The sequence below is a fragment of the Gigantopelta aegis genome, chromosome 4 (assembly GCF_016097555.1).
Source record: "Gigantopelta aegis isolate Gae_Host chromosome 4, Gae_host_genome, whole genome shotgun sequence".
Lineage (NCBI taxonomy): Eukaryota > Metazoa > Mollusca > Gastropoda > Neomphalida > Peltospiridae > Gigantopelta > Gigantopelta aegis.
In genome coordinates this window covers 38,699,248-38,771,336 of record NC_054702.1, presented here as the reverse complement: position 1 = coordinate 38,771,336, position 72,089 = coordinate 38,699,248, and the positions used below count along the sequence as shown (strand labels likewise).

At 38.9% G+C, this 72,089-nt stretch overlaps 2 protein-coding genes across 3 annotated transcripts in view; both read right to left on the bottom strand.

Annotated features, from left to right (window-relative positions):
- The window catches only part of LOC121370519 (putative defense protein 3), a 63,734-nt gene extending 47,927 nt beyond the window's left edge, over window positions 1–15,807 (bottom strand). The window contains exons 1-4 of one of the 2 annotated variants that reach the window (XM_041495802.1): window positions 15,622–15,801; window positions 6,230–6,428; window positions 5,566–5,738; window positions 3,750–3,841 (exon numbers count right to left, since the gene is read on the bottom strand). In XM_041495802.1, the coding sequence (XP_041351736.1) occupies window positions 3,750–3,841; window positions 5,566–5,738; window positions 6,230–6,428; window positions 15,622–15,639 (482 nt within the window). In that variant the 5' untranslated portion in view covers window positions 15,640–15,801. Of the gene's footprint in view, window positions 1–3,749; window positions 3,842–5,565; window positions 5,739–6,229; window positions 6,429–15,621 lie in introns of both variants that reach the window. The other variant, XM_041495803.1, reaches the window with a different exon arrangement.
- Window positions 15,808–28,355: 12,548 nt separating this feature from the next.
- On the bottom strand, window positions 28,356–71,303 carry LOC121370518 (putative defense protein 3). Its single transcript, XM_041495801.1, has 5 exons — window positions 71,189–71,303; window positions 42,794–42,992; window positions 41,990–42,159; window positions 32,669–32,760; window positions 28,356–30,419 (listed from the first exon to the last, which is right to left on the bottom strand). The coding sequence occupies exons 1-5, from the start codon at window positions 71,198–71,200 to the stop codon at window positions 30,224–30,226; spliced, it is 669 nt and encodes a 222-aa protein (XP_041351735.1). The 5' UTR covers window positions 71,201–71,303; the 3' UTR covers window positions 28,356–30,223.
- Between the last annotated feature and the right edge of the window lie 786 nt (window positions 71,304–72,089).

Here is a 72,089-nt window from a genome sequence, read left to right as displayed (position 1 = left end):
AGGGTAGTCATAGACGCTATCCGTTATCTCAGAAACGAGCAGCTTGACCCCCATTTTTTTTATTCACTTTAAGTGTAAGGGGTGGTAGTATTTATATCCGTGGCGTTTATGTCGGTTGATACGTTGCAGGTAGGAGTTTTAGCCACATATGTTACTATTGTCGTCTATGGGATTTGATTTGGTAGTATACACCCTATAGCACATATTCAGTGCATAATAAATTTTTTTATGATTTTGTCATTTTATTTAATTAAACTATACTGGTTGATTAATTAGCCATCACTCGATCATGCAAGTTCACAATGACCTTGACCTTGACAATAATCTCTGTACATGGCTCTGAATGGAGTTTGAATCAAAGTTAGCACTGAAGAAAAGTTGGTTTTGGCCTATAATTCATACTGTAAAGATTTCAATAATTTCTTTTTACATGGTATTTGACTTGCCATATACAACTGCTCTTAAATATGGTATTATATATAGGCAACCTGAACTAAGGTTTTAATAGCAATTTATTTTTATATTAAAAATAGCATGTGCCAATAGTGGGTTAATGTCTTTAGTTTCCATTAACATTGTTAATTTTTTATGTATGAAATTCTGAAAACTCAAATTTGTAAAGAAGTTGATTTTTATTGTCATTTTGACATATTTATAGGGTGCTAAGTTATATTTTAGACAAATTTGTAGTTTTATGCAAAATTTAAAGTAAATTTGAAGAAAAACTTTACCAAAAACATAATTAAATTTGTTGTCACTATTGTGCCTTCTGTTCTTATTTGTATATAACAATAAGGTTGTTAAACATATACTTAGATCTCCAGATGATTTTTTTCTTTCTTAATAATCACTTAGTTTGCTCTCATGAAAAGCATTTTGAGTTTATACTAGATTCAGAACCAATTTTTTCAGATTTGATTACCTGCCTTGGGTTAAGTTGATAATTTATTTTATTGTTAAAGCTGTATTACCTATGTTACTAGCTAAATAAAATGCTGGATTACAGATTGTAGGAATACATCTAATGTACATATTGTATTCATCCGGATTAGAAAATAATGCAAGAAAATAGATGTTCGGGTAATTTTTGTCATTAAAAATAGTTTTTTTCAGTAATAATCAAAAATAATTGTGTTAAAGCTGCATGATTATTCCAGATATCACAACTATTAAAACCTCCAACTACAGTAGGCTATAAATAAATATAGTCAGGAATATTGGTGGCTGCCAATAGTTTTGATGGTTCATTATGAAAATGCATGGCCGATGGATTTGAAATTCCCATACCTGGTAACTTGAAGACACCCACACCCAGCATACAGGATTTCCTCCCAACACTAATGTTCAGGACATTAAGTCATTACTTCATACGGGTACAGTCATGTTTGTGTTTCCTTCCTCAGACAGTGTATTTTTTTTTAATACTGATATTTCTTTTTGATGTGCCTGTTTTAAGGTCTTCATAATCTAGGGGTCAATCAAGTGCAATGTGTTTTAATGGCATTCTTTAAAGGGGTAGAGGTACTCTGACTATCTTTGTTGTCTCTACATATATACCTGAGTAAACACACCGAACTGAAAGTAAATATCTTCAGAGTTTTATTTTTAAAACATTTTGTTGTTTAATATGACATATTGCATTTGTACAAAACTATATGCAATATATATGCTTTTTGAGGTGGTACATTATATTAGGTTGCACTGTAGAAACAACAGTTTCAGTGAGGTTGTCAGTTTATGTCAGAATACGCCAGATCCTGGTTGTCATAAAGACACATAGCTGGACACTTTTTGAAAAATGTATGTTATCAGTATAGGTAGTACTAAACCAAATAACTTCCGGCTGGGTCAAAGTTCGAGGTGCACCGAACTTTTGATAGAGAAGTGAACACCACAAGTCCTGTGATTGGTTATAAATGTGAGTGTGTTGGTTGTAAAAAATAATAGTTTCATCTGGGTAAAAAAAAATTGCAATTTTATTTCATCTAGTACCAATGTGTCAAGTAGCCTTGTGCTTGAAACATGTATGGGGTACCTGTAAAAAAAAAAACTCGAATTTTGTGCGAAACTAGGGTAGTCATAGACGCTATCCGTTATCTCAGAAACGAGCAGCTTGACCCCCATTTTTTTTTTATTCACTTTAAGTGTAAGGGGTGGTAGTATTTATATCCGTGGCGTTTATGTCGGTTGATACGTTGCAGGTAGGAGTTTTAGCCACATATGTTACTATTGTCGTCTATGGGATTTGATTTGGTAGTATACACCCTAGAGCCTGCGACTTAATAGAGCCTGCGACTTAATAGAGCCTGCGACCTACTTTTATCCCCGTTTCGTTTAGCCTAATATTGATATCGAGCTACTACAAAGCCACTGGCGTAGCTAGGATTTTAGATTGCCTCACTATGATTTTATAAAATTGTATACAGTCTGGTCCACGGCATTAACTAACGACCGCCGGTAGTAGGAGAGCATAGTGCCTCTTAACAATGCCAGAAATAACTCAAAAGTGGTCAGACTAAGCCCACAGCTAAAAGCTGATGATGGAGAATGACAGGTGTGTGACACGGATATCCACAAGAGACAAGCACCTGTCGCAGTTGGAGAGACAATGACTGGGATGTGGAGGTGGACAGCGAAAGAAGTTGAAAGATAGGAGTTGCCAGATCAGGAACAAAGGAGTGAAAGGAAAAGGGGTTGTAGGAAGGAAGGAAGGAAGGAAGGAAGGAAATGTTTTATTTAACGACGCACTCAACACATTTTATTTACGGTTATATTGCGTCAGAGGGGCTGTAGGATAAAAAAATAAAAAAAATGATACCGTAAACAAAGACAAGAAAAAATGTTTGATTGCGGGGGGTGGGGGTGGCGTGGCCCCCTTCTTACGCCACTGTGCAAAGCCCAGGTCCAGAGACCGTGATTATAAAGTTTCTTAAACTCTTTAGTGACGTCGCATGTACACAATGTGTATGGCATTGCCATGGCGTTATTTAAGTCTCAAATTATGTTAGTCTTGAAATCTTGAAATGAGTATAGACAGTGGTAGCTGGGAAAAACGGGCGATTTGGTGGCTACGGTTCGAATCCCAGCAACGGCATGTGAGGCAAAATATTATTTTTATCCCCTGTGCGCGTGCGCTTATAGCTTTATAAGCACTAGTCAAAGACAACATACATACAGTATATAGTAAAGTAGAGTGTTTTGTTTAACGACACCACAAGAGCACATTGATTAATTAATCATCGGCTATTGGATGTCACACATTTGATAATTCAACAGAGGAAACCCGCTACATTTTTCCTATTGCAGCCAGGGATATTTTATATGCACTTTCCCACAGATAGGAAAGCACATACCACGGCCTTTGGCCAGTTGTGTACAATATATAGATATTCATACATCTATATACATACATGCCAGAGCCAGGTTTTCCCCACAAGTCCAGAATGGATTTAATTATCCCCTGCGCCTGTGCGGTAATATCTATGTATGTCTATGTATATCTATCTATCTATCTATCTATCTATCTATCTATCTATATATATATATATATATATATATATATATATATATATATAGAGGAGAGAGAGAGAGAGAGAGAGAGAGAGAGAGAGAGAGAGAGAGAGAGAGAGAGAGAGAGAGAGAGAGAGAGAGAGACAGAGACAGACAGACAGACAGACAGACAGACAGAGACAGAGAGACGGACGGACAGACAAATACCGGTATAATAAAGAAACGTATCATACACTCACTGTATATACACATGGCCTACTTTGGAGCTGGGTGCGATCCAAGTGAATGTCTGGGTTGTGTGCTTCTCGCTCACCTTGTGGGCTACAGCACTCTGCAATGGTAAAAAAGAAGAAGTTTGTTTTGTTTAACGACACTACTAGAGCACATTGATTTATTAAACATTAGCTATTGGATGTCAAACATTTGGTAATTTTCACCAAGTCAAATAGAGGAAAACCCGCAACATTTTTGCCATTAGAAGCAAAGGATCTTTTATATGCACCATATCACAGACAGGATAGCACATACCACGGTCTTTGATCTACCAGTCACGGTGCACTGGCTGGAACGAGAAATAGACCGATCGCGTATCAAGCTAACACTAAATACCATTGGGCTACGCCCTGCCCTTTGCAATGGTCAGGTCAGATTCAGACGTCTAATGATTGTGTTATGTATAAGTTAAAGGCTCTGTCCTGCGTTTACAGCCATTTTAAGACATTTCCGACCAACATAGTGGTTTGGGCCTACTATAATTGAATATTAACAGACGCGTTAATATGTCAAATATTTGTTATCAGCAAAAATGATCAATACAACGTCAAACCATAGGGTTATTGTTGTATTAAAGCGGGAAACTTTGCCTACCCGACGGTAGGCAGCAGACAGCAATTCCATGTTTTAGCTATAGAGTTATCTCTGGCTGAGAGAGCGATCATAATCGTCCAAATGTCCGTCTAGCTCTCGAACGGCAGAAGAAGAAGTTTGTTTTGTTTAACGACACCAGTAGAGCACATTGATTAATTAACCATCGGCTAATGAATGTCAAACATTTGGTAATTCTGACTCTTAGTCAACAGAGGAAAGCCGCTACATTTTCCTAATGCAGCAAAGGATCTTTTATATGCACTTTCCTACAGACAGGAAATCACATACCACGGCCGTTGACCAGTTGTGGTGCACTGGTTGGAACGAGAAAAAAACTCTCTCTCTCTCGCTCTCCCCCCCCCCCCCCTCCACATTCTCTCTATCCCATTATCTCTCTCATTCGGTCTATCACACATATTCACACACACACACACACACACACACACACACACACACACAGAGATGAGAGAGAGAGAGAGAGAGAGAGAGAGAGAGAGAGAGAGAGAGAGAGAGAGAGAGAGAGAGAGAGAGAGTGTGTGTGTGTGAGTGAGTTGGACAAAGACAGAATTAAAGACGATAAATAAATAAAATAGCAATTTCTTTTTTACTTTACAAAAAAACCACAATCTCTCTATATCTCCCATTCTCTCTCTCTCTCTCTCTCTCTCTCTCTCTCTCTCTCTCTCTCTCTCTCTCTCTCTCTCTCTCTCTCTCTCTCTCTCTCTCTCTCTCTCCCTCTTATTTAACAACGCACTCAACACAATTTTATTTACGGTTAAATGGCGTCAGACCTATGGACCACACAGATACTGAGAGAAGAAACCCGCTGTCGCCACTTCATGGGCTACTCTTTTCGATTAGCAGCAAGGGGTCTTTCTATATGCACCATCCCACAGACAGGATAGCACAGACCATGGCCTTTGTTGAACCAGTTATGGATCACTGGTCGATGTAAGTGCTTTACACCTACCCATTGAGCCTTGCGGAGCACTCACTCAGGGTTTGGAGTCGGTATCTGGAGTAAAAATCCCATGCCTCGACTGGGATCCGAACCCAGTACCTACCAGCCTGTAGACCGATGGCCTAATCACGACGCCACCGAGGCCGGTGCAATAATAATGAAAGCACGTAGTTGTCATAGCTAACATGATCATTACTATACTCTTCGCTTAGAGAATACTATCTGACCTTGGAAATTTGTCCGCAATCCATCGTCTTCAAAAATGTACTATTTGAATCAATGGTGAAAGTTCCCACTGGTTCCGACTTTTTGTCAGACGAGCAGTTAGCTCGTCTTGCCTGCACGAACAAACCTTTAAAATACATTTCGCTATTTTTGGAATCCACTGTTGACACCGTCACTGAAATGAAAAAAAAAAAACCCACAGAAGGTTTACAGTATTAATGGAATGAATGAATAAATGAATGAATGAATGAATTATCATATGGATGGATGGATGGATGGATGGATGGATGGTTAACAATACATCAGCACAAAACTATATATCGGAAGGAAGGAAATGTTTTATTTAACGACGCACTCAACACATTTTATTTACGGTTATATGGCGTCAGACATATGGTTAAGGACCACACAGATATTGAGAGAGGAAACCCGCTGTCGCCACTTCATGGGCTACTCTTTTCGATTAGCAGCAAGGGATCTTTTATATGTACCATTTCATAGACAGAATAGCACATACCACGGCCTTTGATATACCAGTCATGGTGCACTGGTTGGAACTACAAATAGCCCTATATATCGGCTATTGGGTGTTAGACAAAGGTAAATATTGAAAAAGGCTCCGTGTTAACGGGAAAGAGATAGTCACTTTAATTGGACATTCAGTACCTGTTATATGATCGCCAGCCTGGTATGACGTCGTGTCGTTTCCTTGAGCATCTCTCAGTTTGATGTTGACGATCGGAGTAGACGTCTGCGCATCAGCTTTATGCTTAGTTGGGAACATTTCTGCGCAGGACTTAATTGGTGGCCCCTTTGAAAAGGCGCTAACAGCGCTCAGCCCAACGGCAACCATGCAGACGAGTATCTGAAAAAAACCCCACCCAACATAGATGGTATCTTTAATAGAAACCTTGGACCTAATGCTAGTCTCAAATTACCAACTGTCACGACGGAGTTGGCCAACTCGAATGGTTGCGTTGTAATTTCCCCCACTCTCGACCTAAGACGGGTGCGCTCAGATTAACAACTAACCAGTGGACAATATTATGCCTGTCCCGAGTCAGACCCCCGATCCTATCGGAGGCCGGACTCGGGATAGGCGTGTTCGAAACCCTAGTGGTATATGGACACGTTAAACGAGTTATACTAGCTAACCACCAACAACTAACAACTAACCAACTGTCCTGGGCTCCGTTTCACGATGCGATCTTAGCCCTAAGATTACCGTAAGCGCATAGCTGCCCTATGCACTTAAGTTGATCTTAGGGCTAAGATCGTTTCGTGGAACGGGGCCCAGGACAGTTGGTTAGTTGTTAGTTGTTGGTGGTTAGCTAGTATCATAAAGGTTACTATTTTGGTTAGCAACCATTTTACTACTCCCCCCCCCCCCCCCCCCCCCACGTGACTCGTATGACGGCCATTCTGCAGAACGCCACGGTTGTTCGCGTTTAGTCTCTACATGTCCGAGCCTGTCCTAGCAGCACTGGAAGATTGACCGCCCCACTCTAAGAAGAAATAGGAAGCGGGGTCGGCCCCTACTACTCTTTTTCTAGACTTTACCTTGCTTTATAGTGATACCATCTCGTATCCTCCGGAGTCGGGCCCGTCCGCACCACTATACCAACCCATGACGACTGGATTACCCTAGTTTGATACTCTCTCTCGTTCAGACGGATCCGGCTTCTCAAGATCTGTATTTCAGCACAGCACTAAACCTTCAACGTCTATCGACTGTCAATCTAGGGGTTTTCTTGACGGGATGCAACCCATCTCGTCCCTTTAAGCTGTGCACCCAAACGGCCTTAACGAGGCCACTCGCGTGAACATATCGATCGGACTTTAAACTTTTAGATCTGCGTTTAAAATTTTATGTCGAAATTACTTCTTTTTTTAAATATTATTAAATAGTCCGATCCTCTCTTCTTTCTCTTATTTAGTTTTGGACTGTCCTTCTAAAATGCTCCAAATTATGTAAATATTCGGCCGAGCAGTCAATTCTTTTTATTTTTGACTTGTAACCTTTTTATTTTTTTTATTTATTCTATTAACTTTTTTACTAATTGCTTTTTTCAAAATTCTGCCCATCCCCCCCCCCCCCCCCCCCTCACATCAGGCCACCGATCTTATCGGAGGTCGGACTCGGGATGGGCGTGTTCGAAACCCTAGTGGTATATGGGCACGTTAAACTAGTTAACATCATCATCATCGAGTACTCGAGGGTCAAACTCGACCCGGACCCGAGTACCCGACGCTTACACAAGATGATAATGAGACAAAGGAATATAACGTAAAATAGCATTATATAGCTTAATTCCAGCACTAAACATGAATGCCAAATCATGCCATTGTATTGCATTTAGAAACCCGTTTATACGTTCAGTATTGTGACGGACGAACGGACGGCCAGATTAAAAAAGAAACTAGCAAATAGTCATATAATTATCGTGTAACTTGTATCGTTAATTAGTTACTGCTGAACTAGTTGCTCTACATTGTCTCACTTGTACGGGTACTCAAGTCCTGTGAACGGACTAGGGTATCCACGAGTACTCGAGTACTCGGGCACGAGTCGAGTCAAGCAAGGTTAGAGTCCGTTCACAGGACTTGAGTACCCGTGCAAGTGAAACAATGTAGAGCATTAATTTCAGCAGTAACTAATCAGTAATACAAGTTACACAATAATCGTATGATCATGTGCTACTTTCTCTTTTTAATCTGGCCGTCCATCTTGGTTTTAATAATACAACGAATATCTTTTAAAGGGACATTCCTAAGTTTGCTGCAATTTGTACGACGTTATCGACTAACAGAGACTTTTTAACGATTGTAATTACATATCAAATATATTTTTCTGCATAAAATATTAGTGGCTGTATATTAAATGTGTTTCTGATGGTTCTACTATTTGTACTAGGTTAAATTTCATTTTATTTCCTAAAAAAGATTTTTTCGTATGTACGAAATTATTTGAAGACAAAATCCAGTTTAGGCTTCTTACAAATATTAAGACGACCAGAAATACATTGAATATACAGACACTGATATTCTAAACAAGAAAATATATTTAATATGTACGTTTAATCGTAGAAATATTTAATTTTTCTGAAACATCTTACAATGCAGCAAACTCAGGAATGTCCCTTTAACAATACAATTTCAATAACAGAAAATGAAAGAAAAGCGTCAGATGGTTTCAAAATCAGACAAATGTTCTGGAACGTGACACTGAAAAACTGGAGAGAATAAACTTCTTATTTATAGTACTTTTAAACATGGTTTTACCACTGAATTTTATGTTACTACGCCTACGCCTACGTCGTATTTTGTAGTGGTACCGCGCCTTTAAGGTTAAAAACGGATAGATATGATTTTTTTATTCTTTTGAGATTTACAAAATAACCTGTTTTAACTGTCTTAATTAGAATCTGAGATGGCTCTTATGACCCACCATACTTTATATTAATAAATCGCTCAACACCCCATTAAATACAATACTTTTTAAATATTTCTGGTAGTCTTTACTAGTTTTAAAGTATCTCATAATACCATAGGATTGACTTGTGTACTTTTATTGTTGTATTGTTGTATTATTATTGTTAGTGATCTCCTGGGGTTTTTTTTAATCTCTGCATAAGGTGAGACCTAAATAAAGAATCTGTCTGTCTGTCTGTCTGTCTGTCTGTCTGCAAACACACTTCGTAATAAGGCCCCAGAACAACAGAACCATTACGATTTTCAATATCGTATACGAGGACTGCCACCTCCCAGGAGGATATCCTTTGTACTTCGCATGTAGGAAGACTGCCACCTCTCTGGAGGACATCCTTTTTACTTCGCATGTAGGAAGACTGCCACCTCCCTGGAGGACATCCTTTTTACTTCGCATTTAAGAAGACTGCCACCTCTCTGGAGGACATCCTTTTTACTTCGCATGTGGGAAGACTGCCACCTCTCTGGAGGACATCCTTTTTACTTCGCATGTGGGAAGACTGCCACCTCCCTGGAGGACATCCTTTTTACTTCGCATGTAAGAAGACTGCCACCTCTCTGGAGGACATCCTTTTTACTTCACATGTAAGAAGACTGCCACCTCTCTGGAGGACATCCTTTTTACTTCGCATGTGGGAAGACTGCCACCTCGCTGGAGGACATCCTTTTTACTTCGCATGTAAGAAGACTGCCACCTCCCCGGAGGACATCCTTTGTACTTCGCATGTAGGAAGACTGCCACCTCCCCGGAGGACATCCTTTGTACTTCGCATGTGGGAAGACTGCCACCTCCCTGGAGGACATCCTTTTTACTTCGCATGTGGGAAGACTGCCACCTCCCCGGAGGACATCCTTTGTACTTCGCATGTAGGAAGACTGCCACCTCCCCGGAGGACATCCTTTGTACTTCGCATGTAAGAAGACTGCCACCTCCCCGGAGGACATCCTTTGTACTTCGCATGTGGGAAGACTGCCACCTCCCTGGAGGACATCCTTTTTACTTCGCATGTGGGAAGACTGCCACCTCCCTGGAGGACGTTCTTTCTACTTCGCATGCAAGAGGACTGCCACCTCCTGGAGGACATCCTTTGTACTTCGCAGACTGCCACCTCCCTGGAGGACGTTCTTTCTACTTCGCATGCAGGAGGACTGCCATCTCTCGAGAGGTTAATAATTTCTACTTCGCATACAGGAGAAGTGCCATCTCTCGAGAGGTCATCATTTCTACTTCGCATGCAGGAGAATTACCACCTCCGTGCCTCCAATGTTTTGGTTGACAAATCTAAACCTGCACAGGATAAAGCTCAGTGGAAATTTAAACAGATGCGATGAGTCATGCACCGGAACAGTTCAATTATGCATCGTATCTGCCATGCCAACCATTTGACTTACGTCCTAATATAACAGTGACAGAAGTCGATAACAATAACCTTTAAAACAGCCAAAACGACAACCTAAAATATTTATATGTATATTGTTGGAGAAACAAAAAATAAGCGGACACATAAATAATTAATTAATTAATAAATACTGACTGCAGCCGAAACCCTTCTCGGGAAGTTACCTGTGTTATGCTAGTGTCAGACTATCAACTGTGGGTGTGCTCAGATTAACAACTAATCAGTCGTAGGATTTGTATACGACGTGAAATCCGCTGTAAGAGTGCTCACACCAGCAACCAGACATCCGTAGAAGTCGAGAGACTAACAGACAAACTGACAGACAGACTGACAGACAGACAGAGAGTTTATTAAAGTTTATTAAAGTCTCACCTCATTAGAACGAAATAACATTTAGTATATATATATATATATATATATATATAGCCACTCTATACCGAGTTATGAGAGACTATTCGCTAAAAGTATCTAAAAGACAAATAAAGTAAACAATCCAATATCAGGGCTCGAACTTAAGAATTTGTCTCCCACGGCAATTTTTAAAAGAACTGCAAAGGGTGAAACAGTCCACCGACGGCAATTTTGAGCCTGCCTATGGCAAAAAAAATTATAAGTGACATTTGCAGAAAATAAAACCTGACTGAAAGGCTATCTTGCTATTTGTAGACATCTTTTAAATGTGCAGATGTTAAATATTGGCAGATAATGTACACAAGGTGTATACATTTCGCCATTGTTGAGGAGCTTTACCGACGGCACGAAAGTGCCATCGGTGATGCTCTCTGCCTACGGCAATTTATATCCCAACGACGGCAATTGCCGTCGGTGCCGCCGTTAAGTTCGAGCCCTGCAATATAGTACAGTTAAAACAATGTCAGCACAAATAAAAACAATAAGATATATACGTTCAAAATATGATTATTAAAAACAATAAGATATATACAAAATATGATTATTAAAAACCATAAGATATATACCTTCAAAATATGATTATTAAAAACGATAAGATATATACCTTCAAAATATGATTATTAAAAACAATAAGATATATACAAAATATGATTATTAAAAACAATAAGATATATACCTTCAAAATATGATTATTAAAAACGATAAGATATATACGTTCAAAATATGATTATTAAAAACAATAAGATATATACCTTCAAAATATGATTATTAAAAACAATAAGATATATACATTTAAAATATTATCGGCGAGTTTGCCAACTCCGTCGTGACAGTTGGTAGTGTGAGACTAGCATTACCGACAGTCAGTCTCATACCACTGCCATTCAGTCCCACGTTACATTTCTCTACTGTATACAGACAAATAACTATAATAGTTGGGGCCTCCACGAGTATTGAACTTGAGTACCGAAGGTCAAACTCGACCCGGACCCGAGTACCCGACACTTACACTAGATTACGATGAGATTAAGGAATAAAGTAAAATACTAGAATTATGCATCTTTATTCCACCATGCCATTGTATTGCATTTAGAAGTGTTGTGACGGACGGACGGACGGACGGACGGACGGTCATTTTAAAAAGAGAAACAAACGCATGGTCATATAATTATTGTGTAACTTATATCGTTGATTATCTACTGCTGAAATCATTGTCCTACATTGTCCATTGTATTGTTATGTAGTTGCTAATTGTATTCCACCGTGTACGGGTACTCGAGTCCTGTGAACGGACTCGAGTCTTGCTGGATTCGACCCGTGCCCGAGTACTCGAGTACTCGTGGAGACCCTAATAATACTGACATAGATCTGGTCTCAAATACCATGCCATATGTTCCACTTCTTTCTTTCGTTCATTATATTTTGTTTTCCAGAATGCTAGGAAATCGTGTTTAACAACATTTAAACAAAATCTAAATTACAGGGGTGGGTGTGTGTGTGTGTGTGTGTGTGTGTGTAGGCACGTGTGCATGAATTTTAGCAGGTGATAGTCTGGACTGTGGCGAGTGAAAGTTTATAAGGCGGGGGGGGGGGGGGGGGGGGGGGGGGGGGTCCAGTCATGCACCCCGGAAAAAATATTTTTAAAAATAAGAACATTTGTTCAAGAAACCCCACCGCAATCCGGACCTGTACGGGGGTAAAAATTCAGTACTGTTGCACCTGTCAGCTTTTTAAAAAACACCAACTATATAATGGAAACCGAAACGGGTAACAAACAAACAACAACCAACCAATAAGAACGCAAAACACCACCCAGACTGGTTTTTATGTCACACATTGCACTGGAATGTGCCATATCATTTCGCTTACGTCACACGTGACACTGATCTGTAAAACAGATTAAGTAGGTCAGTCACGGATCACGGATGCATACATACATCCATATTCATGTACCAGGTGCAACTATGTTATTAGTTTTGTAAATATTATTTCCCTTTTTTTTTTACCCATATTGTCATTAAACATATATAATAGAAGTTGGATTAGCAGTTATTTTAATGAGGGGCGGGACTAGCTCAGTGGCACAGCGCTCGATGCGCGGTCGATCTGGGATCGATCCCCGTCGGTGGGCCCATTGTGCTATTTCTCGTCACAGCCAGTGCACCACGACTGGTATATCAAAGGCCGTGGTATGTGCTATCCTGTCTGTGGGATGGCGCGTATAAAAGATCCCTTGCTGCTAATCGGAAAGAGTAGACCATGACATGACGACAGCGGGTTTCCTCTCTCAATATCTGTGTGGGCCTTAACCATATGTCTGACGCCATATAGCAGTAAATAAAATGTGTTGAGTGCGTCGTTAAATAAAACATTTCTTTCTTTCTTTTTATTTTAATGAATAATGGATTAAGTTGGGAAATGCACTTGGGTGTGTGGATTCGTGTAAATTATCAATTCGCCCGTATGTGGCACACAGAGCCAATCGGGCTATTGGGTTTGCATTTGATCTTAGCCACCGGCTTCGGTGGCGTCGTGGTTAGGCCATCGGTCTACAGGTTGGTAGGTACTGGGTTCGGATCCCAGTCGAGGCATGGGATTTATAATCCAGATACCGACTCCAAACCCTGAGTGAGTGCTCCGCAAGGCTCAATGGGTAGGTGTAAACCACTTGCACCGACCAATCATCCATAACTGGTTCAACAAAGGCCATGGTTTGTGCTATCCTGCCTGTGGGAAGTGCAAATAAAAGATCCCTTGCTGCCTGTCATAAAGGAGTAACCTATGTGGCGACAGCGGATTTCCTCTAAACAAACAGTGTCAGAATGACCATATGTTTGATGTCCAATAGCCGATGATAAGATAAAAATCAATGTGCTCTAGTGGCGTCGTTAAATGAAACAAACTTTACTTTGTTCTTAGCCCTGTGTTAAAAAACACTAGCCCCGGGCATCGAGCTAGCGGATTTGTCGAACTCTGGGCATGTGAATTAGTTTCCACACCTCCTCGGGCATTCTCCACTGCAAAATTATTAAATGTTTGACATCCGACAGCTTAATTAGGAGTAATACATTAATGTGTCCTAGTGGTGTCGTTAAACAAAACAAATTTATTTTACCTGTCATTAAGACAATCATGCAGAGAGAATAAAACTATTAAATGGACATTCCTGAGTTTGCTACATTGTAAGATGTTTCCGACTAATAAAATATTTCTACGATTAAACTTACATATTAAATATATTTTCTTGTTTAGAATATCAATGTATGTATATTCAATGCATAATATATTAGTGGCTGTATATTAAACGTGTTTATGGTCGTTCTAATATTTGTACTAGGTTAAATTTTATTTTGTTTCCTGAAATAATGTTTTTTTCGTACGTACGAAATTATTTGAAGACAATATCCAGTTTTGGCTTCTTACAAATATTAAGACGATCAGAAACACATCAAATGTACAGAGACTGATATTCTAATCAAGAAAATATATGTAATATGTAAAAATATTTTATTAGTCGGAAACATCTGACAATGCAGCGAACTCAGGAATGTCACTTTAGTATAAGAAAATGAATTGTACACTCACTCTGAACTGGGGTCGGTATAGGGATTTGAACTCTGTACCTACCAGCCTTAATCCCAATGACATATAGCCACTGTTCGAACTGAGGTCGTGTTACATACATTATCGTAATAAATCCCCCCCCCCCCCCCCCCCCCCCACAACCACCCACCCTTCAACCACACGCTTGACCGGTTTTTACAATTTATGACACTATTTCTGAAATTATTTTAGTCGCAAGTGTGTAAACTTGTTTAACAACTTTGTTGCTTGTGTAATAGGGTTTGGCACACGATGTGAGGGAATTTTAGCTCGTGTTGGGTTGTCTAGACTGAGATGGACCTAAAGGTATAATAGGAGCGGGATTTAGCGCAGTCGGTGTCTAAAGCTCTTGCCTGAGGTGCCTGAGTTATAGGATCGAGACTCCTCGGGCGACCCATTGTGTTTTACCCGTCCCAACGACTGGGTTTGCCACGCCCGTGCTTATAAGTTATAAAACTTATGTTAATGTCAGACTACCAACTGTCACGACACAGTTGGCCAACTTGCTGCACTCACGACTTCTACGACTGTCCAGTTGCTAGTCTGAGCCCTCTTACAACTCTGCCATCGGACCTAAGCTTAAGGCTGGTAGGTACTGGCTTTGGTTCCTGGCTTTGGTTCCCACCCAAAGCCAGTTTAACGACTCAGTGGGTTGGTGTACGGTCACTACACCGACTTCTCTCTTACTAACCACTAACAAACTAACAACTAACCCACTCTCCTGGACAGACAGCTCAGATAGTTCCACCTTTTTACTTTCTAAGTCATCCAGTATAATACAAAGTGACTTGTATCAGGCAATCGCCTCTATAAATTAAGTGTGTTTCTCTTTTGTCTTCTGTAATGACATCACTGAATAACTATAACAAATAGGTACAGTTTGGTGCAGGACATTGCTCATGGCGAAAACCAAATAGCATTCTAGATGACTGTAAATACCAGTAGAGTTGTCATTCGGCAAGGATGACGTTTCAAAAAACGTTTACGGCAAGCTTCTCTCTCTCTCTCTCTCTCTCTCTCTCTCTCTCTCTCTCTCTCTCTCTCTCTCTCTCTCTCTCTCTCTCTCTCTCTCTCTCTCTCTCTCTCTCTCTCTCTCTGTATGTCTGTCAAATGCAAAACAAATTTTTAAAAATTAACAAATAAAACAAATCTTACCTGTGATATCCACTTCATGACTGTTTCCCAATAAACTCGACCTCAGTTGAGGGTAGACCCTGAATAAAGTTACCCCAGATTTCTCCCGACATGCAATAGGGCTTCCGTAAAGGTCGAATGATTTTTCACAAAACAGAAGGTTGTAGAAAGGATCAAACTTCTGGTTTGAAATGTGATGCGAAATGTAATCTTGACTGATATACGATAAAGCACTTTTGTTGCTAATCTGTGACGTCAGCGGGACCTTTCTCACATTTTCTATACCTAGTGTCGTACATTAGTATAGGCCGATGTTTGATACCAATAGCCGTATTTTATAATATACTGGGTTCTTTTTTACACACATTCGTTTCCTTAGGAAGAGCTTCCATACAAGTAAAATGTCATGATATGTGCTGTCCTGCCTGTAGGAATGTGTAATAAAAGATCCCTTGCTACTACTACTACTACTACTACTACTACTACTACTACTACTACTACTACTACTACTACTACTACTACTACTACTACTACTACTACTACTACTATACACACACACATACACACACACACATATATTATATACATATAAACTTCGATCATTCCACCTTGGATCTCTCGAAAACTTCTATCTCTCGATCTGAAGCGACGGTCCCGGCCGAGTTGCTAAACAAATGAGTAATAACGACCTTCGAAAACTCAAACTTCGAAAACTCGATAACCTCGATCTCTCGACCTAATTCTTTGGTCCCGCCATAAAGATTTAATAGAGTATGCTCCTCTGAAACTCGACTCGTGTGGATTCATCAAACTGTCGTTGCCGATAGTATTTTAAAGACGAATGTATTGTCACTCATGTCAAACAAGCGAAGCGCGCCTGTCTCATATGGTCTTGGCTGTCGAGGATTAGGGTGATAATTACAGAATAATAGATCGCCGACTAAGCGGAACGAAATGATCCTATGTTTGATAGTCAATTCTTTATTACCGTAAGCTCGCAATAGCTTATTGGTACAAACATAAACATATAAAATGATACAGTCATGGCAATGACAAATGGTTAGTGGAGAACATAAACAAACATATAGCAGCATGGAAAACAATTAAACAATTATAGAATTTCTATACTTAAAAGCATTTACTACATACTTTCCTTCATTGTGTAGAATGTTTACATTTGAACAACTAAGTAGTTGTATAAACTTAAACGTTGAAGGTCTAGTCCAATAATAGCGTTTTATGTATATTTTTCTTATATCTTTAAATACAGAACAACAAAGTACAAAATGATATTCATCTTCTACATCACCACTATTACATAGTATACAGATTCTGTCAGACCTATTAACATTTTTATATCTGCCAGTTTCAATTGCTAAGTTATGTGCAGACAGTCTTAGTTTAGTAATACATACTTTATACTCAAAAGGTATTGACTTAATCAAGTAGTACTGCATATTTAAATTATATACCAAATATTTATACAGTGTGGAACATTTACTAGATGTATTCAACTGGTGGAAAAGATTCTGTTTTGCTTGATCAAATATCCTTTGCCTAATTATTGTCAAATAATACTTATTACTTTTTGCAAGACATTCCTGATTTTCCCGTATATATCCAAGTCCTAATTCATGTAATAGTTTTCTAATATATGCGACCAATTATTTTTTTCAAACAAGTAGCTTTTAACTCAACACAAATTGTATGCAAAATACAGTTTTTTGAAGAAATCAGTTTGAACAAATATTTTACCATCCGATAATTATATTCATACAACAATGGATATCTCCCCAATTCAAAATATATCATAATATTTGTTGTAGATCCTTTAATTTAAGCACATAATTTAAGTCTAAATGTATTTTTTTCGATAGCCTCTGCATTCAGTAATCCCCATATTTCACAGCCATAAAATAATATACTAGATACATATGTATCAAACAATGATACTACTGTGTTGTGATTCAAAACTATGGTCACATGATCTTGTTCATTGCATTTGCTATTTATAACAAAAGGTTGTGTGATATCCCTTAACGTACAAGTAAACTTGTCAACAATATTATCAATATATCTTTGTGACTATTCACTATCACTAGTTACACAAACATTTAATGCATCATGATTAACACGTAGCGCTTCAATACATTGCTGTTTACATTCCGCAGACCACCGATATCTGACAAACTTATAACCCCTGTGACCTAGATCATGTACACCGCTATCGACCAACCAGCGAGCATCCAAGTGTATATTCACACGCAATGGGGCGTGGTCTGAATATTGATTAAAATTACCAACAGTGAACGACTCGATGCATGGAAACAAACTTGGCTTTGTGATTAGGTAATCAACTACACTAACACCTCATGTACCATTAAAGTTACATTCTCTGGTTACCATATTATAACATCATGTACAAATGTGAAATACAGCTCAAATGCACTTTTAAAAAAGTCGTGAGTGTTCGCTATGAACGGATAACGTCAAACGTATACGCTTGATTCGTCGCCTGTGCCGCCATTGCTCGGCAAAGCACAAACGACAGCCTGTTGTCAGTTTCAGTTAACACGTGCGTTTGCCGATTTCAAATTGTAGATTTCGTCTCAAAAAATTAAAAGAGAAATCTTGCGCTTGGTTGTTTAACGACATCAAAGATAAAGCATATTGATTTAATAATCATCCGACCCCATACAACCGTAAATAAAATGTGTTGAGTGCGTCGTTAAATAAAACATATCCTATCCTTCCTTCCATCTGCTGTTGGATGTCTAACATTTGGTAATTTTGACATATAATTTTAGAGAGGAATCGGGTGCATGTGCAGGGGGAGGGTATTGGAGGTTGAAACCCTTACTTGCCCAAGCTTAAAAAAAATGGAAATGTATTTTTTGGGGGAGCATGGCCCCATATAAACTTCACTCGACACAGTCTATAACCCCAACCCCGCTAAAATCCCTGCAGACGCGCCTTGGAAACCCGCTACATTTGCTTTTAGCAAGGGATCGTTTATATGTATCATCCCACAGACAGGATATCACATACCATGGTCTTTTTGTATACCCGCTGATGGGGATCGATCCTAGACTAACCTCGCATTTCCAAAAAATACCTTTTTAGGTCTAAGTAATGAATAAAAATGACATATAGTCTTGAAAAATGTTATGTAAATCGAACACAGTACCCTTTTCCTCTTCCCCTAGAGTGTTACGTAATTAGTAACAGCCCCTTACATGTAACGCGTATGCCAACAGCTGGCCACTGTCAAAATTTCAAAGCAAATCCCCTACTCACCGACCTCTGGAAAGGCGTTGTACCATACCTCTATGAATATAAATATGTTTTGGAGATATGAGACGACCCCTCAATCAAGACAGTTAAATTTGTTAAAAAATTGCGAAATCTCACGTGATCTCTTGTTGGGGAATTCTATACTTGTGATAAGCCAATGAAAACCGAGATAGGTACGAGCCCGTCAAAACTGTCCCACTTTCAAAATACTGGCTTTGTTTTTGACCTGGATAAGCCAACGTAGTGAAACCAGTGCGGAGTGCGGCGTCATATATGCACCAAACGTAATTGGATTTTCTGTTCTATATGCTTAAATAATAACAAAAATATTCCAGGGAATGTAGTTTTAAAAGTAAAAGTATTTGAAGAACCGTCAATATGACGTCCATTAACAATACGGAAACCAGATGCTTTACAGGTAATACTAGACCAAATAACTTCCGGCTGGGTCAAAGTTCGAGGTGCACCCAACTTTTGATAGAGAAGTGAACACCACAAGTCCTGTGATTGGTTATAAATGTGAGTGTGTTGGTTGTAAAAAATAATAGTTTCATCTGGGTAAAAAAAATATGCAATTTTATTTCATCTAGTACCAATGTGTCAAGTAGCCTGGTGCTTGAAACATGTATGGGGTACCTGTAAAAAAAAGTACTCGAATTTTGTGCGGAACTAGGGTAGTCATAGACGCTACCCGTTATCTCAGAAACGAGCAGCTTGACCCCCAATTTTTTCTGATTCACTTTAAGTGTGAGAGGTGGTAGTATTTATATCTGTGGCGTTTATGTCAGTTGATACGTTGCAGGTAGGAGTTTTAGCCACATATGTTACTATTGTCGTCTATGGGATTTGATTTGGTAGTATACACCCTATAGCACATATTCAGTGCATAATAAAAAATATTATGATTTTGTCATTTTATTTAATTAAACTATACTGGTTGATTAATTAGCCATCACTCGACCATGCAAGTTCACAATGACCTTGACCTTGACAATAATCTCTGTACATGGCTCTGAATGGAGTTTGAATCAAAGTTAGCACTGAAGAAAAGTTGGTTTTGGCCTATAATTCATACTGTACAGATTTCAATAATTTCTTTTTACATGGTATTTGACTTGCCATATACAACTGCTCTTAAATATGGTATTATATATAGGCAACCTGAACTAAGATTTTAATAGCAATTTATTTGTATATTAAAAATAGCATGTGCCAATAGTGGGTTAATGTATTTAGTGTCCATTAACATTGTTAATTTTTTATGTATGAAATTTTGAAAACTCAAATTTGTAAAGAACTTGATTTTTATTGTAATTTTGACATATTTATAGGGTGCTAAGTTATATTTTAGACAAATTTGTAGTTTTATGCAAAATTTAAAGTAAATTTGAAGAAAAACTTTACCAAAAACATAATTAAATTTGTTGTCACTATTGTGCCTTCTGTTCTTATTTGTACATAACAATAAGGTTGTTAAACAAATATACTTAGATCTCCAGATAATTTTTTTTCTTAATAATCACTTAGTTAGCTCTCATGAAAAGCATATTGAGTTTATACTAGATTCAGAACCAATTTTTTCAGATTTGATTATGTGCCTTGGATTAAGTTGATAATTTAGTTTATTGTTAAAGCTGTATTACCTAATGTTACTAGCTAAATAAAATGCTGGATTACAGATTGTAGAAATACATCTAATATACATATTGTATTCATCCGGATTAGAAAATAATGCAAGAAAATAGATGTCCGGGTAATTTTGTCATTTAAAAATAGTTTTTTTCAGTAATTAATCAAAAATAAATGTGTGAAAGCTGCATGATAATTCCAGATATCACAACTATTAAAACCTCCAACTACAGTAGGCTATAAATAAAATATAGTCAGGAATATTGGTGGCTGCCAATGGTTTTGATGGTTCATTATGAAAATCAACATGGCCGATGGATTTCAAATTCCCACACCTGGTAACTTGAAGACACCCACACCCAGCATACAGGATTTCCTCCCAACACTAATGTTCAGGACATTAAGTCATTACTTCATACAGGTACAGTCATGTTTGTGTTTCCTTCCTCAGACAGTGTATGTTTTTAATACTGATATTTCTTTGATGTGCCTGTTAAGGTCTTCATAATCTAGGGGTGAATCAAGTGCATGTGTTTTAATGGAATTCTTTAAAGGGGTAGATGTACTCTGACTATCTTTGTTGTCTCTACATATATACCTGAGTACACACACCCAACTGAAAGTAAATATCTTCAGGAGTTTTATTTTAAAACATTTTGTTGTTTAATATGACATATTGCATTTGTACAAAACTATATGCAATATATATGCTTTTTGAGGTGTACATTATATTAGGTTGCACTGTAGAAACAACAGTTTCAGTGAGGTTGTCAGTTTATGTCAGAATACACCAGATCCTGGTTGTCATAAAGACACATAGCTGGACACTTTTTGAAAAATGTATGTTATCAGTATAGGTAATACTAGACCAAATAACTTCCGGCTGGGTCAAAGTTCGAGGTGCACCCAACTTTTGATAGAGAAGTGAACACCACAAGTCCTGTGATTGGTTATAAATGTGAGTGTGTTGGTTGTAAAAAATAATAGTTTCATCTGGGTAAAAAAAATATGCAATTTTATTTCATCTAGTACCAATGTGTCAAGTAGCCTGGTGCTTGAAACATGTATGGGGTACCTGTAAAAAAAAGTACTCGAATTTTGTGCGGAACTAGGGTAGTCATAGACGCTACCCGTTATCTCAGAAACGAGCAGCTTGACCCCCAATTTTTTCTGATTCACTTTAAGTGTGAGAGGTGGTAGTATTTATATCTGTGGCGTTTATGTCAGTTGATACGTTGCAGGTAGGAGTTTTAGCCACATATGTTACTATTGTCGTCTATGGGATTTGATTTGGTAGTATACACCCTACAAAACGTTAGTAATTGTCGGCCAAACCCGTTAATTCCTATATCTGGGTTAATGCGTTTATCTTCAGTTTGATCATTAATATATTCATATACACTTTCAATATGTTCAAGTACAGTGTCTTGCATATAATCAAATTTAATATAATCATCATATTCCGCAGTTGTACTATTAAAATCTACTATTAAATAAACATCTCCCAAGTCAGAATACAATTCAATATAATTATTTCGTTCATGAAATAAATCAACATCGTAGAATTTATAGTAAGTAGAATGCTGTGGAGGTATGTAAACACACGCTATAAATACGTCATTATTACGTTTACTAAGTCGCCTATCAATCTTTAACCAAATAATACTATCTGGACAATTTTCAATTACAGATATAAATGGTTTGTACTTTGTTTTATACAGTACAACAATACCTCCTCCTTGGAAACTTTTCATATGTTTTACAGCAAATGATAAACCTCATAGCCATCGAGTGATAATTCAAAATTATTTTCTATCCAACATTCAGTAAGTAGCACTAGATCATGCTCTAGTAAAAAATTCTTAAAATATTGCTCACCTATTTTTTCTCTAAAACCACTGTCACGGGGATCCTATAATACCCGTAACTGAATAAAACACGATTATCCAACTATCTCTCCTAACTGTAAATCTATTAGATCTCTCTGTATCGGGCAGGCTACTACCCGAGTGGCCCGGCTCTAGGAGTAATCAGAGATAAGATCTGATATAAATATATATATATATATGTAGCACGTTTACTTCACTAGAAAACACAACAAAACACAATACACTTTGGAATCTGTATTAACTCTAACACTGACAAATGCACTTGCCGCAGTAGTTAATTAACAACAACAATATAATAACAACCCAGAGCTAATCACTTAATTAGTTAATCACTAGGTGTCTAGTTTACACAATATTCTAAACGCTTCACCGTGATACAACACACACACGTGTGATAATTGAGACACGCTGCCAGGGGAACTTAATTAATAAAGGAATTACAACTCTATTCCTAACTGGTTAATTTTTAATTAACCCTTAAATACTCATTCAGTAACCTTGTAATACAGAATTAATACTGGTACATATCACAATAAAGACAATAACCTACAGTTTACCTAGGTCCTCTAGGATGACCGGCTAAGCTTTATCTTACCAAATACTCGTATACAAATATTGGAACAGTGAAGCCTACAATTTACTTCGTCAGATTATCGGAGACACTGTCTAAAGAATATTGGTATAACACAGTATTAAAATATTTAAAGTCACATCAATCACATCAAGGTTATACAACAGAGCAGAAATATATATTTACCAAGTCCGGTCTGAAGTAATATATTTCGTTCAGTTGGACAACGTCCGTTCCCCTGGATACTTCCAATGTTTCTCCTCGATATATCTAAAATACTAGCTATTTATTATAAAAATCCCAGACTGGTCCGGAGACAGTACGCGGGACCGAATCTTAAGATGTGTATTTTTCCACAACGACCAAGATGGTATATTTTCTTAGATGGCTAGACAGACCGTCGCCAGGTCGCTAGAAATACCCCGGTCGTAAACCGAACTACCGGAGGTATTACGTAACCACTGTGCCCAACTGGTCCAAGTGCATAATGGGACGCAGGACTACCACCGTCGCGCGGGGGTATTACGTAACCAAGCTGCACACGGCCCTCTAAAAGAATTAACATCGCCACAGGCGAAAAGATAAAAGCATGTTCCGTCACAACCACCATGCACATTCCACGCTATACATTTTAACACTTCAATATCACATTATTTACATTTCCCAAAAGTCCCTATTGTTTATCAATACTGGTTGAAGATCTCGGTGTAGGTCGCTCGTCAAGAACCACTGAGTCAGAAGTGGTAAAATGTTTACCGTCTATATACAATCGGTCACGCACTAAGTTCGCTCAATTACCTTGGGCTTTCGCTCTTTTCAGGTGTGGAATTAGTTGCCGCCTCCTATCATTGATCTTTTTGGGAAACTGTTCATTCACAAATATATGTCAGTGCCTTTCAAAACACGAGTATTTCTCCAAACGAGCTCACGATCCTGAGAACGCGAAAATTTCACAACAATGGGCCTAGGCCGCATCTTCGTTTGGTTCGACTGGGAATTCACAGCTTGCACTTTCCCAATTCTGTGTGCTCGGTCAATATCGATAGGTCTTTCAATTATCATCTGCTCTTTTATGAAAGTTCTGACAAGTTCGTTACAATTTTCACTTGAACTTCGCTCTGCTATACCATAAAACCGTGGGACCGTGTACTGCCAAAGGTGTCGAACTTGGAGCATACCGATTTATAGGGTTCTGATATGAATGTGGCGGAGACAGGTACAGTTGGTAATTAGCGGACTGTGAGTTATATCCAAAAGTGTTCGAACTTACTGTGCTAACCGCGCCGACATTACACTGACCATTACTCGTGGCCGTCTTCTCTGATATCAGGCCTCAGACCACAATTAATTTCGCTGTATGTTTCTATATAGCCTTAGTGGCTATAATATTTTTTATTAATATCAGCAGGCCCGTGGAATTTTGTATGTACCTTTGCCTGCCTGGGGGACACATACCCTGAAAAGGACAACCACTGTTGTCCAGCTCTTTCTCCCAGCATATTGGTTTACACAAACACACCCTCTAAACCAGGCCGGAGCACACCCATTTTACACAAAAAGCACTACTTTTGCATGGGCCGGAATTACCACAAACAAGTCTTCAATGTCAACAAGTTACACATGTTTACAAACTACATGCTCTCCCCTGTCACTTCAGTCAAATAGTTGCCACTTCATAGCTGTCTGCCATGAAATAATCACAATCAAACAGCAGACTACTTGCGCGGTCAAATTTCCGGATTTTGGACAACCAAATGGGAAGATAACTGTAACCTGAGGCCTCATGCACGTTTCGCCCGTGCTCGTAGCAGCCATATTGTTCGATCGCTGACCCGATTCACCTTTACTTCCTTTTCGTTTCTTGTTTCTCAGTGACATTAAAAATCACTTTCCGACAACACAGAAGAAAGCCTGTATCTTTAGAACCCCGGCGCGTACTGTAACCTCACCGTGGTGCAGGGATGTAACATTCTCTTTGAGAATGGCCAGTACAGCACAAATTGAAATTTTGAGTAAAAGTCAGTATCTATCTGTGATATTTGTATTTGTATTTTTGCAGTTCTTTACACTGTTTTTACTTATATCTTAAATTTTTATATTGATGTTGATCATCACCTTATTTGTTTGCATTACCATAGTTTGACACCCAATAGCCGATGTATTTTTCGTGCTGGGGTGTCGTTAAACATTCATTCATTCATTGTATCTTTAGAAATATCCACAAGTTTCACCCAAAGATTCGCTCTCCGAACAATGACAAACACCGAATTTGCAGAGCCCCACTTCGCCACGTCCTACCCATCTTCATAAATCAAGGCTAATATTCGTTTCTCGTATTCAGCCTTTATACATGTTGTCAAGATTACTGATATTCACTACTAGCGCCCTCTATTGGAAGAAAATTTGTAACACCGATTATGTCCCTTACACGATGACATCGCTGACCAATCACAGCAGTGTTCGCCCGCCAACATGGAGTTTACATAACAAGGGAATCTATAAGGAGCGTTGCGATTCGTTGCAATCAGATCTCATCGCATCCAATGAAATTTAAGCATTTTGTGGTACGATTTCTTGACGACATGTATCAAGGCTGAATACGAGGAACAAATATTAGCCTTGATTTATGAAGATGCGTCCTACCATGATCACGTGACACGACACAGGACATAGTCGGTGTTCGTCCGTGGTGGAGAGCCTCGCTACGTAATACTTAATTACAGACACGGTCTGGTGAATTGCTCCCAAAGGCGTGAATCGTGTCAATATTTAGCTTTTGTATTTATGTATCAGTTAATGTTTATCAATTACCAGTCATTTAGTTATGTTAAAAACTGATTGATCACAGATCGATCAATCTGGGGATAGACCCGGTAATGTAGGTTTTGCCAGATCGGTTTTAAAACGTTCTACTTTCTTGTCATCCAAGCAATCTTGCGTAGGGCCCAGAAATGGAGGGTGGGTGGCCAGACTAGAGAAAGAAAGTAGAGGTGCGAAGCGTAAATAATTTTGTGCAAAACAAATGTACTTATAGTGTTATTTGACATTCAGTGTTTTATTCCTTAGATACGTTCCGCCATGTTTTGACATCTGTAAAATATGTCAACGTTACTTTTTGTTATTTATGTATGTAAATGACTTCTTTTTTCGGTATGTGTTTTTTTTCTGTCAGTAAATACATGTAGCCTATATGCCCAAACATATATTTAAAATTCATCTGGTTGATCCTTTTTTTTTTTACTTACTTTTACAATATACGCAAAATGAATGTACGACAGGCGTCGAAGATGCCAACAGCTGGGGTGGGGTGGGATGAGATGGGGTGGGTGACTGATATATTAATTCGACTTTCAACTGGGGATGTATAGCTTTTATAGTTCAGAGGTAGGCAGCGAAGCGCACGCTTCTTACAATATTAAGCGAAAATAAACCAGCTGTAATGCTGCAACCAGCTGCAATGCAGTTTCAAATTTGAACTCTTATATATTAATTTCGAAAACTCGAACTCCCTGAAACTCGAACTATGTGCACGTCCCCTTCAAGATCGAGTTATCGAAGTTTGACCGTTATTGAAAATAAGTTTGCAAGTTGAGAACAAGAGACAGCGTTGCGTCATAGCTGTGGCGTACGTATACAATAGTGAAACACTGTTTACGATGTCCAAAAGCATCTAGGGGAAGAAACGGGGTGGGTGGGATGGGGGTGTTCTTATCACTTTCCTTTTCCCACCTCTCTGCCCATAATGGACTTCTTCCTTGTCTGGGTCAGGAAGCAGATCAGTCTAGAAAAAATGTCGATCTCTGGTCAGACCAAGGTTCCAGAATTTAAGCGGCAATGAGGCTTTTTGTTTTTCAATTTTTCTTTTCAATTTTTTAAAACAAATTTCTTCAATGTTTGTATATTTGATACCGAAATAAAGGACATATTAAAACTGTAAACAGAATGCGTGTCCTAGTTCATGCCCTGTGGCATTTTAGCTCCAAGTGCGTGTGCGAATAATTTTTAGATGCTCATATACCACTAGAGTTTCGAGCATGTCCGTCCAGGGGCCTGTCTTTGGATAGCCAGGGGCTTGTCCCGGGACAGGAAAAAATTAAGCGGACAATTTTGAAATTTACATCCAAAAATTAAATAGTGGGCCTTTAAAATTGTGATGCGCATCTCTAATTAATATAATTAACAAAGAAAATTCTACTCATTAAATTTGGTCGCTAAATTAGATCGGGTTATAAAAAAGAAATTAGATAAGATCGGTGGCCTATTGTTGGCCTATTGTTGAAAATGGGCAGAATTTTTAAAATAGCAATTAGTAAAAAAAAGTTAATAGAATTTAAAAAAAAAGAAAAAAAGTTACAAGCCAAAAATAAAAAGAATTGACTACTCGGTCGAATATTTATATAATTTGGAGCATTTTGGAAGGACAGTCCAAAAATAAATAAGAAAAGGAAGAGAGGATCGGACTATTTAATAATATTAAAACAAGAAGAAGTAATTTCGACATAAACTTTTGAACGAAGGTCTGAAAGTTTAAAGTCCGATCTATATGTTAAGGCCGTTAGGGTGCACAGCTTGTAGGGACGAGATGGGTTGCATCCCGTCAAGAAAACCCCTAGATTGACAGTCAGTAGACGTTGAAGGTGTAGTGCTGTGCTGAAATAAAGATCTTGAGAAACCGGATCCGTCTGAACGAGAGAAAGAATCAGACTAGGATATAGTCCAGTCGTCATGGGTTGGTATAGTGGTTCGGACGGGCCCGACTCCGGAGGATACGAGATGGTATCACAATAAAACAAAGTAAAGTCCAGAAAAGAGTAGTAGGGACCGACCCCGCTTCCTCTTTCTTCTTAGAGTGGGGCGGTCAGTCTTCCAGTGCCGTGGCGTTCTGCAGAATGGCCGTCATACGAGTCACGAAAAAAACAAGTCAACATAGTCAGACTGGTGGTGCAGACTGTCGAAACGAGAAGCGTTCCAGCGTTCAATCAGTTCTAATGGCCGCATACATCCCAGTAGAAAACTTCACTTCACTGACAAAAACAACAAAGTGAAGGATCCCAAAGTCGAGCCGCGAAAGCACGTGCAGTGTGCACAAGCGAAACAAACACATCTTACCGCGAGGAGCTCGAGACTGGGAATGTCTCAAAATGCGATTTTGCATCATAGCAAGAAAAGCCTGGCAAAGATCGACGTCTTACCGCGTGATTTTTTTTTTTTTTAAAGTTGACGCGCGAGGGTCAAAATCGACGCATGCGCTGACCAGAGACCAGAATTTATTTCATTTGGCCTTAAACTCCAACTAGTCGTAGTTTAAAAGTGTGCTGAGATGTCGTTAAACAAACATCAAAGTTTGTGATAATAAAGACGCAATATGCAAATAATCGTCAGATATTTTAATATATTATGCAAATGTATATTACAATAGTATGAACAGCTTACAAAATATGTTAAAAAAAATATACATAAAAAATATTTTGTTTTTATATATTTCACAGCTAATCTAACATATAAGCATGAAACATAGACTAGTGGCTGACAGAAATATGAATTATTATGAATACTACTGCGACTACAGTTACTACTACTACAGTAACTACTAACCACTATTACTACTACTAGCACTGTTACCGGTACTACTACTACTACTACTACTGTTACTTTATTATTTATACCCAATAGAGGTTCAGGCATGTTACTACTACTACTACTACTACTACTACTACTACTACTACTTATACTACTCCCACCAGTATCACTACCACTACTAGTTAATACGTAATAGAATAAAATGCATGCACTTGAGAGTTATTTCCCTTTGACCGTAAACATATTACACATAAATTATTTATTAATTCTGACACGTCTTCAAAGTAAACCCACAAAATTTTTCAATCAGCAGCAAGGAATCTTTTATATGCATTTTACCCAAAGATAAAGCAGGGGCAGGGCAGGGCAGGGCAAACTACAGTCTTTACAATACCAGTCGTGGGGCATTAGTAGGCCCGAGGAAAACAAATATGAATGGTGCAATACTTGTAGGATTTATTGTTGTAGTAATAATAGAAGTAGTAGTAGTAAAAGTAGTAGTAGTAGTAGTTTCTAGTAGTAGCAGGGGCGTAGGCTGGGGTTTTCGAACGAACCCCCGTCCAGCCCCCCCCCCCCCCCCCCCCCCCCCCCCCCCCCCACCCCCGCTTTCAGAAATAAAACATACAGGTTTATGCATATGGTTTTTCTGATGGTGCAAAAACAATAGAGAAAGGGTCCACTTGGTTCATATTCGAACACCCCACCCCACCCCCGAAGTCCAGATCACGCTACGCCCCTTAGTAGTAGTAGCAGTAATAGTATGAATGATCAGAAGTTTTAATAATTATATGTACATTTGTATTTTGTATTTTCCAATGCCTATGCACTCGCGTTTTAGTTGAAAACCCCGAGGTCCGTTTCACTTTCAAACAAAGATCATAAGGAAATTCGTGAGTTTACCTCTAAAATCACTCATACGCCTTTCACCAGCTTAGCTGCAGTAATACATTTAAAATCACACTAATATGCACAACACTAGCATGAAAGTTTTTTTTTTTTTTTTTTAATGAAACAAATATTTCCTTTTAGTAAAAAATTAAAACAAATTGTTTAATCACTGACGGAACCAAGATACTTAACAGGGGTCGGTGCGTCATTTTAGATTCTGTGTTTTGTTGGAGGACACAGTTTTTTGCATAGAACATTAAAACAATTTTAGGGATAATCCACAAACCAAAATAACAGTTGTGGCGTACACCGGGGGACCCAATCCCTACCCACCCCTTGTATCTGTCAGTACAAAAACAGGATTAGCTGTACCACTCGCCAATTGCGAATTTTAAGCTTCATCAACTGGTGAATTTTATTTTAATTTGGCGAAATCATTTTAAATAATGATTGATATTTTCTTTAAAACAATGGTAGGTTTCAGCACTTTTTTTATGTTTAATGGATAATGTGGCGAAATATTTTGTACACCCAAAGCTAGTCCTGCAAATAATTAAATAATAAAATGTTATAAACAGAAAATCGCAAAGTACCGGTAGAATGAAAGTCGCAAAGTAGAATGAAAGTCGCAAAGTAGAATGACAGTTGCAACGTAGAATGAAAGTCGCAAAATAGAATGAAAGTCGCAAAGTAGTACGATAGTCGCAATTTATGCCGAAAAAATGTGAAGAAGCGTATGTAAGTGTGGAAACATTCGTCAACATCTTGTTGCCTACGAGAAGTGGACGACGTTGGCCAAAGCCAAGCTCAGCCCAAGGACAACAACAGCCATGGCGGGCGATTTGACGTCAGCGCCATTTGTTTTGCGGTACTCGCAGTACTTTGGCGCAGACTGATCGTTGCTGTCCTTGAGAAATTCTGACGTCACGCCAGTCCAAAAAGTCTGGGTATTCTTCACAACAGTGGCCCTGCGAATAAAGCAAATAATAGTATTTACACTTGGCATAGTCGGGGTCCATATTTTCGAAGTTATCTTAGCGCTACGAAATCGTAAAAAACCACCCATTGTACGCTATGGCGTCACTATGGCGTGTGCTGTAGTGACGTCATAATCTACGACTTTTTTTTTTTTACCCCACCCCACCTGTACACCTTTTGTACATTTGCTCATTAGCCACACACACACACACATCGCCCCCACCGCACACAAACACACACTCATCCCACGAGTACACCTTTTGTACATTTGATCATTAGCCCCCCCCCCCCCCCCCCCCCACTCACACACATCCACATTTACAGGCACATATCGATATTTTAGTACATCAGATAAAATTAAGAGCATGAATTGTGTCCATTTTATACCTCCCCCTTGTGCACTCTTCGTGCATAATGCGTGAATCCCCTAGGCATACGTACTTTATGGATGGACACTTGCCGCAAAACAAAATACAAAAAACCCCACCCAACAACCAAAAAAAAAACCTAAACAAATCCCCCAACAAACCCCACTAACCCCCCCCCCCCCCACACACACACACACACACGAAGTCTGTCTGCCCATAGAGCTTTGCTATTTAATTTCAATTTTGTCAGTATTAGAGATACAGTTCTAATTAATTAATTTGTAAAGACCATCCTATGTTAAATTCTTATCTATTTTTTAAATAAAATTTCCAAAATAGCTCTGTTAGTTTTTGAACACTGTACCGGCCTCGGTGGCGTCGTGGCAGGCCATCGGTCTACAGGCTGGTAAGTACTGGGTTCGAATCCCAGTCGAGGCATTGGATTTTTAATCCAGATACCGACTCCAAACCCTGAGTGAGTGCTCCGCAAGGCTCAATGGGTAGGTGTAAACCACTTGCACCGACCAGTGATCCATAACTGGTTCAACAAAGTCCATGGTTTGTGCTATCCTCCCTGTGGGAAGCGCAAATAAAAGATCCCTTGCTGCCAATCGGAAGAGTAGCCCATGTAGTGGCGACAGCGGGTTTCCTCTCAAAATCTGTGTAGTCCTTAACCATATGTCTGACGCCATATAACCGTAAATAAAATGTGTTGAGTGCGTCGTTAAATAAAACACTTCTTTCTTTCTTTCTTTCTTTCTTTCTTTGTGAACACTGCTCTAGAGAATTATAGTGCCAAAGTTTCAGAACTATCCGATCAAAACTTTAGGAAGAGATATTCTTTTAAGTTTCAGATATTAAGCGCTGAATTTACAAAGCATATTTGTCTTACACGCAGGTTACTACATACATTTACAATGCTTTTAGAAACACCCTGCGGTTAAGAAGGAAATAAATGTTTTATTTAACGACGTACTCAACACATTTTATTTACGGTTATATGGCGTCAGACATATGGTTAAGGACCACATAGATACTGAGAGAGGAAACCCGCTGTGGCCACTCCATGGGCTACTCTTTTCGATTAGTAGCAAGGGATTTTTTATATGCGCCATCCCACAGACAGGATAACACATACCACGGCCTTTGATATATCAGTCGTGGTGCACTGGCTGGAGCGAGAAATAGCTCAATGGGCCCACCGACGGGGATCGATTCCAGACCGACCGCACATCAAGCGAACGCTTTACCACTGGGCTACGTCCCGCCCTCCCTGCGTTTAAGAAAAACAGCCTTCGTAAATTCGGCCCTAAATTTCTATAGTTTGTAACGGATTGATATAATGCATTTATTTGTTTGTTCGGGGTTGTGTTGTTGTTTTGTTTTTTTGGGGGGTGGGGGGTGGGGGTGGGGGGTGGGGTGGGTAGGTGGGGGTCGCGGGTGTAATATATTGGCCGTCTTGGGTGATTCTATTGAAGATTGTCATGTATAATGTGATATATGAATAGATTCGTGTTTCAAATACACCCCCCCCCCACCCCCAGTCACATCAATTTAAAAATATGTCTGCTCACAGGGGCGTAGGCAATGTCTGTGTGTGTGTGTGGGGGGGGGGGGGGGTTCGGAGGGTTCGGACGAACCCCCCACTGAAGCAAATGATCCGCTTTCAGAACTAAAACATACCGGTTTATACATATGGAGTTTCTGGTGGTGCAAAAACAAAATAGAAAAAGGGTCCACTTGGTTCATATTTTAAACCCCCCCCCCTCCCCCAGGTCCAGATCACGCTACGCCCCTGGCTCACATCTGTAGTCTTTGCACCTACTCTAAACTGCTAGTACTTAAAAACTGAATATACGTGGTCCACTCACTGGAAATATATATGGCCCACAGGTGTAGCCGGTGCAGTCCAAGTAAATGTCTGGTTTGTCTGGTGGATGTGGTCTTTATGGCAAATGGCACTCTGCAATAGAAACACAAAATAATATGGTATATTAGTTCGACGTGCTGTTACCTTTTTCTAACAAAGGAAGTATTAAACGCTTACTGAACAACTGAACTAAACAATGATCAACATAAAAGCACCGCTTTAGGGGTGTGTGGAAATAGCGCGCTTCGATTGGTTAACGTTCCACAGTGATTGACACCTGTGGAAACGTGTGTGGCTGTTGGCAGTGCCGAATTTATAAGGGGGCAATGGGAGCAATTGCCCCCCCCCCCCCCCCCCCGTCAGAGGGTCCCCCCCCCAGACTAAGGACTTCCTTTGTAAAAAAAAATGTAATAATTATAAAATTAGATTTAAAAAAAAAAATTGTCATGTAATTTAATTTCAATGTTGAGGGGCCCCCGAACCTTATGTGCCCCGGGCCCCCCAAGGTCTATATCCGGCCCTGGCTGTTGGTGCTGTTTGTTGCTGTCGGTTTACTTATTTGTTTGCTTTTTGTTGTTGTTGGGGGTTTTTTGTTAGTGTTTTTTTGTTGTTGTTGTTGTTGTTTGTTTTGTGTTGTTGTTGTTGTTTTTTTGTTGTGTTTTTTTTTTGGGGGGGGGAGGGGGGTAAACTTATGTGAGAACGGCTTCGCCGATATAACATGAAATAACAGAAAATACTTAAATATATGGTAAACATAGAAACAGTGTATATAGCTTTGTTACCCATATGGGAAGAGAGAAGTCGGGAAAGAAAAATTATCTTTCCCTGGAGAAGGAAATAAAAAACAAAACATTTCTTTCCCTAGATACGTTTTGTTTTTACATCATAATAATAGTTTCTGGCATGAGTCCTTTTGTAGATGGTTTTTCAGACACGAGTCTCAAGAAAATCAATCTTTGGAGCGAGCTTTAGCGAGCTCCATGGATTGATTTTCTTGAGACGACCTGTCTTATAAATTTTATTATTAATTTAGTCTAACTATACTGTAAGTCTCTTCATTTTATTTTTGTAACGTGACGTCACCTCTAAGCTGACACCCATGTTACGTCACGAGTGTGAAAGCATACAGTGGTGTCGAGAAGACCTACTCATAATGTGACGTCATATACTACTTGTTTAAAAAATGACGTAATCAACCGGTAGCAACTGCCGTGTACATCCTAATATTAACCAATGAAAAGGGCGGATTAGCGTCTACACACATGTGGTAGACGGTTTTTCTACCACCCCTTTCTAGCACCTTTCTACGACGTCATTGTGCTAGAATCAGTGCTTCACTATAGGCTTTGACGTCACAACTGTTGGGCAACCAAAAACAACCGTAACTATTTTTTATCCATCCAATATGGTTGTCAAACAAGATATGTCATGTGACGCAACCAACGCTGCCTCAACTTACAAACTTGTTTTCAATAACAGTATCGTAAAATGAAAAAGGGTAATAATAAGTTTATTTTGCGCAAGAATATATACCACGAGACCGCGTAAAATAAACGAGTGCAATAAATAGGAAGCGAAAGCAACGTATATGAAGTTCTGTATTTATTACATACCTTCCTTTATGTTTTACAAAACAAAAAAACGGTTTTTAATTTAACGTCATAACAACACTTTGTTAAATCTATGATCAAAACTCCTTTCATGGATTCATTTAACGTTAAGAATCATACTCATACGGCAGTCTTGTGTAATGTTTCAAATAATAATAATAATAATAATAATAATAATAATAATAATAATCTTTATTTAAAGAAGGGTACACAAATAGTAGTACACTAATCTCCCTTGTGGTCTTCTGTCTATCAAGTATTAAACATTATTACTCAACATATAATGAAATAAATAATGTAACAAAACACAACATAATTATTCTTCAGTAAATGCATCGAAACTATAAGGTAAATACGCATGATGCATACATAATTAATACAATTTTGTTTACATATACAAACAGATGTTATCACAACTTGATATAATCATAAACAAATATAATTTAAACGTACAGACTCCTGAGTAAAGATTTTACTGAACATTACCAAGAGCCAGTGTTGTTATGAATGTTTTATATTGTCTTTTAAATGAAAGTAAGGATACACTTTTTTTAATAGAATCTGGGATTGTATTCCATGTTTCAACACCAGAATATCTGAAGGAGTGTTTATACAATTCAGTGTTGGGTCTTGGCAATACAAGATTATTATGTGTTGCTGATCTCAGGTTATATTCATTTGAGCCTGATGATGGTATGAAATAATCACTTATATATGCAGGTGTCAGATTGTTCAACGCCTTATATACTAATGTACCTGTATGGTATGTGCACCTATAATCAAAAGGCAACCACTGTAATTCCTTAAAGAGATCTGCTGAAGGAGTTAGCAGTGGTTTATCAAGGATTAGCCTAGCCGCTCTTTTTTGTAGCTTTATTAATCTGTGAACGTATGTTTTATTGCAACGACCCCATGTTACTGACCCATAATCAAATATGGGAAGAATATATGCATTATAGAATAGAGATTTTGATTCTGGGGTGAGAAATTTGCTAATTCGTCGCAAAAGAGCCAGTTTAGATGAAACTTGTGAACAAATGTGATCAACTTGTGTGTTCCAACTAAGATTTTGATCAACACAGAGTCCTAAATGTTTTTGACAATGTTTTCAAATACGATATGATGTCATTTGTAAATCTTATATGACATCAGTAAATAAAAGGCGCTAATTGCAGTAAAAAGAAAAAGGGAATTATCCATTTAAAAGTTCCGGTCCAGATTGCACATATGTGCGATATAAAATAAATTTATCACAGGTTTCAAAATGACTTTATTACTATAGTAAGATTGAATGGGTATGTAATAAATAGAAGACCCAACTCGCTACTCGGCAATACCGTTTATTTTGCACCCGTGAATTGGTGTTGTCCTTCCCTCGCCAAAAGCTCTTGAAGGAAAACATCAATCCACTCGTGAAAGATAAGCGGTATTGTCTCGTAGCTCTTTGGGTATTCTCTAAGTCCTATTAAAAGAGTTAAGCCTCGACTAGGAACCACATGTATATAAAATGAAAATATATACGAATAAATATCACAGATCAGTGTTACCAAGACTTTTAATGAGACAGTGGTGATTGTGTGTTGCATTCGTCACTCACATGGAGAATGTTGACCGGCCTCGGTGGCGTCGTGATTAAGCCATCGGGTATAAGGCTGGTAGGTACAGGGTTCGCAGCCCGGTACCGGCTCCCACCCAGAGCGAGTTTTAACGACTCAGTGGGTAGGTGTAAGACCACTACACCCTCGTCTCTCTCACTAACCACTAGCCGCTAACAACTAACAACTAACCCACTGTCCTGGACAGACAGCCCAGATAGCTAAGGTGTGTGCCCAGGACATCGTGCTTGAACCTTAATTGGATATAAATAAATGAAATAAAATGGAGAATGTTGCCATCTTGCATCACGGTGAGCAACAAGACTGGCCGAGTTATGTGCTCACGAGTTAACTCCCTTTTAACTGTGAATTTCCACTTCTAATAGACTTCTTTCATATTCCACTGCACATCTCCGTGTCGCGGAGCAACTCTTGGAAACTAAGCGTGAACTCACGCGAGATATCGCAAAAAATATCCCTGTGTACAAGCTGGGGGGCATAGACAATAGGAGGCCACGCAATAGGAATGTGAATATCTCCATGATTAATTATTCCATAAGTACGGAACCCGAATCGTCGCGTGAGAGCTAAAAGGTCGTAAGTGGCAGGTACGACCTAAAACGTCTTTTTTGCATATTTGGAATCGCTATCCCCGATTACATATTGTCACAAAAAATCGTAGCTGTGTCTCTAATTGCATCGCTTATACAGAAGGATTTAAATGGTCGTAAGTGAATCACAGATACCAATTTGCACGAAAATAGACGTAACTGACACATACGACTTTCCTACGATTTGCTTGCTGTCCATTGTGTGAACACGACTGGTCGTGTGTGGTAGATACACCCTTTTAAAATACAGTTCGTTATATAATTATGTCTGACATAGGTCGTATGTGCCAAATACGACACATATGTATTCTTTGTTGTCGGACTGTGATAGAAATTACAAATGCGAAGTACAATAGAGCATACATTATGTCAATATTTTTATGTGCTTGAATCCTAAAAAATAATATGACTTTTGTCGTTGTGAGAGCCCGGTCTATTTAAGAAAAACATTTGGTACTGTATGCAACTAACCATCTGGCAACAGACAGGAATGGTGTCTATATATATAAACAGGAATTGCAGTAACATTAATGTTTGTATGGTTTGCTATATTATGTGCACCATAATTATAATAATAAACATGTTTTGGTGAATTTTCTTGAAAAACAAAATATCTATTTTGAAATGTTTTTAATTGAAGCAATGTGTCCAACATGTAATTTGTATTTGTAGATACAATTTTAATTCATAATAATGTTGTATGTGGCATATAGGACCAATGTGCAAGCATAATCACACTGATTTTGGATGTACATGTATTTATTTATATGTTACGGTGATCAAATTCCGCCTTTCAGCTGCCTTTGAAGATCTACACGATTGCCCTAATGTAGGCATCATGGATTAACAATATTGCACATACAAATGTCATTTAAGTTATGCAGGACTAAGTCCAGTAACAAAAGACAGTGTCATCAGACGTAAGGTTAAAAGGTGAATAAAGTGAATGTGGCCTCAACATAAACGATAGCAAGATTTATGAACTTTGATTAACTATACAGTTAACAAATATTTGCAACAGAATATCCCTGTCCTGAGTCAGACACCCGATCCTATCGGAGGCCGGTCTCTGGATAGGCGTGTTCGAAACCCTAGTGGTATATAGACTATGGACACGTTAAACCAGTTACTAAGTAAGCTAAGGTAAGCAACAGCATGTTGAACGTGAACATGGCACTGTCAAAACACACACACACACCAAAACATTAGCATAACATAGCACGCACAACAGAAGCTGAACATAATATAGCACACACAACATAAGCTGAACATGACATAGCACACACAACAGGACCTGAACATGATATATAGCATACACAACAGAACTTGGCACATCATTGATAACAGAAGAAGAAATGTTTTATTTAACGACGCACTCAACACATTTTTTTTACGGTTATATGGCGTCAGACATATGGTTAAAAACCACACAGATGTTGAGAGAGGAAACCCGCTGTCGCCACTTCATGCGCTACTCTTTTCGATTAGCAGCAAGGGATCTTTTATATGCACCATCCCACAGACAGGGTAGTACATACCACGGCTTTTGATATACCAGTCGTGGTGCACTGGCTTCAATGACAACAAGACCTCAACATAACATAGCAAAAAGCTGAACATGAGAAAATAATCAATTGGAGAGAACTTGGAGAGATTACCAGACACACAACGGAAACTGGAGAGATCACTGAACACACAATATACGCTGGACAGATCACTGAACACACAACAGAATCCGGAGAGATCACCAAATACACAATAAAACCAGAAGTGTGCACTGAACACACAACAGAACCCGGAGAGTACACCCAACACAAAACAGAACTTGGGGAGATCACTGGACACACAACAGAACCTGGAGAGATCACTGAAAACACAATAGAACCTGGAGAGATCACTGGACACACAGCAGAACCCGGAGAGATCACCAAATACACAACAAAACCAGGAGTATGCACTGAACACACAACAGAACCCGGATAATAAACCCAACGCACAGCAGAAGCTGTAGGGGTTACTGTTCACTCAATATAACCTGGAGAGAATCCTGCATACTCAACAGGTGAACATGGATTTGATATTCAGTACACACTCTCATTGGAAACGTAAACCCTATATCCTTTGAATGAACTTCACTTGAACCCGGTGTATACCAAACCAATAAACTGCTAAGCATAGTTTATTCATTAAAGGATACCAGTTTCAGTTTGCTTATCTCTTCTGGTTTGTCTGTTGCACTAGTTGATAAACCAGGTAGTCTTGAAACTAGTGAAGTACACCCTGAGACAGCAGAACCATGAACTATCTGCAAAAGGACTCCCATGGTGCAAAGAACACGGAAAGAACACTGCACACAACATGACATCAGCTTTTCTGCCTAGAAAAAGAGGTTTTGTATGGACAAATCTGATTCTGATGCACCATTATCAGACAACGAACATGGATCACTACCACCAGTGTTTCTGCCAGATAGAAATATTTGTGTATGGCTCTATGGAATTGAATGCAACCACAGCCAAGAGAGATGGGGGGGGGGGGGGGGGGGGGGGGGGGGGGGGGGGGGGGGGGGGGGGGTTGGGTTAGGATTAAGAAAATCATACAGTAATGATAACAGTAATTAATTTTGTCAAAAGGTTAACTTAAGAAAACTGTCTTCAGAAATATTTGGGTATGGCACCATACCCATTTTACCCTCTGGTAGAAACCCTGCACCAGATAAGGTCACACAAAATCAGGAGTGGGTCAAAGAAAACAAGGATTTCACGAGTCAGAGTAGTTTTTTTCACATTATTATTTTTCTCAATTGGTGATTTTATTTATCGTATTATTATTAACAAAAGTAAATTAACTTTTTGTACGTAATATTTTGTTTAAGCAGTGATTTTATTAATACGTACTTCTACTTGTATTCCTTTTTTAATGTTTGCTTCTAAATATTTTCTATTTACAAGCTTTCTCCTTTTTAAAAATAAGTGATGGTTCTTTCAGAATAAATATTTAACTTTACTCGATATACTGTTGGTCTTAAATGACGCATTTAATTTAATCATAAATAATTGTCGTATCTACAACTATTTAAGCAAATAACTAAAACACCTAATATGCTATAAATACCGCAAATATACAAAGAAATCGTAAATATGTTCAGCGTTCATTGCTATTAAAACAAATTCGACATCTTAACTACTGATCAAGAAAAACAGTTTTCCTTCATTATCTCGGCTTTTAAAAAATGAATTTTGATGCACTTACGTCCTTCTGGCTCTCATGCGACGGAATATTCTGTCGACATCCGCATGGGCGTCAATCCGGCTTTAAAAGTGTGTGTGTGTGGGGGGGGGGGGGGGGGCGTGTTAGTGTGTGTGTGTGTGTGTGTGTGTGTGTACATTAGTGGTTAAACTTTAAAAAAAAAAATTGTTGTTGCTATTGTTCTTGGTGGTGGTGGTGGTGGTGGTGGTGGTGTTGCTTTTGCTAAACGAAAAAGTTGGGGGGGGGGGGTGGTGGACATTTATATAGATTGTTCCCCGGCGTTGAAAAGTGAGGGGGACGCGTCCCCCCCCCCCCCCCCGTCCCCCACCGATCGACGCCCATGCATCCGACAAAGACATATTGGAGAAATTTGTGAATTATTGCTTATCACGAAATAAAAACTATTTTGTTGTTAACGCCCGAGAAACCAATCTGTAGTGGAGGGACACAGTCTAGTTGCTGGTAGGAGGCAAAGCCCATATTTTAAACCGGGTTTATAAAAGTGGGGCTACAGGCCACATATATATATATGTATGTATGTATGTATATATGTATGTATGTATGTATGTATGTATGTATGTGTGTGTGTATATGTGTGATATATATATATATATATATATATATATATATGTTTTAAAACTTTGTAAATATCATATATTATTTCAAGTGAAGTTGTATGTATCTGATATAAATGATAGTGAAAATAAAATAAAATAACATAAAATAAATAAATTAATAAGTAAGTAAGTAAGTAAGTAAGTAAATAAATAATAATTTGTGGATAGACATGTAACATTGATTAGTATTTGTACGACTGTCTTTTTTAATGAAACGATAAGGAAAAATAGAGCTGTGATAAAGGTTTATGTTAGGTAGGGTTTTTGTTTTGTTTTTTGGGTTGTTTTTGTTTTTGTTATTTTGTAGTTTTTTTGTGTTTTTTTGGGGGTGTAGGGGGAAAGGGAGGCATATTTGATTAAATTTTACATACTGATACATGTGGAGAATTAAACATCACTGGAAAACTACATGAATAATTAACTATAATTCTAATTGTTAAAAGTAGCAAACACATTCAACTTAAGTTAATTTTATTGTATGAATGTTTTAATTTTGCGTTGTTTAAACCCTTGACAGGCAGCTCCAGAGACTTCGTCTAAGTTAATGTTTCACTGCTTTTGGTCTTAAACCATTCCGATGTAAACTTTAGTAGACCGTTTTTCGCAGCCATTTTACCATCTGATACGAAATATGTACGTTTGTTTTTGCTTAACGACACCACTTGAGTACATTGATTTATTAAGCATCAGCTATTGGATGTTAAAACATTTGTTAATTTTAAAATATAGTCTTAGAGAGGAAACCCGCTACAGTTTTCTATTAGTAGCAAAGGATGTTTTATATGCACCATCCAACAAACAGGATAGCACATACCACGTCCTTTAATATATTAGTCGTGGTGCACTGGTTAGAGCAAGATATAGCCCAATGGGCCACCGATGGGCACAGACATGGGTGCCCCCTTCCCCCTAGTGCTGGAGCAAATTCTTAAATTCGGGCAAAATGATAAGCGATATTCGTCTGCTATCAGATCGCATTCAGCTATGCTATCAGATCGCATTCAGCTATGCTATCAGATCGCATTCAGCTATGCTATCAGATCGCATTCAGCTAACGTTGGGGCGGGTTTTAGCTCAGTCGATTTAGTGCTCGCTTTGGGTGCTTGCGTCGCAGGATCGAATCATCTCGGTGGATCCATTTAGCTGATTTGGTCTTTTCTCGTTCCAATCAGTGCACCACAACTGGACAAGGGCCGTGGTATATGTTTTCCTGTCTGTGGGAAAGTGCATATAAAAGATCCCTTTCTGCATTAGAAAAAAAATGTAGCGGGATACCTACGAGTCAGAGTTACCAAAGGTTTGACATCCAATAGCCGATGATTAATTAATCGATGTGCTCCAGTAGTGTCGTTAAACAAAACAAACTTTAACTTCATCTAACGGTTCAGAATTACCAAATGTTTGACATCCAATAGCCGATGATTAATTAATCGATGTGCTCCAGTAGTGTCGTTAAACAAAACAAACTTTAACTTCATCTAACGGTTCAGAATTACCAAATGTTTGACATCCAATAGCCGATGATTAATTAATCGATGTGCTCCAGTAGTGTCGTTAAACAAAAAAACTAAAACTTTTTCATCTAACGGTCGGCGCAAAAACCCAGACCAGCCAGCTTCTGGGCTATGTTATTAACTAACCTTGGTGATCCCTCCGCAATCCAACGTCTTGAGATAGTTGCTTGGTTCGTGGGTAAACTTTCCAACTGGTTCCGTCCTTTTGTCGGAACCGCAGTTGGCTCGTCGTGCTTGTACAAACATACCCTCGTAATAGATTGTCGTGTCGCTTGGGTTAGCAGTGGCTAGCGTTACTGCAAAACAAAGGGAGTACACTGTCAGACATAACGTCTAGACTTAAAGACTTAAACTGTGCCTATAGATGTCCTTCTCCCTGTTATGGACAGAACTCTCTGGCGAAGTCAAATGTTGTGCCCACGACAGGCGTGCTTGAACAATTTTCTGATGGAAGCATGCAAACAAATTATTCAAACCCACACACCCACACCCTCTATCCTTTCAAGGTTCGGGCACGCCAAGGCTAAGTAAAATGAAATAAAAACACATGCACGCAAGGACGCACATAAACACACGCACGCACACACACACACACGCGCACACACACACACAAACAATGCCTTTTTTTTAATGGGTTTCCACTTTTAACCATTTGGTCCATGTGCTATTTTTCCTTTGTTCAGCTTCCCCCCAAAAAATATTTCCTGGAACCCTCCCCCTCCCCCTCCCCCTCCTCCCCGCCCTGCTCCCGTGTATCCGTCCGAAGTTCAGTCAGCGAATGTTTCGCTAACGTTCGCGAACTATTTGATTAGTTCTCGACGTCGCCATTTGGTTTAACGTGAAGCGCATAAACCAGTCTAGCGAACGTTAGCGACAAGCGGTTGACTGAACTTACCCCGGGTGTCCTCATCATTCCTTTCCTTCCTCTACCTGTTATCATTTCATTAGCCGAGTACGTGGTTGCTTTTGATCCATCTGCTCTTCTAAGCGCTATGTTAGCGATCGCTGTAGACTTCTGGGCGTCCACCTTGTGACCAGTGGGGAACATGTCGACACAGGCTTCGAGCGGGGGGCCTTCTGGGTGGCAGCTGACGGTTGTCAAGGCAACCATGACCACACAAACCAGTATCTGAAAAACATATATTATAATTTTAATACCACGGTTTTTGATACCTGTGCACAGTCTGACAAGGAGTTGGCACAGCGCAAGCATGACCATACAAGTCAGTATCTAAAAAGAAGAAGAAGAAGAATAACTTTAATACCACAGATTTTGATGCCTATGCAGACCTTCACATGGGGTGGACAGAGAGTAAGCATGACCATACAAACTAGTATCTAATAAATACCAAGGTTTTTGATACCTGTGCACAGTCTGACAAGGAGTTGGCACAGCGCAAGTATGACAACACAAATCAGTATCTAAAATAAAGGATTATAATTTTAATACCACGGGTTTTGACACCTGTGCAGAAACTGACAAGGGGTAGGCAGAGCACAACCATGACCACACAAACCAGTATCTAAAATAATAATAATAATAATAATAATAATTTTTAATACCACGGGTTTTGATACTGATAAGACCTTGACGGGGGGGGGGGGGGGGGGGGGGGGGGACAGAGCGCAACCATGGCCGTACAAATCAATATCAAAAAAAAATTAAAAAAAAAAATATATATATATATATATATATATATATATATATATATATATATATAAATAAAAATGATAAAAGAAAACAAGTGTACAGTATATATGTATTTTTAAAAAACAATTTAAAGAAATAATGATCCTTTTACATGTTTCAATGTTATCTTCAGAAAGGATCTGCTAAATAACTGCTAAATATGACGTCATACATATTATGACGTTACTGTAGTAGAAGGGGATTGATTTAATTACGTCATTGTTGCTTTTATCTAACGAAGAGCATTAAGAAGTGGACAAAACTTTCTAATAAAATACATTTCCTTTGTCTTTCTTTTCATTTCATCATTGGTATCTATGTGATAAAATGGGAAAATGGTGAATTTAATATCTTTTTGTGCCGCACATGTATTTAAATGTGAACTCAACTGGCAACTCATTTTGCGTGCCCCTATCCACTAAGGTTCAGGCACGCCCACCCCGGATTCAGCCTCTGACTTCGCCAGTGACCGACTCCGGGGTATGCATCTTGTTTCAGGTTGTTTTATTTGCTGTTTGTGTACGCGTACTCTGGCTCTCAGCTGATTGGTATGACCAATGTATTGTTCTTTGCAACCTTGGCATGTAATTACATAAATAACAGTGTTAACGGAACAATCCATATCCCTGTGTACCCAAAATAAACCTTTGTGGTTGAATTCTATATGTGTGCCTTCTAAAATATGTTGGCATGTACCACAGTTACTTCGGTTACACTTTTTGACACTGCATTTATGTTCTACTGTTGTAGATTCAAATCGTGTTTTTGTCAGTATCTGTTTCAAGTTTTTGCTTTGTCTCTTACTATTTATAATTGAAATATAGTCTAGTATATATATATACCACGGATATTAATACCTGTGCAAACCATGGCAAGGGGTGGAGTGAGGGTACGTGGGGATAGGGTTGTTTAAGTTGGGGGGGGGGGGGGGGGGGGGGGGGGGTGACAGGTAGTAATAAAGGGACTTGGCCAAATTTTAGTCCAACCACGACCAATATCTGAAACATTATACTTTTAATACCACGGATATACATACATGTGCAGACAGTAACAAAGGGCGGGTGGGGTGGGTGTGGATGAGAGTGAGGTAGTGATGATGGTGATATGGTTGGGTGGGGGGGGGGGGGGGGGTGCCACAAGAGTTGATAACAGCCGAGTCCAAAACCAAAAAAAAGAACATAGGGTATCGGTGAGTTTCAATAATACGCCCAACAAAAGTAGGTCGCGGTAACCTAGTTATGGTACGCAAAACACGTGAATCTCATATTGTACTTGCTTGCAAGGTTTGATGATCCTATATGAATTGACAAAGGTATGGCCGGGTAAGGATTTCCTTTTATGTGCAGTAATGCGTGAAAGGTAGGTCGCGGTGACCTAGTTACGGTACGCAGGAGTATAAATAAAACTATTAATAAAAATAGTAACAAATAAATAAATGGAACACACCCCTTTAAACTGAACGAGTTTATAAATGTTTAAAACATTTAAAATAGAATCGAGAGTATGTCTTTAATTAAAGCTTCCCCCGCACCCACCCACCCCTGTATAGGTCAGAGGCGGATCCACGGGGTGGGGGGAGGGGACCGGAGAACCCATCTCTCCTAAAATATCCAATAGCCATTTTTCTTCCTCTTTTGATTTTTTGTTTTCCTATTGGGATGCCCTTTTGACGAGTTGGTTCATGCATCTTTTTACCCATTAGTCTTCCCCATCACACACTCGATGCGCGGTCGGTCTAGGATCGATCCCCGTCGGCGGTACCACTGGGCTATTTCTCGTTGCAGCCAGTGCTCCACAACTGGTGTAACAAAGGCCGTGGTATGTGCTATCCTGTCTGTGGGATGGTGCATATGAAAAGATCCCTTGCTGTTAATCAGAAAGAGTAGCCCATGGAGTGGCGACAGCGGGTTTCCTCTCTCAATATCTGTGTGGTACTTAACCATATGTCTGACGCCATATAACCGTAAATAAAATGTGTTGAGTGCGTCGTTAAATAAAACATTTCCTTCCTTCCTTCCTTCCTTCCGTTGTGTATGTATGTCCAGCTCCGGGGTCCGATTTGGCTCCGATCGTTCTTATCAATCGGCTGTTTCCGGCAGGTATATCGAAAACCACTGAACTCGAGAACACTGATAAAAATATCAAGATCTGACAGTGATATGTTTGAATGTCCTAATCTCGTCACCATGGCGACCACTCGTAATATGCCTCCGGAAACAGAAGGTTGCGGTCTACTGATATAGTATACGGTTAAAAAAAATCATCACTGGTGACTGTGTTAATTATCAGACCTCGCCATTTAAGGGGAGCCATCACTCACGCTCCCCATCACTCCCCTGACTATTTCAAAGAGAATAATATTTGGCCCCACTTGGTCATGGTCATGGTCATAGTCATGGTCATAGTCATAGTCATGGTCATGGTCACGGTCACAGTTATGGTCATATGATTAACGTGTGATTCGACGATCAGAGCCGGTTAATGGATACGTGTCAAATGTTAACAGATGTTTGACATCCAAAAGCCCATGTTTGACATCCAATAGCCGATGATTAATAAATCAATGTGCTCTAGTGGTCTTGTTATACAAAACAAACTTCCTTCTTCCAACAGCCAATGATTATTCAATAACACTGTAAAGAAACTGTCATTGTAAACTGTTTCCGACTAATAAAGTGATTTAACGATTAAAATGATATGGTAAATACAGATTCCTGTAAATAAATTGTGTTGAGTGCGTCGTTAAATAAACATAAACAATATCAGTGTCTCTTTATTCAGTGTGTTTCTGGTTGTCGTAATGCACGTATATAAGTAGCAGAAACTGGATTTTGTCTCAGAATTATTTTTTATATATAAACAAATTTAAGATATGGCCACTGATATTTTACACAGAAAAATATATATAATGTGTAAACAGTTTGTTTTGTTTAACGATACCACTAGAGCACATTGATTTATTGATAATCGGCTATTGGATGTCAAGTATTTGGTGATTTTGACATAGTCTCAGAGAGGAAACCCGCTACATTTTTCCATTTTTACATGCACCATCCCACAGACAGGAGAACACGTACCACGGCCTTTGATATACCGGTAGTGGTGCACTGGCTGGAACGAGAAATAGCTCAATGGGTTAATATGCAATCATAATCATTAACATTTCTCAACAAGTGGGCAACATATGAAGACACTGGCAGAAAACAGGACAGTGTTAAAGGGACATACCCGTGAAAATTTACACCAAGTTTAGTTAATCAACAAACCTGAAACACATTTGGATAAAGTTACAATTGAGTGAAACATGAATCTGTGACTTTGAAATGGTGAAATACCCTCTGAAAACGGACTAAAACTCGACTCCACAACTGTTACTTCTCAGACGCACGTGCGTTTTTAAAAATATGAGAAATGCATTTTGTGATATTAAAAACACAAGGATGACCAAAGACACTTCGAATGTTCGGAAATTGATAATCTAAACCATAAAATCTAAGTAAAGTATGATTTCATTATCAAAAACGGCTCTAATAGTCAAAAAAATACCTTAGTGTTTAAAAACTAGGGTATGTCCCTTTAAAACAAATCTGTTTAAATCCTTTCAACATATTATGACTACCAGCTTGTGGTGCAGGCAACACGAAGCCCCGGGTTGTACTGGACACGGTCTATATTCTCACCTACTCACGATGATTGATCACATCAACCCGCTCCAGTTCTCTGCATGTTAATTCCTCATACAAATTAGTTCTTTTTCATATTACCCTAGTGTTCATGTATCAGGCGCGTCGTATGATGGGGAAGGGTTTAAGGAATCGAAACTTCTCCCTGCTGAAGCAAATTTTCTTCTTTATTTTTTTTTTCAATATATTTTCCGGAGGAGGAGGACTCACCCCCACCCCACACACACACACACAACACCCACACAGAGACAATTAAGGTTCAAGCACGCTGCTCTCGGCACACACCTCAGCTATCTGGGCTGTCTGTGGGTTAGTTGTTAGTGTTTAAAAAAAAAAAAAAAAAAAAAAAAAAAAAAAAAAACCAACATAAAATCATCTACAACTAATTTAATTCATGTTATACATCATAATGTGAGGCGCAAGTTTTCAATTGTCACTCTTTGTTTTTCAGTCAAATACAACAAGTATCGCTATGGCTTATTCCATAGTTGTATGTCATAACAATTTACTGGAAGAGAACTGAAGGAACTTGCCCTACACAAATTAAGGTGACCTCATTTCAGCATTTTAACACTGTATGTAGTAGTGTAAAACAGAAGTTCTGGAGCAATCAGTGAAAGTGCATATAAAAGATCCCTTGCTGCTAATGGGAAAATATAGCTGATTTCCTATAATGCCAGGTTATAGATTGTTACAAGAAGTTGTACAGTGAAAAGGCGCCTTTAGGCAAGATTGTTTTCACACCTGTATTATTCAAATTATGAAGGATGCCGTCTTTCGATTTTTATTGACAAACTATGAGAGTTCACACCCACCCAATCGCCTGTATCTGTTGAATGAGATAATTAAGCCTGGAGCGATCAAATAACATCTAACGACCAACTACTTTCATAACAGGCTCTGGGAGAGTAAGCGAGAGTGGGAAGAAGGGATTGGTAGAGAGAGGACGGAGAGAGAGAGAGAGAGAGAGAGAGAGAGAGAGAGAGAGAGAGAGAGAGAGAGAGAGAGGGGGGGTGGGGGTGAAGGAGGAGGAGAGATGTAGGGAGAGAGACAGAGAAGGAAAATGAGAAAGAGAGAGGGTGTGGGGAGAGAGGAGAAAGTGAGAGAGAGAGATAGAGAGAGAAAGAGAGAGGAGAGAGATAGAGGGACAGAGGAGGGAATAGTAGAGACGATGAAAGAGAGGGAGGGAGGGAGACAGACAGACAGACAGAAAGAGAGAGCGAGCGAGATAGAGAGAAAGGAAGATAGACAATGAGACAGAGTGGGGGAGAGGTGAAAAGAATCAGAGAGAGGATAGGGAGAGACAGAGACAGATATATACTGAACAAAACAAGAAACTTCCGATTTGTACATATAGTATTTGTTGTGTTAAAGAATTCATTGTGTAATGAAATTATATAGGTAGTATTAGCCTTGAGCTGTATTATCAGGATTCATGAATTTTATCGATTATTTTTGCACTGTTAATCGTCGACAACGTGAAATTCAATTTGCACGTGCATGCATGGTTCGACATGTCCCGTGTAGTATGCGGTCAATTTGTTTTACATGTCTTACTGACATAGTTGTCAAGTGAACGAAAACGCTTCAAAATTTGTAAAAAAAATTGACGTTTTTTACATTGTAGCATTTTTAGTATGCCAAGAATACCCAGTTTTCTTTACAATGTGGTGATGGCAGTGTGCGCGTCTACCGTAGGAGAAATGAACGCTATGCTGACTGTTGTGTTCTTGAACGAGATCGTTTCGGGGGTGGGGGTTCTGCCATGGTCTGGGCAGCCATTGCCCATGGTTATCGTTCACCACTAGTCAATTTAAATGCTCAACGTTACCGCGATGACATTCTCGCTCATGACGTCATTCCTCTTTTCCATAACAACGCCAACATCTCGATTTTTCAGCATGATAATGCCACCTCTCATACAGCTAGAGACACTGTAAATTGTCTTAGGACAAATAACATTGATTTCATTGATGACTGGCCCGCTAAAAGTCCTGATCTCAACCCCATCGAGCATGTCTGGGACAGTCTGAACAGACGATTGAGGCAGCGTCCCAACCCACCCGCTAACGTCAACGAACTTCGTCAAGCGCTCATTCAAGAATGGAACAATATTCCACAGGTAGAAATCAAAACTTTAGTCAATTCTATGCGCCTGCGATGCACTGCAGTGGTCAATTCAAGAGGTGGTCATACCCGTTATTAAGTGGGGTTTTTTTTTTTTTTTAACCCCTACCACACTTTCTCCCAGTTTCTGTTAACCTATGGCCATGATTTTTGCACCAAACGATGCATCATGGAACACTCTTTAAACGCATATATAACAATTATTCCCCCGGTTTGTTTTCATCAAGTTATGTTCAAGCAAAGTTAGCGGAAGTTTCTTATTTTGTTCAGTATATATATAGAGAGAGAGAGAACAGAGAGAGAGATGGGTAGGTGTAAGACCACAACACTCTCTTCTCTCTCACTAACCACTAACAAGTAACCCACCCACTGTCCTGGACAGACAACCCAGATAGTTGAGGTGTGTGCCCAGTACAGCGTGCTTGAACCTTAATTGGATATAAGCACGAAAATAAGTTGAAATGAAATGATTGATTGATTGATTGATTTAACGACACTTGAATTGCATGCTTAGTAAAACCATTAGTAAATACTATTACATATATACTCTTCAAAAAAGTAGGGGAACCTGAAATATTAATGTTAATATGAACTATTAGACCGAACATGACAACAGACATCCTTGTAAAGAACGTTCAGGTCTGTTTATCAACACACCGAAACACATTCTATAGTTTGCACATGCATCACGCATTTGCCCCGTACACATGCGTGGGGTGTCATTCTCGATTTTGACAATTTCCAGGAAGATCCATTAATCACTGTGGAACATTATTTCTGTCAATCTTTTTCATTCTGTTGATCATACAGTTGTTATTGTTTGGTTTTAATAATTTTTATTGTTTAATTTGCGATTTACTGATTCAAAAAACGTCCACTTTCAAATTTCACTTCTGACCCCAATTGTCCTTCAAGATATTTGGTAGTCATAAAACCTACTGTAATACTGAACTACCGGTTGTAACGTTTGCATAATTAATTCACTATTATTGTATATTCTGCCCAGATTGGGCCCCTGGCTTCCCAGAGACCGAACCCTGGGGCGGACTTGCTCGAAACCTTCGTGGTATATGAGCATGCTAAAGTATAACGCACCGCATTATCGTATAACGATTCCCCACAACTAATATACCTTACAATTTTGGCAATTGTAAATTCTTATTAGAGTTCCCCTACTTTTTTGGAAGAGTATACTGTATATTGATCTAGTTTACTTCCATACAATGTGTCTGTACGGAAGCAGTGGAATCGCCGTCAAAGCACCAGATACCCTTGCGACATCACCACCTCTGCATTTCCGCAGCCATAACCTTTTTTTGTCTGTGGTAGATCTGTTATAAAGGGTGTTTCTCTGTTGTCTTCTGTAATGACATCACTGAACAACTATTACAAATAGGTACAATTTGGTGCAGGACATTGCTCATGGCGAAAAGCAAATAGCATTCTAGACGACTGTAAATACCAGTAGAGTTGTCATTCAACAAGGATGACGTTTCAAAAAACGTTTACGACAAGCGTCTCTCTCTCTCTCTCTCTCTCTCTCTCTCTCTCTCTCTCTCTATGTGTGTGTGTGTGCGTGTGCGTGTGCGTGTGGGTGTGTATGTATGTGTCAACCCATCATCTGTCTCTCTGTCCCCTCTATACTGCTATTTCAGGTATGTGAGATTATAACGCTAGTGTCATGTATAATGATCTGATTGCGGGGAAGCCGTATGCAATACGTGCTTATTTTCTCTGACAGCTCAAAGGTGTAGCGTAACGCAATACGTATTCTGTAGCCCGAGGAACTGGATTATCATCATCGATGTCTGACCTCTGACACAAAGAATGACATCACCAATACGTTAAACTAGTTTTTCACTCAGTATCACATGTGTAGTTCACACACCCGGGGCAGTAAGCCAACACAACGTTTGTTTAATTTGTCGATACCACTAGAGCACATTGATTAATCATCATAGTTCCAGTAGCAGCAAGGGATCTTTCATATAGAGGCGGGACGTAGCCCAGTGATAAAGGGTTTCGCTTGATGCGCGGTCGGTCTGGGATCGATCCCCGTCGGTGGGCCCATTGGGCTATTTCTCATTCCAGCAAGTGCACCACGACTGGTATATCAAAGGCCGTGGTATGTACCACCATGTCTCTGGGATGATGCATATAAAAGATCCCTTGCTGCTAATCGAAAAGAGTAGCCCATGAAGTGGCCACAGCTGGTTTCCTATCTCAATATCTGTGTAGTCCTTAACCATATGTCTGACGCCATATAACCGTAAATAAAATGTGTTGAGTGCGTCGTTAAATAAAACATTTCTTTCTTTCTTTCTTTCATATATACTTTCCCACATAAAGGCCAGTGGTAAATCGCTCGGCTGATGCGCAGTCGATCTGCGATCGATCCCCGTCGGTGGGACAATTGGGCTATTTCTCGTTCCAGCCAGTGTCCCACGACTGGTATACCAAGGTATGTGCTATCTTGTCTGGGGTGGTGATTATAAAAGATCATTTGCTACTAATGTAGCGGGTTTCCTCTCCAAGACTATGTGTCAAAATTATCAAATGTTTGACATCCAATAGCTGATGATTCATAAATCAATGTGCTCTAGTGGTGTTGTTACATAAAACAAACTTTAAGTTTTCCTACATAAGCCCTCCATCATTAATCTGGAAAACCTTAAAATAGAAATTTTTCAGTTAAAAATTAGATATTTGCAAAAGCAATTTCACATCAACATTATTTAAGTTAATTTTGAAAGTGCATTCAATTTCGTACACAACTAGTGGGACAAAACATTATATGTGTGTTGGCACACTCACACACACACACACGCACACACACACACGCGCACACACACACGCACGCGCACACGCACACACACTCACACGCGCGCACACGCGCACACACACACACACACACGCGCGCACACGCACCCACGCACACACACGCACACACACACACACACACACTCACACACATATCTATGTACATGGCTTAAACTGTCAGTTATGATTCGTGATTTGAACATCTACAAATAACACGGCCTTGCTTAAACCATCAACACGATGCGCAAACATGTTTTCAAGTGGAAACCCAAATAGACTGGTCCCACCTGTTTGCTTTGAAACCAGGTCATTAGGTTGGAGATAGCTAAACACAATTTCGGTTGACCCAGACTGCTAGTACAAATTTAAAGGCTGTGTCCCACCGTGACTGACCTACCGAATGCTACCTCCTCCACCGCCCTTCCCAACCACTCCATCACACCATTTTCCCCCCCCCCCCCCCCCAAAAAAAAATAAAAATAATAATAATAATAATAATAATAATAAAAATTATATATATATATATATATATATATATATATATATATATATATATACATATATATACATATATATATATATATATATGTTAGATACTAGATTGTATAGTAATTCGGCGAAGCAATGAGTGCAAATATGTTTTTCAAACATCACGAGTTTCACTTTTGTGAAGTTTCAGTTCTGTCAAGATTCTTGTCATTTACAAATATATGGACCAAGGTTGTATTTTATCATGGACTAATTTAAGATGTCTCGGGGAGTGTTCTGTTGATAAACAGAGTCAATAAACACCACCCAAGGGACAGGTATTAGCAATTTATCTTGTAGAGATGGGCTTTATGATAGGAATTATGGATCTCCGTTATCACGATACGTATTTACAGGGCGTCAACTTTTTAAATACCATAAAGTAAATACATGATATTTGTTGAAGGTTATTATTTCGAACATGAAATATATTCCCAATTTGGATAACGTCGGTCTCGTGGTATATATTCTTACACAAAATAAACTTGTGTAATAATTACGAAGCAAAAACAGCGCATGTGAAGTTTTGTGTATGTACTGCACTGTATTAAAAAAAATCAGTTAAAGATTTAAGGAACTTCGAAACAATTGATCATACGAGTTATATGTGTTTCTTACACACCCGTTGGTGAGAACACCATGGGTTATTTTTGATAACACATAGTTGTTTACACACGTACGTGTGTTAACAAATTCAAGACATACGATTGGCTGCTCCTAGGTGATGACCAGGTCACCAGTACTACACGCCCAATAAAAAAGCACGGTGTTTCCATTAAAGGCATATTGTCACAGACCACTGACCTATTACATGGCCTAACAAAGTATTACTTAAGAATATATATATTTGATTTGTCTCTAAATGTACTTTCTTCAACCATCTACGTAACCACCATACTCCACTTATTAATGATATTTTGTACAAATAATTGAATTATGGCAATGGTCCATAATTCAAAAACTAACATTGCTGAGAGGGTTGACATGGATTTCACTCCATCATGGTGTAATTAAAGTAATGCAATAGCTAGGTTTGGTCTGTAAACGTTAATGTAATTTTGATTTGTTATTCATTTTTAGAGAAATAAGGTCCTTAAATCTGTGACAGTATGCCTTTAATAGCAAGATAACTTTTATATTCACCATCCTATGATATACAGTCGTGATGTACTAGCTGGAACGAGAAATAGCCAAATGGGCTAGCGACGGGGATCGATCCTATACCGACCGCGTATTAGGAGAGAGAGAGAGAGAGAGAGAGAGAGAGAGAGAGAGAGAGAGAGAGAGAGAGAGAGAGAGAGAGAGAGAGAGAGAGAGAGTTAGATCTCAATATAGACGAAGGTAGCTTCCAATTTAACTAATGGCCAGACGCACTGGGATGGGGTGAAGTCACTTACATTTTAAAAAAGTCCACAATAAACAGGGAAACAAATTATGTACATATTAGTTGATAGCAAAGGTACATAATTACACGTTTATTGAACCCTAGTGACATTAATTTATTTGACACAACACTCGTTACAAAAAGGAGATATATTTTTTGAGGAAGTTCTCTCTTTTTTCTTTTCTTTTTTTGTTTTTGTTTATGTTCCTGGAAAAAAAAAATGTAATAGCTTTTAGTACGAAAAATCGAGAAAGAAAATAGTTTATGATTTGTTGTATAAAAATAACTTAATATGCCAGATTTAAAAAACAAAAAACAAACAAGAAAATATCCAAATAGGTAAATATAAATAAAATGCTTTTCGTTAAATCTGTATACTCTATGATACTATCACAATGGAGATTGACCGACTCGTTTTATCTTCTCAAGATGATGTACTTAAGTGACGGCCAATAGGCGGATGACCACTTCTGAGTGATACGGCTCAGTGGCCACTGAACTTTTAACCACGGGGCTGGGTGTATTGAAAGATGATCATCTAAGTGTACCTGCCTCTCCGTGTAAAGAAAAGAGGACATTTAAAAACTAAATGAAACCCCTCTTTAACAGCACTCAAATTACAACATTCAGGGCCGCTATTAGTGGAGTAGGTGTTGCGGCAGTTATCCCTCGAAAATGAGAATATATTTCCTATTTAGTCCATGCCTGTTGTTACGTCACACTATTGTGGAACCAGTAGATCTTTTTTTTCAAGTATCTTCGTCTATGAATATTGCACTTTAATCTGTTGGTGGTTTCAGGTCGGAGATTCGAACCTACTTCTGACTGAACTTGGACCTTGTAAACCCTTTCTCGAACATTCTCCACTACTTAGGTTTAAAGAGCCTATTTGTGTAGCAGTAAAAACAAAAAACAACAACAACACTGTATTCCTCCACCCGGCTCTCTCTCTCTCTCTCTCTCTCTCTCTCTCTCTCTCTCTCTCTCTCTCTCTCTCTCTCTCTCTCTCTCTCTCTCTCTCTCTCTCTCTCTCTCTCTCTCTCTCTCTCTCTCTCATTTTCACTGCTTCCTATTTATTTTAGGTACGTCCATGACATTGACAATTGTAATTGTATCCATTGGGGTGCCACTGTCGTAGAGAGTAAACATCAAATAGCCGTTGGTCATTCGTTTCAATTAATATCATCCTGTTTCGGTTAAGAGTACTCGTTCAAACGGAGCCATAATACATACAGTACAGGACTTGTCGGCGAGGCGGAAAAGATGGTGGGTGTTAAATGAATTGAGAGGTTATAAATCTATGAATATAACATACACAAGGAACAGAGTTCAGTAGCCTCGATGGACCTTTCTATGTTGTTATTTTCCCATGGTTCTCTCAACACAAGTAGTTTGACACCTAATAGCCGATGTATTTTTCGTGCTGGGGTGTTGTTAAACATTCATCCATTCATTCATTCATTCATTCATTCATTCATTCATTCATTCATTCTCTATACAGATCAGGTCAGGTCATAGGGTTTTACGTGCACATTCAGAACAAGCTGTTGTAGCGCACGCCTGTCGTGGGCACAAGAGCCGGCTTTGGCCGGCTCCTCCGTCCATGACAGGAAAGGTGGGGGGAGGGGAGAGGAGGGGTGGGGGTGGTGGTGGTGCTATGGAATTTGAATGGAGCAGTTAAATGTCAAAGAGAAAAGGGTGCGCAATTTTGACTGAGGGAATTTGGCGCAATTTTGAACGGTCGGTCGAAAGGTAAATGGCCGAGCTAATAATGGTTTTGATATTAGTGAATCGAAAGTAGCTCGTTAATTTTAGACCTCTACGATGCCTTGGTGTCTCCCTAGGTTGCCCATAGGGCCCTTATAAAGGGCCTGGCCGCTTCTGGTCGTGGCATCACCAAGTACCAAGTTATTACCAGCTCTCTATACAAGTTGACCACATGATTTTATAGTCCTAATTTTATTTACTTGTTTATTGTGGAGATCAAAAGTTGCAGGGTTCGAATTTCACCACGGCACCGACGGCAATTGCCGTAGGTACCCTCCTTACTTGCCGTTATTGCCTAGCATCTTACGGTATCGACGACACCGTGCCCTTCGGAATTTTTTTCTCTTAAAATCCAGCATTTTATTATTTAGAAATGACACAAAAGGTAGCATGAAAAATCATATCTAGCGAAGTCGGGCTGATTATTGACACATGAAGTGACAGGTCAGTTCGTAAAACGAAACGTGCTAAAATGCCCATTAAATATAACGTTATTTACAACAGTTTAAGTTGACGGCATTTATAAATATATTCTTTGTGACTTACATATTAATGATTTTAAATATCATATTAACCAATATGTTCTTTCGACTTGGCAAGATGATTGGGACGTTGCGATCACGAACAAGCTTCAATCTGTCAAGCCAGTCCTGAGTGGCAGTCCTCCTACAGGCGGTGCAGGAAGGATGAACTAGTCTTGTGCCGTGCCCGCATATTTGACGTATTCATTTATTTTAACCCTCTAGAGCCCAAGTACTCAAAATAAATACCAAAAAATATCATATTCATTCAACTTACAGGTGTTAATGTACACTGAACACTTCCATGTTGATTTTTTTATTTTCATACATGTGTTTATACTTTTAATAATGTAGCATATCTGCTACATTGGGCATTTAAGGAAAATATAGCATATATGCTATATGTTATTAATCTTGTAAAATGCATGGTTATGGTATATATCTGTATCTAAATAAACATTAGAGTCCAAGACCAAAAGGTGAAATAATTTTTGTCTCAGAAACTTGAGAGAAAGTAAGTTGCCTTCGTGCTTCTCTTTTGAAGGAAAAGTTTGTCTTCGTCCCCCTCCAAGTACCCTAAGTTTTGTTATTAAACCAAAGGCAACACTTGCCGTGCCCTCCAAGTACCCTAAGTTTTGTTATTAAACCAAAGGCAACACTTGCCGTGCCCTCCAAGTACCCTAAGTTTTGCTATTAAACCAAAGGCAACACTTGCCGTGCCCTCCAAGTACCCTAAGTTTTTGCTATTAAACCAAAGGCAACACTTGCCGTGCCCTCCAAGTACCCTAAGTTTTGCTATTAAACCAAAGGCAACACTTGCCGTGCCCTCCAAGTACCCTAAGTTTTGCTATTAAACCAAAGGCAACACTTGCCGTGCCCTCCAAGTACCCTAAGTTTTGCTATTAAACCAAAGGCAACACTTGCCGTGCCCTCCAAGTACCCTAAGTTTTGCTATTAAACCAAAGGCAACACTTGCCGTGCCCTCCAAGTACCCTAAGTTTTACTATTAAACCAAAGGCAACACTTGCCGTGCCCTCCAAGTACCCTAAGTTTTACTATTAAACCAAAGGCAACACTTGCCGTGCCCTCCAAGTACCCTAAGTTTTGTTATTAAACCAAAGGCAACACTTGCCGTGCCCTCCAAAAATTGAAATTCGACCCCTGAAGTTACTAGGGTGGGACCTAGCCCCGTGGTAATGCGTTCGCATGATGCGCGGTCGGTCCGAGATCGATCCCCGGCTGGGCACCGCAACTGGTAATATCAAAGACCGTAGTATCAGGGGCGTAGACTGGGCGTGGGGTTCGGACGAAACACACACACACACACACACACACACACACACCCGCCGCTGAAGCAAATGGTCCGCTTTCAGAACTAAAACATACAGGTTTATACATATGGAATTTCTGGTGGTGCAAAAACAAAATAGAAAAGGTCCACTTGGTTCATCTACGAACCCTTCCCCCAGGTCCAGCTCACGCTACTCCCCTGAGTATGTGTTATCCTTCCTGTGTGTGTGTGTGTGGGGGGGGGGGGGGTGCATATAAAAGATCACTTGCTACTAATGGAAAAAAAATGTGAAGGGTTTCCTCTCTAAGACTATGTGTCAAAATCACCAAATGTTTGACATCCAATAGCCGATGATTAATTAAATCAATGTGCGTGTCGTTAAACCTGAACAAACGTTAACGGAATTACTAGGATGTAAATTCGAGTTGGAGCCAGTATAAACATCAAGACAACCTGATACACATGCAGTATTATCGCTATTCGAGACAAAACCAAAATGTAACCAATATGTAATTTGAATAGTTATACAAAATCAGGAATGCCCCTTTAACGTAAGGTATGCTCCAAATGTCAAATTAGTACATATCGGGGGAGGCAGTTTGCCATCATGTAGTGGCCACCCATTAAATCAATTGAAATATGTCGGCTTTATTTGCCTTTAGAAAACAATGAATGCTCACGAATACAGAAGATATATCAAAGAATGTCGCCCAGCGCACTCAGCAGGTGTTAAAAAACCCAGTAAAAATAATTGTAGCATGATGTGTTTCCGAAATTCAAGGAACTCGGAACGGAAACTGCCGATTTCAAGAGGTATTTATGTTAATTTCTGCTGATGCAGAATTACAACCAATCTAATTAAAATTAGCTCCACAATTACATGTGGATCTAACACCAGCCAGTTGGAGCTCATGTCCACCAATCAAAACATTACTTTAAGAATCATGCCAGTGATTTAAAACTAACAACACTGCGTAGTCCCCAATGTCCAGGTAACATTTCGTCTGTAAATAATAATTTAAATATTGACCAATCACACTTCGCCTTTTATAACGTTATTTGGGAGCATACAAATTCTAAAAATATCGGGCGAGTCTATTTTAGTGGCCGCAGTACAGCGAACCATACCAATACGTACGGGGTGGGTTATCAGTCTTCAATTTTACATTAAAAATTATTTATTTATTTATAAATAACCCCAACTAAATCACCCTTCAGTTTTACATTATAAATTATTTATGTTTATAAAATAAAACATGTTTTAAGGCATTCGTAATTCACACGAAACATGGCGTATACCCTCAGGATAATTCGGAATGTTTTCAAATTATTTTTAAATCACTGGCATGATTCTGCAAGTAAGGTTTTGATTGGTGGACATGAGCTCCAGCTGGCTGGTGTTAGATCCACATGTAATTGTGGAGCTAATTTTAATTAGATTGCATTACAACAGACAGCTGTAATTATTTATTTATATTTTATGTATATATCTGAACAAATGGGCGTATGGGGAATCTTTGATTTAGGGGGGCTGGAGGGGTTGATTCGCCCGAAATTTTACCCAGATAAAAACTGCCCGAATTTCCCCCACTGTTTTGCCCCCCCCCCCCCCCCCCCCCCCCCCCGGGTCGTACGCCCATGTCTGAACATCTGCTTCTGGCAACTTTCCCGTTTTCTTTTAGGCAGCTGACTGAAAAGGAAATGTTTAACAAGAATTTATTAGCGATCATGCCGTTGCACAAGGACGTATCTGAACGTATTCTAATCGAATGATATCAGGCTACAGAAACCTTCATGTTTTGAATTATAATATCAAGGATGTTAGCGCATACATATGTACGGTGGCAAAGGCAATAAAATTCGCAATTGGCGAATTCGGCAAGTGGCAGAGCTAGCCTTGAAAAAAAGCTTTTGCTTAACTTAAAATGTGTTTTGTTTAACGACACCACCAGAGCACATTGATTTATTAATGATTGGTTATTGTATGTCAAACATTTGGTCATTTTGGACGTTTAGTCTTAGAGACGAAACCTGCTACATTGTTTCATTAGTAGGCTAGCAAGGGGTATTTTATATGCCCCAACCATTACATGCCCTTAAATTAGATGCCAAAATAAATCGTTGTTTTATCAAGGTATCAAAATCGCTTTCGCTAGTTAGATACATTTTGAAACACCTCGTTATAAGATAAAGGAAATGAAGGAAGGAAATGTTTTATTTAACGACGCACTCAACACATTTTATTTACGGTTATATGGCGTCGGACATATGGTTACGGACCACACATATATTGAGGGATGAAACCCGCTGTCGCCACTTCATGGGCTACTCTTTTCGATTAGCAGCAAGGGATCTTTTATATTTATAAGATAAACGACTGGTATCTAATGCTAGTATCAGACTGCCAACTGCCAGCAGAACGTTGGCCAACTCGACGGTTGCGTTGTTCCTGTAAACCATGTCCTACCATTGAACACATGTCCTCATATGCCGTAGAATACGGCCTGAGTGTAATAAATCATTGTCTTGTCTTGTTGCAATGTCCCCCAACTCCCAACTTAAGACGGGTGCGCTCAGATTAACTAATATGTTATACGACGAGAATCGACTAGCAACTGGACAGTCGTACAAGTCGTTACAACAGAAAGTTGGCCAACTTTCTGCTGGCAGTTGATAGTCTGAGTTTAGCATTAATCACTCGTTAGTATTCTGTTCTTTTTTTACACACACTTGCGCACATGTATATTCGTCAGGAAACTGTTGGATAAATTGTGTGTTGTATTAAGGAAATAAATCTTAGCTTTAAGCGGAAGTCACGAAACATCTTTTATTGTCTCGTGTAACGTGCATTATTTATGTGAGTCTTTACGATCACTGAAACGAACTATGTCCTCAGTGTTCACCCAATTTTTCTTTCCTGTTTTAAGGAAATATAACTTTCTTTATAAACTCATGTAATTATTTTCATATACTTACCTTTCTGACACCCAGTAGCCGATGTGTATTTTTGTGATGGAATGTCGCTAAAGATGCATTCATTCATTCACGTAAATAATAGGCTATGCAGGGGCGGATCCAAGAAATAGTTTGCGGGTGGGGGTGGCTAACGGAAAAAGAGCACATGGTACAACTCGTCCCAATGGAAAAAGAAATATATATATATATATATATATATATATAAAATAGATAATATATATATATATATATATATATATATATATATATATATATACTAGCAAAAATGCAGCAGTTGAGAATATTGTTTTAGAGGGGGCGGGTCTGTTTCTGTTAGTGTGCGCATTTCTCGCCTGAATTTGAATGAACGCAAAATGAAGTGATTGATGTATGAATATAATAAAAAAATATATTTCTTTTTACAGAGGCAGACATAAAATGTTGTTCGGTTGGTCGCTTCTCGGGGAGACGTCCTATGTTATATTAAATGCATAAGACCCGTGCCTGGAAGAGGGAGAAACGGTGCGTTGTATGCGCATGCTTCCCCCGCGGAATTCGGGTTGACAGGTCCACGTTTTTTTCGCGTAACAGTGACCTTCTTTAACACTGTCAACACCCAAAGGTCCATTTCTTTAGAATTACACACACACACACACACCTCCCCGCCTCGAAAAAAAAGAGAGAAGAAAATCCAGTACACATTTTATTTACAGTTATATGGCGTCAGACATAATGGTTAAGGACCACACAGATATTGAGAGAGGAAACTTGCTGTCGCTACTTCATGGGCTACTTTTTTCGATTAACAGCAAGAGATCTTTTATATGCACCATCCCACAGACAGGGTAATATATACCACGGCCTTTGATATACCAGTCGTGGTGCACTGGCTGGAACGAGAAATAGCCCAATGGACCCACCGACGGGGTAAATATGACAATGTAGTTTATTTGTGATACAATTGTTAGATAAGAAAGTTACTTTTTCAGCTATCTTCGATAAACAGTCAAACTTCGATAATTCCACCTTCCATCTCTCGAAAATTTCGATCTCCACAGACAGGGTAATATATACCACGGCCTTTGATATACCAGTCGTGGTGCACTGGCTGGAACGAGAAATAGCCCAATGGATCCACCGACGGGGATCGATCCCACACCGCCTGCGCATCCAGCGAGCGCTGTACCACTGGGCTACGTCCCGCCCCATGTACTTTGGAATTCTATAGGTACCATTTTTGTTTAAATTAGCACAACCATTCTAAAACGTAGTCATCAGAGGAAACACGCTATATTTTTTCATTAGCAGTAAAGGGTCTTTTACATCCACTTTCCCACAGACAGGAAAGCACAAACCACGACCTTTGAGCAGTTGTAGTGCACTGGTTGGAACCTCAAAAAAAAACCAATCAGTTGAATGGATCCACCGAGGTGGTTCGATCTTGCGACGCAATCACCTCAGGCGAACTCTTAACCGACTGAGCTAAATCCCGCTCCTACTACTTGTATATGAACTTTATTAAAAATTGAATTTGTTTAAGTAATATAACTTTTATTATTTAGATAATTATATGGGTATAAGGGATTACATTATGCCGGGGGCGGCGATGCATTGTGGTTGGGAAGATGACATTTTGATTGCAAATTTTGAGGGTACCCTGATTTCCGCATAAGCGCTATATGAAGCTTAAATTTTTTTTTTTTAAATGCAGACAAATTATTATTTCATCCTTAAGAATATAAGATCGCCTGGACAGAGTTATCACTTTATTGTAATGTCTGTGGTCATCAGACAAATTTCAGATCGATATTTTTCTGATTAAAACCTGCCTTATAAAACTTATCTTGCTAATTTGTATTGATAAATGCTATGTAACACATGGAATTTAATACGGTAAATATGACAATGTAGTTTATTTGTGATACAATTGTTAGATAAGAAAGTTACTTTTTCAGCTATCTTCGATAAACAGTCAAACTTCGATAATTCCACATTTGATCTCTCGAAAATTTCGATCTCTCGATCTACAGCGACGGTCCCGGCCGAATTGCCATACAAACTAGTAGTAACGACCTTCGAAAACTCAAACTTCGAAAACTCGATCTCTCGACCTAATTCTTTGGTCCCACCATAAAGATTAAACTAAATTACGCACCTCTAAAACTCGACGCGTGTGGGTTGATCCAGCTGTCGTTGCCGATAGTATTTTAAAGACGAATGGATTGATAGGAATGAATGTATTAGTTTATATACCGAATGGATAAGAATCCACCATAATGGCAAATGCATATATTTGGGGATAGAAAAGAATACACACTCGACAGTGGAAATTTTTACCGTCAGCCTAGTCTCAGGTCGAAATTTCCACCACCTCATGTGCGGAACTAGACTAGTCAAAGAAGCGTCCCGTTATCTCTGAAACTGATTTACTTTAAGGGCAGTTCAGGTCAGGTCATAGGGTTTTACGTGCACCTTCAGAACAATCTGTTGTAGCGCACGCCCGTCGTGCGCACAAGAGGCGGCCTTGGCCGGCTCCTCCGTCCATGACAGGAAAGGTGGGGGGAGGGGAGAGGAGGGACCGCCTGCACTGGCAGGTGCAAGGGAACACCAGCAGCCCGATCGAATCGGTAGCAGGCGGGTGGGGGTGGTGGTGGTGCTATGGAATTTTGAATGGAGCCGTTAATGCCAAAGAGAAAGGGGTGCGCAATTTTGATTGAGGAAGTTTGGTGCAATTTTGAACGGTCGGTCGAAAGGTAAATGGCCGAGCAAATATAGGTTTTGATATTATTGAATCGAGAGTAGCTCGTTAATTATAGACCTCTATGATGCTGGGTGTCTCCCTAGGTTGCCCATAGGGCCCTTATAAAGGGTCTGACCGCTTCTGGTCGTGGCATGACAACCCACTTTAAGGGCGAGAGATTTTAGTATTTATACCCATGGACTCGTCCCAGGTCGAAATTCCCACCACTTCATGATCGGGTGCGGAACTAGGCTAGTCAAAGAAGCGCCTCGTTATATATAAAAATAGCAGTTTACCCCTCTCCCATTTTCTTCTGATTTACTTTAAGGGTGAGGGGTTTTAGTATTTATATCCACGGTGTATATATATTGATAGAAACGTCGCATGTATCAGGATCAGCTTCAGAATGAATGAATGAATGAATGTTTAACGGCACCCGAGCAAGAAAAATACATCGGCCATTGGGTGTCAAACTACGGTAGATGGCGATCAGCTTCCGCCACGTTATTATTGTCATCTATGGGAATTGATTTGATGGTACATAACCCTCTATTCCCTTTAATTTAGCATATACTGGGACATGTCGTACCCGTACCTTGAAATGGCCAAACTGGGTCAGGTGTGATTTTGAGATTAATTCCAACTTAGAGTATATGTATACACCAGTGTTTGCAGAACACCCGCCGCCTGTAGAATAGCATCTATTGGAATTCACTGCCATACGTCTACAAGCTAGCGAACAATGCGTAGGCACGTGTTCAAACAAACTATGAGCAATGTACGCCACTTTGGGTTTTGGAAGGTCGGTGGGTGGGAATGGTTGATAGGCTTTCTCCAAAATAGCTTCTTGACACGTTTTTCGGTTTTTGTGCTAGAGGAAATAAACTGAGATATATACCCTGCACGTGTTTATTACCGTCTCAGATGTAAGGAAACGGCGTTATTTCACTATTATTTGATATTATCACATTGTTTTGCTCTTTCAAAAGCTATTCATCACATTTCCTTTAAAAGTCGTGCTTGTGTAAAAATATTTGTTTAAATCCAGTCACTCAGGGCATCTACACATTTTCAGTCAAACATTATTCTTGAAACTGCCCTGCAGTTAACTAATTGTGGGGAAAGAGAATGATTCATTGCATTTCCTGTACAGTCACGTTTCGGAAATATTGTACTTTAAAATAAGCATGTATGTGTGTGTCACGCAATCATTTAAATATCTTTCCACTATCAGTTCAAATTGTCCAGAAGTGTTGTTGTTGTCGTTGTTGTTATTGCTGTTGTGGGTTTTGTTTTTGTTTGGGGTTTTTAATCTTTCGTTTGTCTTTGTGTTGTTGTCATTGTTGTTTTAATTTATATTTGTTTTGTTTTAATTTGTTAATGATTTATTCAACCGTTAACACAGAAATATCTAGTTAAAAGAACACTGAGTGCGTAATCAAAACAGCTAAAAGGTGCGACGAAAAAACCTAGATATTAGTTTATATATATCAGTTCAAACTGTCCAGAAGTGTTGTTGTTGTTATTGCTGTTGTGGGTTTTGTTTTTGTTTGGGTTTTTTATCTTTCGTTTGTCTTTGTGTTGTTGTTATTGTTGTTTTATTTTATATTTGTTTTGTTTTAATTTGTTAATGATTTATTCAACCGTTAACACAGAAATATCTAGTTAAAAGAACACCGAGTGCATATTCAAAACACCTAAAAGTTGCGAAGAAAAAAACATCAGTTTACAAGCTTAGATATACATATACATATAAATATACACATATACATACACATACACATACACATACACACACACACACACATGCACATGCACATATATATATATATATATATATATATATATATATATATATATATATATATATATATATATATATATATTTATTTATTTATTTATTACATACATATATATATAATATATATATTACATACCCATTAAATCTTACTATATAAATACAGCTCTGAATACAAGAATTGAATACAACTTTCCGTATTCAACTCAACTGCCGGAACTATACCGTATTCAACGCTACTATTTATAGCACATGGTTACCGGGAATGCCCTTCGCGATATGGAAACAAAGTTTGTGCTTGGTTTGTTTAAAATGTTATTTTGTGGAAAATTTGAACTGAAAACAGACGAAAACGGTGACAAATATTTACAATTTAATGAGCGCGATACCAAAACTTGAGACGGGAACACTAGTAACCAACGAGCTTTTAATCCACGATAGTTAAGGTCGACGACAGTCACTTTTTGGACCCTTGTTTTGGCTTCGTTATATCGTACACAATTCTTATTCTTTTTCAATAAATAAAACATCTCCAACCGTAATTTTGTGATATAATATATTTGACAAAAGGTACGTTTTATTTCTTTCATCTTTCAAAACTTCAAATTAATATTTTGTCCAGAATTATGAGAGAAAAAAAAGTACCGACCTGTAAACAGCGTTGTCTGCTTGTTATAGGAATTTGACAGGGGTCTAGGTTAGTAGACTAGTTTTTATTTGTGGCGCAGCATTGTAATAATACAGCTAATTTTGAATTTAAATGACGTCAGTATTCCATGTGCCCCCCAGTTTTCAGATATTTTGCTTTATATTTGCTTTATAATAGTGTAAAAGTGTGTAAATATAAAAGCCACTGTTATTGGAAGTAAAATATGACTTGCTTTTTCTTCTTTTTCTTAAAAAAAAAATAGCAGGCCAAAAGAAATACGAATGACAGATCAGCTTTTTATGGCCAAAGCCGTATCTCTCAATTACAGAGTCGAAAGTTACGTATCGACAAACTCGTGACAGCACACACTCGGTCATCACTGTTGTTAATGTTCATGAAATAATGAGCATGTCCTGCTCTGCCCTATACCGGTAGCACCCCAACATGAGTACAACTTCCAGTTCTGAGACCTGTTGTTTTCACTACAATGGTGTTGTTTTTTTTCACAAACAGAAAAACAGTATATTATATTACATCACTTCAACATAAGACATGTAATTAGCTTTTCCAGTGATATGACGATCAGTGATGCATCGTGTCGCGAAATAGTCTTGTAATTAATTAGTTTCGCACAGTTCCTGTTTGACACCTTTTTTAAAGATCGTGCAAACGCGTATTTACTGTTACATACTTAGTGAACACTAACACCTGTGTAATATTATACCATAAAATTAGATGACTATTATGGGTAAACTGTGTGCATGCGGTTACGTCATAAAGTCACTGCTAAGAGCATTTCATGATTGCTTCATGAAACGTCGGTAAAAAGTATATAATTATGTTTAAAACGGAGAAAAAGGAACTAATAGCTATTATTATTATTACATATATTTTTTAAATTATTATTATTATTATTAGTGTGTGTGTGTGTGTGTGTGTGTGTGTGTGTGTGTGTGTTAATTGTAGGCTAGGTACGTTGGAAAGTGCATACTGTTAATGGGAAAATAAAGCGGTTTTATTCTGAAGCCAGTGTGTCAGAATTCTCTCTTTCTCTCTCTCTCTCTCTCTCTCTCTCTCTCTCTCTCTCTCTGAATCTCGTCTCTCTCTCTCCCTCCCCCCTCTCTCTCTCCTCTCTCTCTCTCTCCCTCTCCTCTCTCTCTTCTCATCTCCCTCCCCCTCTCTCTCTCTCTCTCTCTCTCTCTCTCTCTCTCTCTCTCTCTCTCTCTCTCTCTCTCTCTCTCACACACACACACACACACACACACACACACACACACACGTCGACTTTTAATACACAAAACCATAACACCATACAGCTAAACTTAACTAAACTAACAATACATTACGTAAAGATACTTACTAGTAGATACAAACGTGTCGTCATGTTGTAATAATATCCACCGCTATCTAAACGTATTGCATTTATCCTTAACCCACTTCCAACTGACACGAAAACAGAATGTTGAATACATGTATATTAGACCTGATTTCACTATTTCTATTCATGCCAGACTAAGCGCTAAGTTTCTTTCATACATTGGTGATACTAGTAATTAGATTGCAAGAAGTATGTAAAAAGACTACTGTTGTTCGTATGTTCTTTAAGATTTGCGTATAACTGTGGGAAACTATTTGATGTTAACTATGTATGAAAGAAAATTGTTGCGGCGCGCCCTGGCATGAATAGAAATGGTGAAACCAGGAGATCTAAATCTATTCATAGGTTAAGGTTAATTGCAATGCTATTAGGCAGTAGTGAATATAAAATGAGGAAACATTTGAATATAATTAATATTTAAAGTCTCTCTACTAGTTGAGTATTGTTAGCTTAACTAAGTCTAGCTGTATATTGACTGGTATTAAAAGTTGATTGCTACGGTCTGGGTGCCTAAAACTACAAGCGCTCGGAAAGAGACGAGAGAGAGAGAGAGAGAAAGAGAGAGAGAGAGAGAGAGAGAGAGAGAGAGAGAGAGAGAGAGAGAGAGAGAGAGAGAGAGAGAGAGAGAGAGAGAGAGAGAGAGAGAGAGAGAGAGAAAGAGAGAGAGAGAGCGGGAAAATGTCACTTAGCCTCATATGTTGTGTTTTCGTTGGTAACTTAATCCCGCGTCTACCCGTATACGTGTAAACGTTGATAAAACAATGTTCAGTAAAACAAATGATGCTAAAGTAACATCAGATAATTATGATATTATTATTATATTGAGAGAGAGAGAGAGAGAGAGAGAGAGAGAGAGAGAGAGAGGAAGAGAGAGAGAGAGAGAGAGAGAGAGAGAGAGAGAGAGAGAGAGAGAGAGAGAGAGAGAGAGAGAGAGAGAGAGAGAGAGAGAGAGAGAGAGAGAGAGAGAGAGAGAGAGAGAGAGAGAGAGAGACAGAGTGATAGTCAGGGAGAAATACATTTAACGTACAATCTGTATTTATTTTCCCACTGAATGCCATGTACAGGGCGCACATCACCACAACCTGTCAACTTGATCTAAATAACTAACTAACTCACGGGGTGAGGCCTTTACGTCGCTACAAATCGACGTAGACATTAGTGACGTGTGCTAAGCCTCCAGGTAAAAAATATCAGGTCTTATTTTTTCTTCTTCTTTTTTCCCCGCCTTAACTCGGTAGCCACTAGGTGCAACACGTGTTTCTCTTTAATGTCGGGGCGAGGTGATGGGTAGGGTAGATGTTTCTGTTATGTAGATTTTGTTGTTTTGATATCTTCTTTTTTTTTTTTGGTGTGTGGGGGGGGGGGGGGGGTTAGGGGTTATAATTACTTAACATGAAATACGGTTACACTATGTTTTGTCATCCCTCGTCACCACACACACACACACACACACACACACACACACACACAGATAGAGAGAGAGAGAGAGAGAGAGAGAGAGAGAGAGAGAGAGAGAGAGAGAGAGAGAGAGAGAGAGAGAGAGAGAGAGACAGAGAGAGAGAGAGACAGAGACACAGAAACAGAGAGAGACCTACAACGTGTTACTATCTAATTTATATCACACCACTGTTCGGTCTGAAAATGGTATTCCAATATTCAATGCATATGGCGAGCGAATATTCGAATACAAACTAAACTCATCAAAGTAACGAGGGTTTTTTTTATAGGTCGACCAAAACATAAATAACCCAGATATTCGAATACTTGAAAATACTATTCGAATATTTCGAATATCAAATTAGCGAGCGAATATTCGAACATTCGGACCGAACACCAATTTATACGTGCACAATGTATCAGTATGACTTTGTTTTAACAACACGGAGCTTGAAATGTTTTGAAATTGGACATAGAGAATACTAAAATAGTTCATGTGTGATACCGTAAAACGAGTGTGTTTTCAATGGTACATCACAAGCGAAAGCGAGTGGTGTACCATTGAAAGCACATTGATTTGTAATGTAAACGGTCTCACACGGGAACGAGTGCAGTATTTTATTTATAACACCGCACATCAGTCAACAAAAAAAAAAAGACTTGCAAAATAAGTAAACAAAACATGAAAATGCACGTATTAAGACCACTTAGAAGGAAATTCAAATTCACGTAGAAAAACAAACAAATTATACTTTGGTCCTTACTTCAAATAAAATATATAATATTCATATATTAGTACACATCTATACAATGCCGATTTTAATAAGCTGGAATGAGATATTGGCCATCAAAGCCGTGACACTACAGATGCTACTAAGTCAAAACCCTTTGATCCACGCTGACCAAACTGTCGTGATGATATTAATAATTAACTGTAAATTAATCTCTGCATGCATTTCCAGATAGCGTTTATCTTAATTAACGTAAATGACCCGATTCGTTAATCTCACTAGTAAAGTAAAGGCATAGAAGACAAATACATTTTGCACTAATAATTCTAAAACTGATACTTGATCACAACGAGTGCCTTTTAGAAAGAAAAGAAAGAAAAAAATGTTTTATTTAACGACGCTCTCGACACATTTTATTTACGGTTATATGGCGTCAGACATATGGTTAAGGACCACACAGATATTGAGAGAGGAAACCCGCTGTCGCCACTTTATGGGCTACTCTTTTCGATTAGCAGCAAGGGATCTTTTATATGCACCATCCAACAGATAGGGTAGTACATACTACGGCCTTTGATATACCAGTCATGGTGTACTGGCTGGAACGAGAAATAGTCCAAAGGGGATCGATCCCAGACCGACCGCGCATCGAGCGAGCGCTTTACCACTGGGCTACGTCCCGCCACAAAGTGCCTTTTAGTGACCCATAGCTGAATGACCGGTTATAAGCTTTGATTTTTTTACGTCAGCCAAATAGTTACTCATTCGTGTAAATGTATTAATGCTGGCTGTTTGTTGTGTTGTTTATAAGTACTATAAATACTAGTTATAAGTGTCACCTTTCATAAGAACAATGGATATGACTGTGTGCTTTATTAGACCTACTACAGTTTTGTTATGATACTAAATTGCCTTTTCACTATCTGCAACTCTGTAAATAACTATTGTACAATAATTCTTCATATGTAGTCGTTTGACGGCCGAAATAAAGTCGAAGGGTATGTCCAGGAACATCATTATCGCCAGCTGGTGGAATTGTTCCGTTTCACACGAGGTAGGGAAAATAAAAAGAAGAAAAAGAAGCGAAAGGAGAAAGGAGTATTATTATACCGCATTTCAGAAATACAACAATGTTGAACTCATTAAAATAAGACTTTATAGACTTTGAGCCAGTTATTACCTGTTCATCAAAATATAAGACTTTGATCAACATATTACTGCTTGTAGCTATTTATCAATGAAACTTTGTATTCATACGCTACACATCTATGAATGGAGTTTACACAAACAATATTACAAACATATTCTAGGCTAAACAAAATTATTAAAGTATATATTATCGATATATTTATAACATACTATTTATTAATTATATACGTATAACAGTCACAAATTTAAACTTGGTATAAAATCGCTTCGCTACGCTAGGCCTATACATGGATAATAAAAAAGACAAACAATTCTTATTTGACAATTTTTTTTATTTTTGGGACTCTTTCAAATGTTTTGTGTTATATATAGAAATAGAGAGAGAGAGAGAGAGAGAGAGAGAGAGAGAGAGAGAGAGAGAGAGAGAGAGAGAGAGAGAGAGAGAGAGAGAGACAGACATACAGACAGAGACATAGAGAGAAAGATAAATAATAGTAAAATAAAACATTTCCTTCACTTGCATTGCGTCAGTAACGTGTTTCGGTGAGGAAACATCACTCACCAGGAAAACAACAACAACAATATCAGACGACAAATCTAAAAAAAAAACTAAAGCTATATTTTACTAATAAATAAATAAATAAACCTAAGAACCCCATGTATTTTAACTCACGTACCTGCGACAACATCTTGTAAGTTCAATTACTTTGCGAAGTTTCGGTACGGCGCTGTGAAAAGCGAGTGAGATTCAATCTTTTTACCCACGGCTAAAAACGCTGCGCGCAGTCACGTGATCCAGCACTAGATAGCGTTAGCTGCCTTTTTCGTAACTACGTTTCGGCGAGATTACCGATTTACCAACGTATGGAAATTATGCGGATTTGTACAGCGTCATGTGGATGATTACGGTTGTGGTGTGGTATCGTATTCTACGATAATTAATCATACTCTTTTACAAATGATTAACGTAGACTAATGTTACTTCAGGATTATCGAATGTTTATCTTAGAACCAGACAAATGAAGTGTCGACAATGATACAAAGAACACAGTAGCCTATTCACATCAATGATGCGTATTGTAAGTTCGTGACGTAACCCAGTGGTAAAGAGTGTATACCCCCAAATCAAATCTCATAGACGACAATAGTAACATATGCGGTTAAAACTCGTACCTGCAGCATATTAATTAACATAAACACCACGGATATAAATACTACCACCCCTCACCCCAGAGCCAGTTTATCCTAGTAGCACATATAGCACGTGCTACGGACCCCGCGCTTCAGGGGGCCCCGCGGTGATGTGTACATTTATTTCCCCCCAGGTCATTTTCCCCCTCTTCCCGAGGGGGTTGCAAAATATATATTATGGGAAGTTTGTGCTACAGGCCACGCGGATCTTTAAACCTGCTCTGCCTCACCCTTTAAAGTGAATCATTAAAACAAATTGGGGTCAAGCTGCTCATTTCAGAGATAACGGGTAGCGTCTGTGAGTATGACTACCCTAATTCCGCACAAAATTTTAATACGTTTTTTTTACAGGTACCCATGCATGTTTCAAGCACGAGGCTACTTGAC

Coding starts and splice junctions, on each gene's coding strand:
- LOC121370518 (XM_041495801.1), bottom strand. Junction 42,160..42,793: donor GGCTAATGAAATGATAACAG/GTAGAGGAAGGA, acceptor TTTGTTTTGCAG/TAACGCTAGCCACTGCTAAC. Junction 30,420..32,668: donor GTGGGCCATATATATTTCCA/GTGAGTGGACCA, acceptor CTTTATTCGCAG/GGCCACTGTTGTGAAGAATA.